Source organism: Prionailurus bengalensis, chromosome E4 (assembly GCF_016509475.1).
Source record: "Prionailurus bengalensis isolate Pbe53 chromosome E4, Fcat_Pben_1.1_paternal_pri, whole genome shotgun sequence".
Classification (NCBI taxonomy): domain Eukaryota; kingdom Metazoa; phylum Chordata; class Mammalia; order Carnivora; family Felidae; genus Prionailurus; species Prionailurus bengalensis.
The window spans coordinates 12,049,343-12,115,262 of record NC_057360.1 but is presented as its reverse complement, the minus strand read 5'-3'; the positions used below and the strand labels follow the sequence as shown (position 1 = coordinate 12,115,262).

Below are 65,920 nucleotides of genomic sequence, written 5' to 3'. Positions count from 1 at the left end.
TTTATTTCACTCAGCATTAATTCTCTTGAGATCATCCAGGTTATTTCACATATCAATCAAATTATATAGCTCATAACTATGTTTCTTTTTATTTCTGAGTAGCATTCCATTGAATGGATGCACCACATTTGTTTAAGCATTCACCTGTTCAAGAACATTTGGGCCGTTTCCAGGTTTTTATAAATGAAGTTTCTACAAATTTTCATATACGAGTTGTTCTAAAAACAGACTCTTTTTTTCTTTTTCATTTCTCTGGATAAGTGCTCAAAGTTCAGTTGCTGGGCTGCATGGTGAGTATATGGTTAGTTTAAGAAACTGCCCAACTATTTTCCAGAATGTCTGTACCATTTTACAGTCCCACCAGCTTTAGGCTATGCTTCTCTCCTAAGCTCCAGACCTTTGCTTCCAATTGCCTATTTAGTAAATTGACCTGGATGTCTCAAATCCTCGAACTTAGCTTGTTAAAACTTGAGCTCATTATCTTCCCTTACACACCAATAGTCCTGTATTTTTTTGCGTGGACTAAGATAACCCTTTAGTACACAAACCAAACACTGAGAGCCGCCTAGATGCCTCTCCCATGGACTCTCTCTTTCTCTCTTTCAAAATAAATAAACATTAAAGAAAATTATTTTTAAAAAACCCTATATCCATCACTTGGGTTGGTGCATTTTATCTTCTATCTCTCAGACAGAGGGGAAGACTTTGTAATGTTTATTCATCTTTGAGAGACAGAGAGAGACAGAGCATGAGTGGGGAGGGGCAGAGGGAGAGGGAGACACAGAATCCTATGCAGGCTCCAGGCTCTGAGCTGCCAACACAGAGCCCGACGCAGGCTTGAACCCACAAACTGTGAGATCATGACCTGAGCTGAAGTCCAATGCTTAGCTGACTGAGCCACCCAGGCGCCCCAGGAACAGGCATTTTAGAGTTGGTAGTTATATTAATGCTTGAAGCATAGAGATGTGAAAAAGACTAGCTGGTCCCCTATAAGTAGGTCCAAGTTGCCAAATGGACTCAAATCCCTCTATGTGGTAGCAGACTGGAAAAGAGAGACCTATTCTTGGCAAAGCTCTAGCCTCAGATTTCGGCAGAAACTGCAAATGAATTCTACCAAACGTATAAAACAACTTATTTTAGCAGTGTGGACAGTCAATCGTATATAGCATCATCTGCTGCCTTAGATCCCCTTCCAGTTACACTAATTTGTAAAATAGTCCCTAAAATAGTCACCTAGGAGTTTAGTTAATAATAATTGTACCTTCGTGACACAGTTAGACTCCTGAAGGAAGTTTTCAAGTTGTCTGTGGGACGGACCAGAGCATACTTGCTCCTGCTCAGCACAGGGCATTCAATAGAATCTGAGAGTCATTACTCGCTGGCGTTACCAGCTGCACTTATCTGAAGTCAACCACGTGAGTCTAGGCACCCAACTAGATCTTCCTTGTCCGAGCCACAATTACCTTTGGATCAATCCCCAGAGACACGACTTAACGCAAATCACACTGATGTTCTGAAATAACGTCCTGCTGAGAAGTAAAATAAAGAAATACACGACGGAGTCAGGTGGCAATCTACTCTGCGGCTCCCTCTTCCAGTCTTCCCTTCCAGTTGGATAGCCAATGTGACTTCTAGTGGAAAAGCCATTGCCTCTTTTGCTCTGAGTACTCAAGTCTTTTAAGAAGTCGCTTATGTGGAAAGAAATCAGCACTATCACGTCCCTAGGGGCTGTGCAGTGTGACTGCTTGGCATAATTGTGGGTGAGGAAGCCAACTCAGCTTTGTAACAATAGGGAATATGTTCAGGAAATCCCCCATTTAAGCTCATTTCCAAGCGGCTTTGTGCAACTAGTGTGATGGGATGTCGGAGTCCTTGCAAGTCAGAGCCATTATTACTGTTATATCCTTAATTATGACCAGGTTCCAACAGGCTACTGTGACTGCAGCCAGAGACATGTGAGAAAAGAATCCAGGGTCCTACCCCTTGTCCTCCCTTGGAACACAACTCATTTCTAATCCCGTTTTTCTTCCCAGCTACTCAGGGTCCAGCTTTGGTTTTCCTTTGGATACACTGGCCATAGAGTGAGCCTAAGAAAGTGAGGCTGGAGGTCTGGGCATAATGGTTTGCCGTAGAGCTAGCTAATCTTCTGAGAAGCTTGTCCAGCGTAGGCCCAGATACCTGCAAGATTTTCAGGCAAGAGCTCACTGTCTGAATTCTTTCTATATGAGCGTTCCATTGCTGCAGTAATAAATTATCACAAATGTAGCAGCTTATAACACAAACGTATTATCCTACAGTTGTGTAGGTGGGAAGTCTCACACGGGCCTTAACTGGTTGAAATCAAGATGTCACAGCGTTTCATTCCCTGTCTGAAGGCTCGAGGGGGGAGATCTGTGTCCTTGCTCATTTGAGCTGTAGGCAGAATTTGGTTCCTGGCGGTTTTAGGGTGGCGTTCCGGGCTTTCTTGCTTATCAGCTGAGTGCTTTTCCCAGTTTCTCAAAACGGGACCCACATTTCTTGGCTCGTGATCCCCTCCCTAGTGGGTATACTCATTCTCTCAATTCGAATGTCCTGTCGTTTTTCCTCTGTCTCATCTCTTTACAATGTAGCTGGGAAAGGTTTTCTGCTTTTAAGGTCTCATGTGATTAGATGGGGTTCACATGGGAAATCTGGGGTAACCTCACCATCTCAGGGTCTGTACCCTTTTTTTGGTTATTTGTTTATATATGTATATGTATATATATATATATATATAATTTTTTAAAATATAACTTATTGTCAAATTGGTTTCCATACAATACCCAGTGCTCATCCCAACAGGTGCCCTCCTCAATGCCCACCACCCACTTTCCCCTCTCCCCCACCCCCCACCAACCCTCAGTTTGTTCTCAGTATTTAAGAGTCTCTTATGGTTTGCCTTCCTCCCTCTCTGTAACTTTTTTTCCCCCTTCCCCTCCCCCCCCCGTCTTCTGTTAAGTTTCTCAGGATCCACATATGAGTGAAAACATATGGTATCTGTCTTTCTCTGCCTGATTTATTTCACTTAGCATAATACCCTCCAGTCCCATCCACGTTGCTGCAAACGGCCAGATTTGATTCTTTCTCATTGTCAAGTAGTATTCCATTGTATTTATAAACCACATCTTCTGTATCCATTCATCAGTTGTTGGACATTTAGGCTCTTCCCATAATTTGGCTATTGTTGAAAGCGCTGCTATAAACATTGGGGTACCAGTGCCCCTATGCATCAGCACTCCTGTATCCCTTGGGTAAGTTCCTAGCAGTGCTATTGCTGGGCCATTGGATAGATCTATTTTTAATTTTTTGAGGAACCTCCACACCGTTTTCCAGAGCGGCTGCACCAGTTTGCATTCCCACCAACAGTGCAAGAGGGTTCTGTTTCTCCACATCCTTGCCAGCATCTATAGTTTCCTGATTTATTCATTTTAGCCACTCTGATCAGCACAAGGGGGCATCTCAGTGTGGTTTTGATTTGTATTTCCCTGATGAGGAGTGATGTTCAGCATCTTTTCATGTGCCTGTTGGCCACCTGGATGTCTTCTTTAGAGAAGTGTCTATTCATGTCTTCTGCCCATTTCTTCACCGGATTATTTGTTTTCCAGGTGTGGCGTCATATCAGCAAAGTCCCTCTTGCCATGCAATGTAACATACAAGATTCAAAGATTAGAGTTTGGGCGTTTGGGGAGAGGGGTGTCGATTACTCTGCCTCCTACATTATCTAAAGGTAAGGATTCATTATTGATTTATTGAACACGTATTCATTTAGTGCCTACTATACACAAGACAATCTACAAGGCACTGGATGCTCTATCCTGTTTCACTTGTGAACTGTGAGAGGCGATGGAAAATTTTTGCATTGAGCAAATTTACCTACTGAATTTTCTCTTGAGCCACACACTCATTGTCCATAAGGAGAAGAGGACTGGGAAGGAGCTGATGACAGAGGAGACTCTCAGACAACCATAGTAGTTGTGTGTGCTCATCTGTCTCTAACTCCCAGGCTGATCCAGTTCACTTTTCACAGTTTAGGAGCTGGGTGTGAAGTGTGGAATTAATGATTTGGAGGTACTGCTGTGAAAGTTATCTTTAATTCAGAAAGAATCAATTGATGTAACAATACATAAAAACTTCAATGTGTGGGGCGTCTGGGTGGCTCAGTTGGTTAAGCGTCTGACTTTGGCTCAGGTTATGATCTCGCAGCTGGTGAGTTCGAGCCCCGCGTCGGGCTCCGTGCTGACAGCTCGGAGCCTGGAGGCTGCTTCGGATTCTGTGTCTCCCTCTCTCTCTGCTCCTTCCCCGCTCGTGCTCTGTCTCTCTCTCAAAAATAAGTAAACACTAAAGAAAAAAAAAGCTTCGATGCGTGCTATGGTGTCATGCTAGCATGCATACATACAGGTTTTGCTCTATGAGAGCTAACAATGCAGGTCAGGAGATGTGCACTTCAAACAGTCTGATACCAGTGCAGAGCAATCATTCATTTAATTAGAGCAAAAGTCATGCTTCAGCTCGCTGGGAGACTGAAAAGACACAACCAGTGTGAGCTAGTGAAACAGAAAAGTTTCTTTACTTCTTGTGCATGTCAGAGGTGGGGGGAGGGAGAGGAGGATCGGAGTTAAAAATACCAATTGTGGCCAGAGAATCTCATGGGTTCATGGATTCTACACTTGATCTTAGCCAAAAGGCTGAGACTCGATCATCAATTAATGGATTCTAAACAAAAGACGGCGCTGTCATTATATATCCTTTCCCTGTTATCTGTCACTTCTTTGAAAAATAACGTCTAGGAAAAATTACATCAAAATGTAACTGACATCAAACACTGACAATGCCAAATGCTGGTGAAGACGTGGAACAACAGGAACTCTCATCATTGCTGGCGGGAGTGTCAGTGGTACAGCCACTTTGGAAGGCAGTTTGGAAGGCTGTTTCTTAAAGTCGAAATATACCCTTACCATATGATGCAGCAATCACACTCTTACATGAATCAAAAACTCACATCCACATAAAATTCTGCACATGGATGTTTACAGCAGCTTTATTCATAACTGCCGAACTTGGAAATAACCAAGGTGTCGTCACTAGGTAAATGGATAACTGAACTGGAGTACCTCCATACAATGGAATATTATTCAGTGTTAACAAGAACTGAGATATCAAGCCATGAAAGCATATGAAGGAGACTTAAATTATTAACTGAAAGAGGCCATCTGAGAAGGCTACATACCGAACGATTCCAGCCATATGGCATTCTGGAAAAGTCAAAACTAAGGGGACCATGGTGGCCAGGAGTTGAGAGGAGGGAGTGACAAGTAGGTGGGAACAGAGAATTTTTAGGACGATCGAGCTAATCTGTACGCTACTATAATGCTGGATATGTAGCATTATAAATTTGTCTGAATCCACAGAACGCACAACACAAAGAGTGAACCCTAATGTCAAGTATGCACTTTGGGCAAGGATATATCACTGTAGATTCATTGATTGTAACAGGTGCGCAAATGTATGGAGAATGTAGATAATGGCCATACACGAGGAGCGGGAAGGAATTATAGGGAGCTCGGTACTTTCTGCTCAGTTTTGTTAAGCACCTAAGACTTCTCTAAAAATAAGGTCTATTTAAAAACATCCTATTGCAACTATTGGGGGCTTGTATTTAACAGTATAGGGGACACTTGGGAACAATCAGTCAATTTAGAAGTACAGACATATGTGACTCAGGAAGTAAGAAAATAAAAAGCACATGGCTGAGGAAAACAGGAAACGAGGAAGTGTACAGGAAGTAGCTGAAAGTCCTTTCCAAAGAAAAATGCTGTTCAGAAACCAGTTATATTTAGAGGCTTCCAGCTTCCAGCTTCCAGTTATGGAGCATTAGTTCCTCTGAGACCAACTCTCCCACAGACAAGAGCCATAAATTCTGGACTCTGGAGAGCAACTTGCAGCCGGTAGACATTGGAAGGGTGTCCACGTTCGGAAGAAGGGAATAGCACAAAGATGAAAAAATTTCCCATTTTTTCAGGTTTTTACCTCAGCACAAGCTAAAACTTAGAAAGTCCAAAATCTTATCGATCTGAAGAATCAGAAGGCAGAATTCAGGGCAGTCATGGGAGCTGGAAGGACGGAATCCAGAAAATGAGACATCTGGAGAAAGGGGGCCCCAAATTCTGTATATATTGTATCCAAATCTTCAGCCTACATGTATACATGGCAGATGTCAAGCATATGACTAAGGGTTAAAGAACTGAACAAAGATATCTGCTGCTGCCTATTGTAGAGGGGCTAACGTCTCAAGTTTGAATTCAATTAAGTTACCTGCCTGGTAGAAAAAAAAAAAAATCATACTCTTTGGAAAATCCAGAGTCTCCACAATAAATAGTTCAAAATACCCAGGTGGCAACCAAAAATTATCCCACATATGCATAAACAAGAAAATGTGACTCATACTTGACAAAAGGCCATGCAACAGAGACCCAGGTGTTCAAACCTGAGACAGTGACTTCAGAGTATCTATTATAATCATGCTCAATAATGTAGAGGGAAATATGGGCATAATTAACGACCAAATAGGAAACCTCAGCAGAGAAATGGAAACTACAAAAAAAAAATGGAGAAATTCTAGAACGAAAAAATAGAGCACCTAAAATTAAAAAAAATTCACTGGCTGGACTCCACAGAAAGTAGAGAAGACAGAATAGAGTTAATGAACTTGCGGTTAGTTACATAAGAATTATTCAATCTGAAGAACAGGAAGGTTGGGCACAACAGAAAAAAGAAAGAGCAAAGCATCAGAGACCTGTAGAACTGATAACGTGGATGGTAAGAGGAGGCACAGATGCTATTCTTTTCACTGGCTATAACCCCCATTTTCTACATTGTAAGTGCAGGCTTCCAGCCTATAGTCAATCTGCTTTCAGGAAGATGTCACATATTTGGCTCATAGTTTTCTTTCTATGGGGTCTGCTGTTCCTATCCTCAGTGGTTCATTCCCAGCTTTTACCGAGCCTTTTTTCCCCCCCTCATACTAACCACTGTACTAATTGCTCTGTTCCTTGTTTTCTTCTGCTCTCTTTCCCTGTGACTGACAACTTTCTGTAGTGTTACACTTGGCTTTCTACTTTTTTGTTTATCTATCCTAGGTTTGGGGTTTGTGGTTACCATGAGGTTCCCATATGACACCCGAGGTATAGAGCGGTTTATTTTGGGTTGATGGCTACTCAAGTTTGAACGCGTTCTAAAAGAACTTCTTTTTTACTCCCCCAACTTTGCATTTTATGTACATTGTTACATTTTTTTTCCTTTTGGCTATTATGAGCAGTACTGCAATGAACAACGTTTTATATGTTTATCTACACGGGTATTTCTGGGTCAATAGGTAAAATTCTGATAGCTATTGACATTTCTCCCACAACACACTGTCACGATTTTTACACTTAACCAACATTTCACAACCTCTTACCTCTTCATTTGGACCCTGTGCCTGTCCTCACTCAGGCTGGTAGGAGCTCCATTTTGACTCCCGTATCCATCCACGTCTCAGTACGGTTAACAGTCGTCAATCACTGGGGGCTTATCGACTGTCTAGGACATCCTGGAAAGACAAAATATTTGCTGAAAAATGTGTAGTCCTCTACCTCCTTAATAATACCTCCCTAATTTATATACAGAAAACACAAATAGAACCAGTTTTCCAAAATATGGTGTGAACATGTGTATGTCAGACACCAAGCAAGATTTATTTTTAACCATGTAAATTTCAGCATTTCCTGAGGGCTGGTGGTGGAGGATGGAGATAAAAAAAAAAAAAATAGGATGGAAGTCATTTTTCAGGATAAACCCTTTTAAGTCCATACTCTCTGAGCCCGGAACGTGCCAGCGGAGTGAAACCAAACACTCCTGCTATCATCCGTCAGAATAATGCTAATAGCAATTTTCCTGTGTTTGGGTTATAGACCTTACAAAACCCTTGAGAGGCAGGCGGGGTATAGTTTAATATTCTCATTTTCCCAATGAAGAAACTGAGGTTCAGAGAACATAAGAGTCTTGCCCAGAGTCACACTGTAAATGGCAGAACAGGAATTTAAATGCACATCTACATTCCAGTGGAACGGACAAGAAAGACTGAAGGCGGATTAAACAGCACACTAAACAGATAGGAGCAAGCCTGGCTATCTTCCCTCTGCCTCCATTCACAGAAGGGTGAGCAAAGTGCAATGAGTAAGGGAAGCCCTGAACGAAGGTAATTAGCAAATAGCTGTTTCTAAGGGAGGCACCAGCTCCTGAACTCTCACCTTGTTGTCTGCTCTGGAACCGCCATCTTGCCTAAGGTCTTCTCTCTGGGGGGACAGTGCTCTTCCCTCCACGCTGGACCTCCCAGGGGGAGGTCTTTGCCGCACCATGCGTGGGTATGAGGAACAAAAAAAGTTGATAACCATTTATTAACTATCTTCCATATGCCAGTCACTGAGCTAGATTCCTTAATACCACCTCATCCAAACTGCAATGAGCGTCCTCATTTTGCACATGAGGAGACTGCCAAGGCTCCGGGAAGAACAGAATAACCAACCATGTCTCTTTTCCCCTCAAAGTGGCAAAACTCTTTTGCGTTTTAAAATTCAAATGGTGCCTCCAGTGTGAAAGGAAAAAAAAAAATCACAGCGGCAAAATCAACCGTAATTTTTCAATCCAACAACCACCTTTCGTGTATCATCTCCTCCTTATGCGCCCGTACTTTGCTAGAAGTTGCGGTTGGTGAACAAATTTGAGAACAACTTCTACAGCTCGCTTTTAAAATTTAGCATCAGGGGGCGCCTGGGTGACGCAGTCGGTTAAGCGACCGACTTCAGCTCAGGTCACGATCTCGCGGTCCGTGAGTTCGAGCCCCGCGTCGGGCTCTGAGCTGATGGCTCAGAGCCTGGAGCCGGTTTCTGATTCTGTGTCTCCCTCTCTCTCTGCCCCTCCCCCGTTCATGCTCTGTCTCTCTCTGTCCCAAAAATAAATAAACGTTGAAAAAAAAAATTAAAATTTAGCATCAGGATGACCTTCCAACTTGCCACGATCCTCACAACAAGCATTTTACTGGTCGCAGTAAATTTAAATTTACTGATTTCCGTAATGGACATTTAGGTTGTTTCCAGTACTTGCTCGCCCAAATCAAATTGTTAGGTCGTGTGCTAATAGTCTTTTGTTACTATTAAATTATTTCCTTAGAATAAATTCTCAAGAGTCATATCATTGAGCAAAAGGGTATAAACATTTTTATAGCCCTCCTGCATTACTAGGCAAAAGGCCTGTATGACTCTAAGTGGCACACACAAATAAGGGCAGAAGCAGACATTTTCCAAAGAAACCATGCTGCTTTCCATTTCCGGCAATGCAATGAACATCCAAGTTAAAACTACCAAGATACTGAATTAAATATAAAAACGATCTTCTTAGGGGAGTGTGGGCGGCTCCGTCAGTTAAGCGGCCAGCTCTTGGTGTCGGCTCAGGACATGAGCTCACGGTTCGCGGGTTCCAGCCCCACATCGGGCTCCACACTGCTTGGGATTTTTCTCTCTTCCCCTCTCTCTGTTCCTCCCACTTAGTCTCTCCCTCTCTCTCAAAACAAACAAGAAAACAAACAAACAAACAAATAAACAAATAAATGTCATTTTCCCAAGGAAACCTTGTTCCCTTTAAGTGGAAAAAGGTACTTAGAAATCAAGCGCTGGGCAAGTGATGTGCTTATTTCCACTAGGATATCACTGAGTCTAGGCCCTATCAGTGGATAGAGCTAGGAGATGTTTTGTTAATTAATTAACTAATTAATTAATTTATTTATTTTTAATGACTTTGTACAGATACCTCACCACAGGGCCTTTCTCTCATTTGTCAAATACACATTTATATTTCTCATCTCCGGCAGTGATAATCTTAGTTTCTGATACTATCAATATATTTATTCGCTTACTCAATCTTTTTTTTTTTTAATTTTTTTTTTTTTAACGTTTATTTATTTTTGAGACAGAGAGAAACAGAGCATGAACGGGGGAGGGGCAGAGAGAGAGGGAGACACAGAATCGGAAACAGGCTCCAGGCTCTGAGCCATCAACCCAGAGCCCGATGCGGGGCTCGAACTCCCGGACCGCGAGATCGTGACCTGGCTGAAGTCGGACGCTTAACCGACTGTGCCACCCAGGCGCCCCTCGCTTACTCAATCTTGTAAGACACAAAACATAGCTCATCAATGTTACTACCAATGAAATCCTACGAGCTAAAGTCCAAGATATTTTTGCAATTCTTTTGGTTCTTAGCATCTATCCACTGAGCATGGACAGTCAGAGTACTGTGTCACTGGTATTTGGATTGGCTCTTTTTGCCTTCTCTGAGTTCATGTTAGTTTATTTTTATTTTTGAATATATAAACGTAAATATGGTCTCAAAGTCAAAACCATCTGTAGACACATACTCAGAGAAGCCTCACTCTCTTCCACCCTGTCCCCACTAACACCAAGAGATAACCAATCTCATAAGTTTCTGATTTATTCTTCTTAAAAAAAATTTTTTTTTAATGTTTACATATTTTTGAGAGAGATGAAGACAGAATGTGAGTGGGTTAGGGGCAGGGAGAGAGGGAGACACAGAATCCGAAGCAGGCTCCAGGCTCTGAGCCATCAGCACAGAGCCCGACGTGGGGGCTCCAACTCACAGAGCTATGTGATCATGACCTGAGCCGAAGTCAGACGCTCAACCGACTGAGCCACCCAGGCGCCCCTCTGATTTATCCTTCTTGTGCTTACTATTGCAAATAAGCAGATGACCACATATTTTTCTTCCTTCCCTTCTTCCATACTGAAGGGGGCACACTATATACCCCTTGGTACCTTGATTTTTTTTTTAAGGAACAACAGAATTGAACAGCACTCCATTGTCAAGATGTATCATAGTCTATTCATTGTTTCCTATTTTGTCCACTTGGAATGTTCCCAATATTTTGCTATTAAAATTTTACCATCATGTATAAGCTTGTGCATATATACTTTGATATTGTTGGAGGGTATCTTCACCCCAAATTCCTAGAAGTGGGATTGCTTGGTCAAAGAATAAATGCATGAGTGTTTTTTCTAGATATTGCCAAATTCCCCTCTGTAATGGTGGTTACCATCCTTACCAGCAATGTACAAAAGCAATGTTTTCCCTAAGCCTCACCAAGAGTGTGCTGTCTAGCTTTTGAAGAGATCCCCTCTTCCAACAGCTTTCCTCATCTGGTCCCTATTTGCTTTCCTCCCACCTTCCATAATTTTTGTAATTTTTTTCTTTGCTTTGTTGGGACTTCCTTTGATTCTGTTAAGTCTCCAGAAATAGCACAAACTAGGAGTATATCATATTTGCCTTGGAATTTTTATATTCACAACATTTTGAGAGAATCTGCTTATTAGTAACCAGTCTGTTCTAAGGCAGGAAGCCTCTGCCGCAGTAGTCTTGGAACACCTAACCGAATACGAAATAGTTCTAAAAACGATTAGCTCTGAAAAATTCACATGCTATTACGCTGAACTTGGCAAAAGCAAAGCCGAATTTCTTCTGGGATCAATCACTCAGCAAAACCAATCTCAAAACAAGTTTTTGCTACCCTGAACTTTTACATGACTATGTGCAAAAGGAAAAATTAGTGTCCAGACCAGCGCCAGAGTTATAAGATAGATGGAAAAAATGATAGGAAAACATCTTATATGTCTGTTCGTGTAGGTAGGAGGCTGAGAAAGTCTTAATCTTGTACAAAATGTTTTCCTTATTTTTATCAACAGGACTATTTGTGTTAGAGGAGAACCAATGTTCATAGAAACGCTTGTCTGTAAGTGGGCCCTTGGCTTACAAAGATCATTTATTTGCAGATTTGAGTATCGAATGGACACGACGTTTGGTAATTGGTAATTTCGCTAAGACTGGGATTTGAATAGTTGACACAGCACGCAAGAAGGGCAAGGATATGTTGGTAGAATCTCCCCTAGCTAGCGGGTGAGTCATTTTCCCTAGGGCTCTGTGAGTTTTAATCATATACACATAGTTTATGGAGAAAGGGTAAATGCTCTGCATTTTCATTTAGACTGTTCCCAATATTCTGTTATTAAAAGTCATGGCCAGAATGATTCACTGTGTGGATATTTTTTCCATACTATTACAGGTACATCCGAGAATGGTGTTGTAGGGTAAAGGTATCCATAATCAAGTCGATTGGGAAAACACTGAGTTAGACAGACAGGAAACACATTTCTATTCTGGAGGACTTCTCAGAACCTTTAACATGCTAAGGTGTATCAAGACTCTTCAAGAAAGGAGCTATACTATGCAGGGTTTCCAAGCTTATTTGCCTGTGATATTTTTTTCACACCTCTGGAAAGTAGCGTTCCTTGGAACAGATTTTGGGAACCGTTGCCGCGGTGGTGGTTATACACGTTGGGGGCTCTCGTAGGCCTTGGTACCGTTCACAGGAAGGTCAAGTGCTGTTCCTACTTCACCTTCCAGAGGTTCAATCCATCCTCTCCAGACTTTCTAGAGGGCTGTATTGCTTTACCATGGGAAGTCTTTCCTATTTCTTCTCCTTCATTCCATCCAGGCCCTGTTTCTCAAGGAAAAGACTTCACAACATTAGCCTGGAAATCTCCCACCTGCCCAGGCCGATAGGGCCTATTTTAGGATTCAGGCATTTGCTAACAATTGTTTAGTCCTGATCCAAAGGCCGGGCAAATTCTCAATTGCCTACCCAGCTCAGCCCACCTCTGAATAGTGAAGTCTAAAGTTAGCGTTCGAACGGCATTTTACGTGATACTATTTATTGAGTGACTCTATATGCCAAGTGCTCTATTCATGTTATCTCATCTATTTTTAGTTCTTTTAAAAACCACAGCTTGACAAAGTAGAAAGAATTCCCATTTCACAGATCCTTATTATTTTACAGATGATGAACCTGATGTTCGGAGAGATTTAACGCCTTGCGGAACGTCACACAGCCAATTTGTGGCAGCACCCACAATGTTCTTTGGCTTTGCTGATTTGCATAACTGCAGCGACCAGACTTTTCTTCTATTTCGTGCTGCTTCCCAGTACTTCGGCAAAGTGAAGCCATTAGTCAGTTGTCTGTCAGATAAAGAAAACTCAGAAGAATGTACTTTTGCTTCAATTTTCCGAATATTTCAAAGCAGGAAAGTGACTCATTTCTGACCACTCCAGATAATCGCCTCATTTCTCCTGAGGGTTCTATCAGTGGGAATTACGGCCCGCTCATATTGGAGAAAGTGTTTCATTTCCCCGAGCCAGACAAGGCTCTCTTAATTAAGGGAAACATTCCACTTGTCAGAATCATAAAGACGCTCCCATGCTGATTGCCGTTAGCCAGACTGGCTGGAGGCAACTCTCCGTAAGATAAAGTGATAAAATTGAGCTTCTTAAAAGGGTATTGTTCATCTCTTCCTGTCTTCCTATCTGTTAGAAGCAGAGAGAAGGCCTTGCTGGCTTCGTGAAACTGCCCTCTGTATTCCTGTAACATTCCCCAGGGGAGTGGGTTTTTGAACTCTTGTGCTCTCTCCAAAATCAACATCGTTGAACAACGAAAGGAACCTCTGACCTTCAAAGGTCGAGGAAGCCAACATCCAGAGAGCAAAAAAATTCTACTTTGAAAGCCAGCCGCGAATCTTCCTCCGCAGCCCTCATGCTGCACGATGCCTGCATGCTCCTCGTTGCCGGATTTATCTTGTCATCACCCCAGATGCTCTGCGCCCCATAGACATCCACTTGGCCTCAACTTGCCAAACAGTGAACGGGATGCGGCTGGCTACCTGGACTCCTACATCACACGTAGGTGGCCCTTGTCTGTGGACACAGAGGCTGCGCTGGGGTGGCTGACTCGGTGGGGGAGGGGTCCAGACCAGGACTCTTCCTCCTCGACGTCCTCATCATAAAAGAGATTGGTTTCCTCCGTTTGTGCTAGCACTGTCCAGCTTTGATATGAAGGTTACAACTTCCCAGAATTAGTTGGGAAGGTTCCAGATATTCTAGTAGAATTTGAAGATATTTTAAAAATATTTTTAAAGTTTGTTTCTTTATTTTTGAGAGAGAGAGAGAGCACAAACAGCAGAGGGCAGAGAGAGAGAGGGAGACGGAGCATGAGCGGGGCGAGGGGCAGAGAGAGAGGGAGACACAGAATCCGAAGCAGGCTCCAGGCTCCGAGCTGTCAGCACAGAGCCCCAGTGCGGGGCTCGAACCCAAGAACCGTGAGATCATGACCTGAGCCGAAGTGGGGAGCTTAACCAACTGAAACACCCAGGCGCCCCATAGTAGAATTTTAAGATATTTTTAAAAGGGTTTGCAAATGCTACGGGTCAGAACAATTCCTTATTGAGAAAAATCTTCTACTGCTTTCAAATATAAAAACACATAATATTTGAGCCTCATTATTTTCAGCGTGACGCATCCCCCGTAATAACTGTTCCCTGCTCTTCTGTGATCTGACTACAGGCAGGCGCTCAGCACGAACAGGGATGTGGAAAAGCCTCCTCAAACTTCTCACTTAGCTTCTCCAAGTTGGCACTCAGGTTGGTACTAGGAGATATTGAGGCGGGTAGCTTTTTCCCATATGGTTTTCTGTCTTTACACCGCACAAAATTAAAGTAGAAAGAACACTTCCTCCCTGGGACACCCACTGTTGTGAAATGCACGATTAGGACACAAGAGCAAACGTTTTACAGTTCGCGTGAATTCGTTCATTTATTAATTCAACGCATATCTGTGACCATTTACTAAAAGCCGGGCTGAGTTGGGGGCTTGGGATGCAACAGAAAGTACAATGCTGTATGAGAAGTCATCATTACGAGGTCCAGAATGACCCCCATTTTTCAGTAAAAATTTGACACCAGCAACTAATGGACAGGAAATAAAACGGGATGATGGCAAACATCAACCTATTGGCAAAGGACCCCACGTAATAAATCAGTCCTTCCATACCTCTCTTTTTTAGGACCATGAAGTTCCAATTTATCATTGGCCAACAGTGTTTCACATATACAACACACATGCCAAAACGTAAGCAGCCAGTTTATATCAAAAACAAAAGAAGAAGAAGAAGAAGAAGAAGAAGAAGAAGAGGAAGACGAGGAAGACGAGGAAGACGAGGAAGAGGAAGAAGAAGAGGAAGAAGAAGAAGAAGAAGAAGAAGAAGAAGAAGAAGAAGAAGAAGAGGAAAACTTTCTCTTTGGCCTTGTTAACCACTTTATACCAACCAACTACTGATAGTACCACTAGGCATAAACACACAAAAAAGTTCCCGGAATACTCGGAACAGGATTTGTTGCTGTCGCCTTTTTTTTTTTTTTTTACAAGTTTTATTTTTCTACTTCAAGATTACAGCAAACGTGGTCACACCATAGGTAGAGTCGGAAGTAGGACAGAAAACACGCTGAAGGCCGGTTAGATCATCCCAGATCCTTAAAAATGGCTGACCCCTCACAACAGGTACAAAACTATAAAAAAAAAAACAACTATAAGACTACAAATTGCCAACCATTCCCCTTTTTAAAGCACCTTCAAGAGAAAAGGCAGGGCCCTGGGAATATTGGTTCTTCTGTCCTCCCCTGGTGCCCACGTTCGGATCCTGACATGGGCATCCACGCGGAAGGGGTCATGGCAGCTTTCCCGTCATTTATTTATTTACTTATTTTTCATTTATTTTTAGTTTAACTTTCCCTTTTTGCAGACTAGTCCTCCTCCTCGGTCTTCTGCTTCATGGTATCAAGCATCATCATCCTCAGCACCCTTAGTGCCCGCTTGCCCATAACTACCTCTCATTTCTCATCTTCCTCTCCTTCCCCTTCCTCTCTATGCCCTTCCTCTCCATCGCCTTCCTCCTCCATCACCTACCTCCTCCCCTTTCTTCCTCTCTATCCCCTTCCTCTCTATCGCCTTCCTCCTCTTCTTCCTCTCCATCTACGTTCTGCCCCTACTTTCTTCATTAGCGCTCCCACCAGCAGGCGCATCTCCTCATTCCACCGCCTCCTCCGCAACTTGCTACTTCCCCTTTAGATCCTTGGTGGTGATCTCGGACCTAGCATCCACTGCCACATCTGACATAGCAGGGCTCCCCAGTGATCCCGTGCAGCAGGGTTTTTAAAACAGCAATCATCGGGGTGATTACAGCAGAGGCAGAGTGGTAGCCAAGAACATACACGTAGAAGTTGGATAGGCCTGGTTTGGGTCTTAGTTCTACTGCTCACAGGCTATGAGATCTTAGGCAAGTTATCTATCATCTATCTATCTATCTATCTATCTATCTATCTATCTATCCATCTATCCATCCATCTATCCATCCATCTATCCATCCATCTATCCATCCATCTATCCATCCATCTATCCATCCATCTATCCATCTATCCATCCATCTATCCATCCATCTATCCATCTATCCATCCATCTATCCATCCATCTGTCCATCTATCTATCCATCTATCTAATTACTATGTAGTTAACATACAGGGTTATCTTAGTTTCAAATGTATAAGATAGTGATTCAACATTTCCATACATCACCCAGTGCTTATCATAACAAGTGTACTTCTTCATCCCCATCACCTATTTCCCCCATCCCCTCACCCACCTCCCCTCTGCTAACCATCAGTTTATTCTCTATAGTTAAGGGTCTGTTTCTTGGTTTCTTGCTCTTTTTTCCCTTTGCTCCTTTCAGTTCTTAAATTCCACATTTGAGTGGATCATATGGTATTTGTCTTTCTCTGACTGACTTATTTTGCTTAGCATTATACGCTCTAGCTTCATCCGTGTCCTTGCAAATGGTAAGATGTCATTCTTCTTTATGACTGAATAATATTCCATTGTATATATGTGCCACTTCTTTATCCATTCAACTACTGATGGACGCTTGGGCTGCTTCTATAATTCGGCTATTGTAAATAATGCTGCTATAAATATTGGGGTGCATGTATCCCTTTGAATTAGTGTTTTTACATTTTTTGGGTAAATACCCAGTAGTGTGATTATTGGATGTAGGGTAGTTCTATTTTTGACTTTTTGAGGAATCTCCATACTGTTTTTCAGAGTGGCTGCACCAGTTTGCATTCCCACCAACAGTACAAACGCTTTCCTTTTCCTCCACATCCTTGCCAACACTTATTGTTTCTTGTGTTTTTGATTTTACCCATTCCGACAGGTGTGAGGTGATATCTCATTGTGGTTTTGATTTGCATTTCCCTGATGGTGAGTGATGTTGAGCATCTTTCCATGTGTCTGTTGGCCATCTGGATATCTTCTTTGGAGAAATGTCTGTTCATTTCTTCTACCCATTTTTGAAATGGGTTATTTGGTTTTGTGGTGTTGAGTTGTGTAAGTTCTTTGTAAATTTTGGATACCAACCCTTTATCACATATGTCACTTGCAAATATCTTCTCCCATTCAGCAGACTGCCTTTTCATTTCATTGATTATTTCCTTCACTGTGCAGAAGCTTTTTATTTTGATGAAGTCCCAACAGTTTATTTTTGCTTTTATTTCCCTTGCTTGGGCAAGTTATTTAAACCGTCTAAGCCTTGACGTCCTCAGCTGTAAAACAGGGACAGTACTACCTAATTCCTGATGTTATGATGATCACATGACATGGTATATTTAAAGTTCTTAGTGCTGCCTCTGGTGTGAAGTGACCAAGGAACAGGGTTACTGGGTGCATGATCATAATTTTTATTCAAGTAGCAGGGCGGACAAAATGAAGTGTCTGTGGACGGGACATCAGTTCGCAGAGTGAAGAAGTGAGTGTGATATAAGAACTCCTGGGGTTGCGTGATTCAGGAAAGATGACTGCCAAGGGCACGTGGTGGGGGACACAACAGGATCTGCTGTACTTTGTATCTTTAATTCCTACTTAAAGGTCGGGACCATCCATGGATTCAGGGGATTAGTCCAACTTCTAAGCAGAGGAGATGTAATAAGCACCAAACCAGACAGCATCACCACAGAATTAACTTCAGCCCACCGGTGCTAATTTAGGCTAGCCATTCACCTACTTCCCGGGTTGCATCTCTGTGATTTAGTCCCTACTGTGGTAGGTAGAATGCTGAAGGTGTCCTCATCCCCCGATTACTGTCCCCTCGCTATCCAATCAAACACTAACCGAGGTACTGCTGGGAAAGGTTTTCGCAGATGGAATTGGGGTTATGAACAAACAGAACCTAAACTAGGGAAATTATCCCGGATTATCTGCTCTGCAGAAGTGGAAACAGCAGAGAGAGGCAGCAGAGTGGTGGCCAGAAGAGCAATGAGGCAGAAGAAGAAGTCGGAGGGATTTGAAGCGATGGGCTCAGCCACCGCTGGGTTTGGAAGGTGAAGGGGTCATGAGCCCGGGGATGCAGGTGGTCCCTAGAAGCTGAGGAGGACTCCTGACTGACAGCCGGCAAGGAAACAGAGACTTCCGTCCTACAACCCCCCCAAAACTGGATTCTGTCAACCGTCTGAATGACCATGGAAATAGATTCTTCCCAAGATTTCCCAAGATGAGCCCAACTGGCTTACATTTTGATTTTGACAATGTGAAACCCAGAGCAGAGAAACCATCAACCATACTTGTGACCTACAGAAACGATGCAAAATAAATTTGTAGTCACTTGTTACAGCAGTGATAGGAAACGAACACACCCATCTTGTCCCAACGCAGCATACAGAAGATCACGTCATTTCCACCTGCAAGCACCTGCCACTCTTTGTGGGAGACTTTGTGTGGCCTCAGGAATCCACTTGGAAGTGCAGGGGAATTAACCCCGTCCTCCCGGGATCAGCCCTCAGCCAATGACAAAGTGGAATTGGTGGGTCCACCCCAGCTCCATCACCCCTCCTTAGCGCTATTCTTAGGTATGTCCCAGAGTTCCCTGGTGGGGTGAGGCCTTGTTCACACAGTGATAACCTGCTCATTAGCCCACCCTGTGCTAGGCTCCTTCCTTTCCCTGTCTTACTTCCTCACTCATCTACTATGCTTCCTGGGATCACCTCCCAAATAAATGACTTTCACCCACATCCTTGTCTTAGGGTCTACCTTGAAAGGAACCCAACCTAAGACACTGAACTCACAGGGCCAGCTAAGGGTATAGGAAGCGAAAAAGGTTGCTTTAACGTATTTTTCACATGAGAACTAAAGTAGATTTCCCCGCTGGGGTTGCAGTCTGAGCAGGCAAGGAATGAGCACAAAAGACTTGGTCTTTAGAGTAACACAGACATGGATTTGAATCCCTGCTGACCATTTAGTAACTGAGAAAAAACACAGGCATGTTGTCTAACCCCTCTGGGTCTGTGTTTCATCCTCTGTAAAATGAACTTGATAATGCCTGCCTTTTATCTTGTGAACTCTGTGTGGAGTAAAGCACCTGGTACACAGTAGGCACTTTATATGTGGCATCGTTATTAATTATTAGCTAAGAATAATGAGCATTCGGATGTCAATTTAAGTTTGGATTCAGATTTTAAATTTAAGTTAAATAAATATAGAAAGACTTAAATCTGAGGTTTACATTTAATTAAACTGAAATTATAACATTATGTGATACTATAGCCAGCAGGGGCAGTCGCCAAACACCTTTGGTTCTCAGATGGGAAACCCGAGGCTTAAAGAGACAAAGAGCTTGCTTCAAGTCACAGAGCTAACTAGCATCGAACAGCAATCTCTTGCCAGTCAAAAAGTGACCCGACCCCAACTTTTCTGATATGAAACACCGAGTGCCAAGCTAAGAATAGTCCTTTAGGAAACCTCTGTGTCACAAAACAAGCAGCATGGTGGCCAAGGAAAACAAGCAAGGGGACTTTTCTAAACTCCAGGGGCATTTTCCTCGGTCTCTTAACCAGCGTCGGCAAACAGTCTGGCTACACTCAGGAAAAGCTCTGTCAATTCACCAGGCTGCCTACACTTGTTCCTTTCCGCTTTGGAAATTCACCAGGGTTGGCTCATTTTGAAGATATTCCCATTAGTTCGTTCTTAGATCCCAAAACAGTAAGCGGAAACCTCAAGATAAGGCGTTGCCAAATAGGAAGCAAGGAAACACATTAAAATTGTAAGTCTCAGAATCGTGTAGGAAGTTCCAAGGGGGGAATCAGTAGAATTACAGGGTCCTTTGGAACAAGAGGAGGAGAATAAGTGAAGATCTACATACTCACGTTATTTCTTTAGCAGCATTCTCTTTCCTTGGTGAAAGCCCACCGATTTTCCACGTATAAGAATTCCAAGCATTCACTCATCCCAGATATTCCTCGTTTTTGCCGAGCACTGTTACAAACGGGGCCTCTAGCCTTCCAGCAGAGAAGGTGTCTGAACTACAGTGACACTCCGGTCAAGATTCTGGTACTTAACAACTGAGCACCAGCCATAAGACTTTCTTGATAGTCTCTCCTGAATTAGGTGGCCCTGGGCCATTATATCTCTAAGAGGGGTGGGGTTTGGGCGTCTGCATCAAAATCACCTGAGATGTTCATTGAAAGTGCAGGTTCCTGGGTCCCATCCAGACCCAATGAGTGGGTGTCTCTGAATGTTGGACCTGAAGGCGTGCATTTTCGACAAACTACGCGGTGAGCCTCCTTTCTATGAAAGAAGTCTCCGAGCCCCTCTCTCCTCCCAGGTGCGGGAGCTCAGGCGGAGAGAGAGCCCAGGGCTCCTGCCTGACCCAGCTGTTCCAAGAGAGCTACAAACTGCAATTGAGTGAACGTGCCCTCCCGGGGAACAAATTTGGAGGGAGCCTGACCAACTTTCCATCAAACAGGCTTATGTTTGGATCAAACAAGACATGCCATTTTGTGCCATGATCTTCTTAATTTCGTTTAGCCATTTTGGGTGTGCAAGAAACATCACATTTGAATTCTGTAAACAGAACTGTATCTATATTGGGATCTCTCCTCCCTGACTTAGACTCTATGGAAGCACACCAGGTGTTGGCAGAGTAGAACGTGGGAAGAGAAGTCGGCAAGGTTTTTAAAAAAAATCAGTGTTCAGCAATAGGGCTCAGCAGGGAGGGAACCAACCCAAAGTGCCAGGGAGGCCGCTGCCCTTGCCTGGCGGTTCCCTTCAGCAGCGAGGACCCAAAGCTAAAGCCACACCTTGAAAGTTGGTTTTGTCCCATGTGGTTCTGGCCAGTGCTGCCTTCTATTAAGCCCAATAGTCTCCTGCCCGTAGTTTTTATCTGTCCCCAGCTATTGATAGTGTACAGGATGGCTCTGAATAAAATTGGAACAGTGGTCTCAGGAACCCCCAAATCATTTTTCTGGCTCTCTCTCTCGCTCCCTCAGGGATGCCTCTTTTCCATAAAAGTGAGAACGAGTCTGGGCACAGAAGGAAAAGTGGGTAAAGTCCTTGATGCCCATTAAAGGCTGGAGAGCAGAGGACAAGCAACTTCCAGGAAAAGGGATGAAGAAGCCAAGAAGTGTGGCGCCTCACAGACGACAGAGCTGTGGTGGTGCAGCCTGGGGTGTACCCGTGTTTGCACTGCCTTCTTTCCCCTTCTCTCAGCCTCCCCAGTGTGGAGGCTGTAAAGGAGCCAGAGTTGGAACCGAGAAGTCTCTGGACAGCAACCAGCATCTTCAGAGCCTGGGAGACTCGATGGGGCCTAGAGGCACCTCTAATCAGCCTGTTGCTCAGAGAAATTAGGTTTATTTGTGTGTGTGTGTGGGGGGGAGATAATACCCAACAACCCTGGCTACTCAACTCTCCCCCAATTCCTTCAACTCGTCTTCCATCTCCAGCAAGTGGGCGCCCTCATGAGATCCTGACAGTCGCCGTCACCCCCCTCCTGCCCCTCACTGTGCTGAGGTCTCTCCATGAGAGGGAGGCTGGGTCTGCTCACGGCCTCTGCAGCAACCCTCTGAGCCTGAGGAGAGCCTCTTAGCCCCCAGTACTCAGGTGCCCGGTTTGCTGGCCCAACCTCAGGAGCATATTCTGGGTGGATGCAAGATAACCATAAGGGTGAGCAGGTTTGGAATATCAGACCTCTGGGGATCAATTACCTTTACTGCCAAATTTATTCCACTTTTTATGTCTCTTATCCCCCCTTCTGCTATTGGGGCTCTCTCTCCGGAAGTTCTCTCGATGTAAATTAAGCCACAGAGAGAATTTGCTTTGAAATTGGGATCTTCTGGAAAGTGGGTGTAGAGGTCAACAAGTTTTCCTATGCAAATTCAAGTGATCCCCACTTACTGTCTCTAGCATTTAAATTAGACAAGATGCGGAGCTGGGGGCATTCCGTCACCCCCAGAGAAATGTCAGTATGGAAAGCAGAATAGGGGCGCCTGGGTGGCGCAGTCAGTTAAGAGTCCGACTTCAGCCAGGTCACGATCTCGCGGTCCGTGAGTTTGAGCCCCGCATCGGGCTCTGGGCTGATGGCTCAGAGCCTGGAGCCTGTTTCCGATTCTGTGTCTCCCTCTCTCTCTGCCCCTCCCCCGTTCATGCTCTGTCTCTCTCTGTCCCAAAAATAAATAAACGTTGGAAAGCAGAATAAATGATATCATTTATGTCTCCTTCATTTGCATTTGGACACAGGATTCTTTAAACGGTGCTATACTTCCTGTAAAAGTAATAGAGGGCCATTGCAAAAATTGTTGCAAATAGTCATGAAGAATATCAAACTTCCTCCCAGTCTTGCCATCCAGAGATAGTCACTGTTAACATTTTGGTACAGTTTTGTTATTTTTGGCACATTCATAGCTTAAAAGTTTTAAGCAAAATTTGAGTCAATTAAATACGAGTACATATAGCTTTCATCTTCTTTTTTTTTTTTTTTCACTGAACAAATCATGAATAAATGTTTTCCAGACATGGACATCGAAATCTGTTTCCCATTCATCTTATTTTTAAGAAACAAAGCATGTCAAACATTTATTTCTAGTAATTTAGCTATACTAGCTAATTTACTAGGAGATATTATTTCTAGTAATTTAGCTATAACTATGCACAGAATTAGGTTAACAGATACCTTGTGACAGGTACCTCCGTGAGACAGGTACCTTAAAATGAGTTGAATTGGTAAGTGAGAGAGAGAGAGAGAAAAAACATTGGTGGCCCACTACTGACAGCCACACGTGAGAAAATTAAGAATAGTGGTCCACAGATCATAAAACTAAGTCTGAGTTTGCCTGCGTTCATGAAATCCTGGTTACTACCACAATTACACGAGAGATGCTGCTGGTTAGCAAAGTTTTTAAACTTTTTTTTTTTTAATTAAAAAAAAATTTTTTTTTTCAACGTTTATTTATTTTTGGGACAGAGAGAGACAGAGCATGAACGGGGGAGGGGCAGAGAGAGAGGGAGACACAGAATCGGAAACAGGCTCCAGGCTCCGAGCCATCAGCCCAGAGCCCGACGCGGGGCTCGAACTCACGGACTGCGAGATCGTGACCTGGCTGAAGTCAGACGCTTAACCGACTGCGCCACCCAGGCGCCCCAGTTTTTAAACTTTTTAAAGACATCAGTTTATGTTACTAGAATTAATTCCCCCCCATTTGTGCCATATTAATAGGATTCACGTAAAATAAAAAAGCAGGAGGGGCGTCTGGGTGGCTCAGTCGGTTATGCCTCCGAGTTGGCTCAGGTCACGATCTCACGGTTCACGGGTTCGAGCCCCGCGTCGGGCTTTGTGCTGACGGCTCAGAGCCCGGAGCCTGCTTCGGATTCTGTGTCTCCCTCTCTCTCTGGCCCTCCCCCGCTCATGCTTCCTCTCCCTCTCTCAAAAATAAATACACGTTAAAAAAAAAAGTTTTAAAAATGGTATGAACAGAGGCGAATTAGCTTGGAGGCCCAGGGTTTCTGACATCACTGTAATTTTTTGGCGTTATGGACATTCCCGGGAAACTTTTTGGATGCTACTGGGGAATTCCTGTCTCCTGGGTTTGGATACATCCTCCTATTACTCACAGGAAGCCAGCGCCCCTATAAAGGGGCTGCCGCAGGAGCAGCGCTCTGCTGTTCTTGGCTGACTTCACCCAGAACTGCCAAGTGGCACAAGACAGAAGCAGCCAGCGACACGAGGAGTCAGACGCGGACGCCACCGCCTCACAAAACAGTAAGTGCAGCGTAAGGCCATGAAACAAGATTATCCATATGAACAGATAGGCAGACAGCCTTTGGATAAACGGCCTGGGCAGGTTCTTGTTGTATTCAGACTTCGTTAAAATCTGGCTTTTCTCTTGCACCTAAACGATGAAAATCTTAACTTGCGTAGGCATTCATTCCCATCGACTTCTTTGAAACAAAGATGGGAGCGCTGTTATCTTTTACCTAAAATCTGCTGCTGCTGAAAACATCATTGTAGAATGAGTTCAGTGACTGGCTACCTACAATTTCTTTCTGTAATGAATGTTGTACTTTTTCCCCCGGCAAGGCATTTCAAGACTCATCTTTTGATGACAAGAACCCTGGAAGTCATGACTGCTTCACGACTTCTCCCTGCTCTCACTCTTGGTAAGTCAATGTCATTCGTTAGACCAAGGTTTCTCATCCTTGACATTATGGGCAGTCTGGACAGGACAATTTCTCCCCGTGGCGGTGGGGGGGGGGGGGGGGGGGCTGTGCATTGTAGGGTGTTTTGCAGCATCTCGGTCTCTCCGCCCAGGGTGTTCTGCCCCGGGCTAAGGGCAATTTACTTTACCCCTTAGTGCCTCCCAATGTGTCAAGTGCTGATCATAAATGGCCTGCTTCCCAGAGGCATTGTGAGGCTCCAGCAGCATGGAGAGGGCCTCGGACAGTGCTTGGTGGCGCATATTCAGTACTCAAGAAAGCTCAGTTATTCTGATTATTATTCTACTGTAGTGGATATACTGGTAGATGGTGGTGGACAAGTGCAGGGAGAGCATCAAGCGGGGGGCTCAGTCCCCAAATATATGCGCAGTGAATGGCAGATTCTCCATCTCTCCCCTTTCTTACTTTGGAAAAGAGGAAAAAAACTTGAGTCATCCCCAAGGCTACCGCATGATGAAAATAAGAGTGCAGAGCCCAGTTAAAAGAGTCAAACCACAGCAGGACTAAACGTCCCATGCCTTTCACGCTTTCCTCTTTAGTGCTTCTCCTGCTTAAAGGGAGCGGAGCCTGGTCTTACAACGCCTCCACAGAAATCATGACTTTCGACGAAGCTAGTGCGTATTGCCAGCAACGGTACACGCATCTGGTCGCGATTCAAAACCAGGAAGAGATTCAGTACCTGAACTCCATCTTGAGCTACTCGCCAACTTACTACTGGATCGGAATCAGAAAGGTCAACAATACGTGGACCTGGATAGGGACCCAGAAGCCTCTGACCGAAGAAGCCCAGAACTGGGCTCCTGGTGAACCGAACAATAAGCAAAGCAATGAGGACTGTGTGGAGATCTACATCAAGAGAGACAAGGACGCGGGCAAGTGGAATGACGAGAGATGTAGCAAAAAGAAGCTTGCCTTGTGTTACACAGGTACGGGGCTCGGGGCAGCCCTGGGAGGCAGTTTCAGGGTGGGGGGCGTCTTGACAAGGTGCGGACAGTGTGCAAGAATTGGTCTCCGCTATGGTAATTTTACGTTCTAAACTACAGGGCTTTAAAACATCGTTTGGGAGATTACTTCTTTGACATTAGCAATCAAGGTCCAACCTCGTTGAGCTTAAAGCTTGGCTTTGGCATTGGGTGAAGCACTTCAGTTAAGATCTCTGGCAGTCCACGTCCCTGGCGACGTCGCCAATGATCTCTGTGGCACACTCATGATGCGAAGGAACGCATTCTAAGCACAGTAATGATCTTCCTCCCCACGGATTGTGTTTCCTGCAGCTGCCTGTACCCCCACATCCTGCAGTGGCCACGGCGAGTGTGTGGAGACCGTCAACAACTACACGTGCGAGTGCTACCCCGGCTTCAAGGGACTCAGGTGCGAGCAAGGTAAGCGTCGTGTCGCCTTTGCCTTCACTTGAGTTGGTAGCGCCATCCCGCGTCCCAGCTGGCTCTGGCGTCGGGTCTGCCTGTCTTCCCTTCCCTGGGCCACATGGTGACCGGTGGCAGTCACGAGCCGAGGTCGTGAAGTCAGAGTCAGACCCCACCCCCAACCAGCTTCAAAGCCCAGATTTACCACTCTGACTTAGGGCACCTGGACCAGGTAGTTAAACCCCCCCCCCACCCCGAGTCCCAGCTGTGTCATTGCAAAAAGGAGGCTAATGATGGTATCAGCTTCAATGGTGAGGCTGATCGGAATGAATGCATAGTGCCTGGCACATAGGAAGCGTAAACAGTAGTTACACCTTCCAGGGTTTTCTCACTTCATGCAAGATGACAGAGAGCAGCACTGATGCGGTTTCTCCTTTCAGCGGTGACCTGTCAAGCGCGGGAAGCCCCCGAGCACGGAAGCCTGGTTTGCACCCACCCTCTGGGGACCTTCAGCTACAATTCTTTTTGCTCTGTCAGCTGCGAAAAGGGCTACCTCCCAAGCAGCACAGAGGCCACGCGGTGCACGTCCACGGGAGAATGGAGCGCCCCCGTTCCTGCCTGCAATGGTAAATCTCTCTCCGAATGCCCAGAACATTCTCAAACTCACCCTTCATTGCCTTGTTTTGTTTCGTTTTGTTTTGGATCCAACGTCACAACGTTTCCAAGACTCCAGGGAAAGTTCTTTCGGTTGTTTTTAGTAGGACTTCCCTTAGCCAATATGTATGGCCAATAGGGTGCCTGCTTGGTTTGAGAGAGGTTTATATCCCATGTTTGCAGTGGATGCTTCTCCGGCTCTGGTGACTTGTAAGCGAGTGCCCATAACAGCAGAACCCACTTGAGAAATCGTAATGACTTATCTTCTCCTGCTTAGTCTCTCTCATGCAGTGGGGGTGGATTTAAGACCATGGTAGTCAAGCAGCCCCCATATCTATTTTTCTCTTCAGTCTTTTTAATCTTTTAAGAGAGACAGAGAGAGAGGGAGGGAGAGAATCTCAAGAAGTCTCCGTGCCCAGCACAGAGTCCAATGGAGGGCTCAATCTCAGGCCCCCGGATCATGACCTGAGCTGAAACCAAGAGCCGGAGGCTTGACTAAGCCACCCAGGCGCCCCTCTCTCTCAGTCTTATCTTTCTAGGCCAGAGACGGAAGCTTTTGGCTTCCAGGTCCCGCTGGGCTGACATAAATGAATGTCCTGTGTATGTCAGGACATAACAGGACATAAATCATGATCTAGAATCTGGGTTTTTTTCTTCGTTTTCGCCTTACATAACATAGATCAGAGACATCGTAAAGTAGACCAGAAACCACTCAGCATAGTCAGAGTATAAATCAATCAGAGAAGATGAAAGTGTTAATAAAAAAGCATAAAAGGTTTACTGTGTGCGTGCATGTCCCCAAGACTTATCTTAGGACTTTGGGATCTACCGTTTGAAGGCTGCTTCCTCGCCCTGTTATAAACTCCAATTCAATAGGCAGCGAACATATCTGTAAATTTCATGGTGCTCTTTCAAATCCCCAGTGGTCGAGTGCGATGCTCTGACAAATCCTGCCAACGGAGTCATGGACTGTTCCCAAAGCTCTGGAAACTTCCCATGGAACACGACTTGTGCCTTTGAGTGTGAAGCAGGATTTGAACTAATGGGATCCCAGCGCCTCCAGTGTACCTCATCCGGGAAATGGGACGACGAGAAGCCAACGTGTAAAGGTAGAGTCGCTCCACATCAAGATTGACCATAAACATTCTTTTTCTCAACCTGTACTTGAAATTGCCCATAACTGGCAGGGATGAGAATGTGTCGAGGATGGCGTCATACGTAGAGGCACACTTAGTACCCGGATAAGCACGAAAACGTAATTCACTTTAAAGCAAGAGCAACAATGTGGAAAGCAAGCAGTTTTCGCTGTCGGGTACTGGTATTCTTGTAGCCAGATACAGCACAGAATGACTTCCAGTGGCACGAAGCCACAAGACCCGAATCAAGCTGCAAAGCAGACACATTTCATGCGCTACCTTCTTACCTTCTTTGCATTTTGGCATCATCTGTAAGCATCCAGGACCCATCAGTTGCTTTCTGACTACATAACCTTTTCGTCCTGACGGTAACTCCTTCGAGTGTCAGAGCAGTGCTCAGGAACCACTGGTTCCGTGAAAGGCCTCCCTTTACTGAACGCCATTGCCCGTGAAGGGACTGGCGTTCGCAGAAAACACAGGCATCCTCCCAGTTGTCCAGGGAGTCACGAAGAGCCTTGAGACCTCTGAGTGTTGCTTCGTCTATGATGAACCGGGTTCATTCATCAAACGCCAAGGGCCCTCCAGTTCCTCCGCAATGTTTTCTGACCATGATTTTGGTGTCTCAGCTTTTCAGTGCAAAGCCTTGTCCCGCCCAGAGAGAGGCTACGTGAGTTGTCTTCCTGCTGCTTCTGGAAGTTTCCAAAAGGGGTCCAGCTGTGAGTTCTTCTGCGAACAGGGATTTGTCTTGAAGGGATCCAAAAAGCTCCAGTGTGGCCCTACAGGCGAATGGGACAGTGAGGAGCCCACGTGTGAAGGTACAGTTTTTGTCTTTATTTTAACACAAAAACCATGGGAGGGCTGGAGACGCGACTACGTGCGAAACCTGCCGCTGCCCGATACAAATTTCTAATAATGTGCTCGCTCGTGTGTTCCAGCTGTGAAGTGTGATGCCGTCCGGCAGCCCCAGCGTGGCTCTGTGACATGTACCCATTCCCCCGCTGGAGAGTTCACCTACAAGTCCTCCTGTGCCTTCAGCTGTGAGGAAGGCTTCAAATTGCGTGGGTCAGCTCAAGTCGAGTGCACATCTCAGGGCCAGTGGACGCAGGAAGTCCCCTCCTGCCAAGGTAGGACTGAATTTGGACCTTAAGGGGCCTAGGTCAAAAACTTCCCATGTATCTGAACCTCGAGTGCCCCGCGGGCCTTGATCCTAACTTGCTACGAGCTGAAAACTAAGTAGTGCGTCTAAGTTACGCCCGCTGATGGCTTTTCAATCAGGGTTAGACGTTTTCCAGTAGATCTTTATTAACCGCCGCGCGTGTGCCTGTCGTTTGCAGCCGTACGATGTTCGGGACTGGCAGCGTTGGGAAAAATGAACGTGAGCTGTGACGGGGAGCCAGCGTTTGGCGCTGTGTGTGCGTTCGCGTGTCCCGAGGGGTGGACCCTCAACGGCTCCGCAGCTCTGACGTGCGATGCCACGGGACACTGGTCCGGGACGCCGCCTACCTGCGAAGGTGAAGCGTTGATTGCTGGTGGTTGCCTGGGGGGACTAGACGGAAGGAGGGGAAAGCAAGGAACCACTCGTTACGTTCAGGCCAGGGGGGGTTGCCAAGGTGAAAAAGCTGGTACGAGCTGCGACGAGGGCGGAAAGGGGAGCCAGAGGTGAAAGACCGGGGGGGAAAGGAGAGCAAGGGAGGGAGAAGAGAGCGCGGTAGGGACCCAGGCGCAGTGGGTTCTGTTCTTCAAGCCTGGCAGGTGAGGGCGCTCCTGGCCGTGGCCGCAGACAGGCCCGCGCAGGTGGCTTGGGCCTATCTCCGAGGCCTGTAGTGCCCTGTCTCTCCCTCATGCTTTGAAGTAGACGGCTTATCCAGGTGCCAAGAAAGACTTTACGTTCGGTTCCTTCTCGTGACAGTTCTTCCCTCCTCTGTCTCCCCAGCTCCCACTGAGTCCAGCATTCCCTTGGCTGTTGGACTCACCGCTGCTGGGACCTCCCTCATGACGGTAGCATCGTTTGTCCTCTGGCTTCTGAAACGCCTGCGGAGGAGAGGTAAGGGAGCTTGGGGACGTCCTCCGAAAATGTTTTTGAAAAATGTATTTTTTTTTCCTCATCGGTGAGTCGTGTTCTCTCTTGCACGTTTCTAACATTTTCTTTAATGTTTATTTATTTATTTATTTTGAGAGAAAGAGAGCACAAGCGGGGGGGGGGGGTGCAGAGAGAGAGGGGAGAGGGAGAGAGAATCCCGAGCATGGAGCCTGATGTAGGGCTCGGACTCGCAAACTGTGAGGTCATGACCCGAGCTGAAATCAAGAGTCAGACGTTCAACCGATCGAGCCACGCCGGTGTCCCCTCTCTTGAACATCTCGGCGGTAACTAGACTCTAGTTACGAAACACTAAGAAACTGCAGTATAATTGAGCAGTGGTCCTGGGGAAAGAGTTTACAGTACGGCTTGAAGTGGGGAGGGGTTTTAGGAAATAAAAATGTTAGTTGTGTTCACAGCAGACAACTCCAGGGGGTGCCATTCACATGGAATTCTGCGGTTCCCCTCGGAGTGGGTGCAGTGAGCCTGCCATGATGGGTGCTCCCGGGAAGTGGCTAAAACGGCTCCGAAACATTTATTTGGAATACAGGCTTCAATGTGGGAAATCTCCTAGGGAATATGCCAATGCGTGTAGCCACACTCACAGTTTGGCTCTACAGAATATTTGACATTTTTTAAAATTAAGTTCTGACATTTATAAAATAGGAACTTTCACATAAAATCTAGATTTGGGACTTCTCATGAAAAACGGGCAGATGAACTTGGCAAGCGAGCGGGTAGCTATTGGCCAGCATTAGAAAGCTGCTGGGCCCCTAGGATGAGTGTGCATTTCACGCCCGCTGCCCCCAAGCTGTGTTTGCACTCTGATTATTACAGGCATTGGGTTTGCAATCCCTGGAGGATAGAGTCATATTGTTTCTGAATTTAATACGGCCCTGAGAGTCTTTTAGTCCAACTTAATGGTTTTCTTTTTCTTGCAGCAAAGAAATTTGTTCCTGCCAGGTAAGTTGCATTCTTGTCCAAAGCATGCCTTTGAACATTCTACACACTTTTCCCTGTTCATGTCGGAAAACGGTGCTTTACTTAGTGTTTTTACGTACTCCACAGCAGCTGCCAAAGCCTCCAATCAGATGGATCCTACCAGATGCCTTCTGAGTCCCTTTAAGTCCAAAGGAATCAGGTAAGACTTGAAAACCACATATGATTTGGAGAGAGCATATCCTCCAAATCTGCCAGTTTCTGGGGGGAAAATCACCACCTTCACGGTGTTGGATGGAAAACTGTTTCATTTCTTTGTAGAAGGACAGGAACAAGGATCTGGGCTTTATTGAGTCATTTCACTTGTGAAAGTTATTAATAAAAATGATGACAGCTAACCTTTATGTGGCACTTAGTATCTTCCAGAAACTGTTCTGAGTTGGGAATTCTAGGAGATAGAGACTTGTTGCTGTATTTCCTGTTCTACAGATGAAGAACACGAGAGACAGACAAGTTAAATAACTTGCCTAAAATCTCAAAGCTAGTGAGTGACATAGCCAGAATTCAAACCTAGGCAGTCTGGTTCTAGAATCCGTGCTCTGCTTTGTGAGAATTGTGAAGGGTCAAGTCCCCCTCACCTCCCCCCCCCCCGAATAGATTTTGTTAATTAATAGTCTTTATTTTTTAAGGCAGTTTTAGGTTTACAAAAAAAAATGAGCAGAAACTGGACTCCCAACATACTCCCTCACCCTCCAATTTCCTTTGTTATCAACATCCTGTATTAGTGTGGCATTTTGTTACAATTGATGGGCCAATATTGATACGTTATTATTAGCTAAAGTTCACCCTTTATATTAGTGTTCTCTCTTGGCTTTGTATATTTTACAGGTTTTGACAAGTGTGTAATGACTTATATCCGCCATTAGAGTATCATATAGAATAGTTTCGCTGCCCTAACTGAATAGGGCTTTGAGGTTCATAGGTGGACTCCCCCGTGATAGTGAACACGGTGGTCCATGGTAGACGGTGAATTTTGTTGTTGCTATGGATACAGAATATTAAGCGTCCTGATGGCATGCTCTCTCTGTTCGCAGGAACACAGTTTCCTCCAGGGAACTAGAGCAATACCCTGAAGATGGCAAGGACAGAGAGCACTCCTCTGGTCTCTGGCCCTCCTCACCTCCCACACCTGCTGCCTTTAAGCTGGGAGCGAGGCACCCATGAGGACTTCACCCATCCAAACTCCAGTGAGCAAGGCCAGTCTGCCATCAGCGAGTCAGCCTTCTCTTCGCTGTTCTCTGTGTCTGGAAAGTACTGGCTGATGGAGGGAAAGCATATTCTCTTCCAGGCAAATGTGAAGGGACCCAGGCTCCACGATCTCAAGAATTCCTGTTCTATCTCTCCGCCCCGCTCACTGTGAGATCTCAGTGGAGAACCACGGGATTTTGTGGCCTTGCTTCTTTCTTTTGCCCCTCACGGTGTCTCTGCTGATTACATGGTTGCTGTCATGGGGCTGAAATATTGTCAAGCATTTAGGGGAAACCGCTTGGCCAAAGATATTCTATCACCAACGTGAAAAAAAATGACAATTTTGTAATGCCCCCAGGCGAGCGCATGGGGAAATCCTACTTAATGCTCTGTGCGAGGATGACTAAAGCACAGTCTTAATCACTTGTCTCCCTGTGGGATTCACTGCTTTTTAAAGTGCCGTAAGAGATTGTGCTCTCTTTATTTGCATTGACGACAGGACAATCTTCCCTAATTCTTAATTCAGTGTATGTGTTGTAGAGACTCTAAAATATGTACACATTAGGACTGCAACAGGGTAGAAGTGACTTATCCTAGATCTTTGTTCAGTCACAGTTTCTAATGTTCCATCTGTAGTAAATTTATTTCAAAAAAGGGCAAGTACTGTTCATAATGTTAACCAAGGTGAAGTTCTAAATTTTTTGTTCCCGTTGCTTTTCAAAACAGTAGTATCAGCACAGTAGAATCTGAATGGCACGCACTTATACACTGTCAGCTCTTTTTCCAGAGGTAGTGGTTTTCCATGATGAAAAGCTTCCACGGGGCCAAATGTTCTGATTTGCTAAAAGCAGAAATGCAGACAGACGAAGGTACAACTCTTTGAATGTCTCTGTTGACAAAAACATGTAGTCATACGGATGTGCTTTAGCATTTCTCCAAAGACATTTGTCAGGGGTGACGTGTCCACAAAAAATTCTCATATATTACATTAGATTTTAAATCCATGATAGGAACTCACCTTGTAAAAGATTTGTCTGGTGGGTTTTTTGAAAAGTGGAGACTTTTAATATTTATTCCCTAATTGTGTTATTCTGTTTGTTAGAGTGTTCGTGAAGAGAGGAAAGTCAGTATGAATGAGCATATGTATTTATTTATCAGGGAGTTTAAAATTCCTCAGGGATCCCCACTGATCGTTGGCAGTGAGAAATTCTTGGCCAGTCCATTGCCCAAGCTTCTCACTCCGTCTTGCAAGTTACGTGAGAATCAAAACTCTCCCACACGTACATTAACTTAGCATGTGTTGAAAATCAAAGTTTCTGACAAATGCGGGCTGCGTGTTGGTAAAGGCAAAGCCCTAAGTAACCAGGGAGGTATGCTAAGTGTCAGAACGGTAGAGAATTTTAAGGGGCAAAAGAACTCTGGAAAATAAGGGAGAGAGAACTAAACAACTACTGCCAGCAGACTACCTATAGAATGAATTATTATTTTCTCTGAAATTGTTCGAATGTTGTAAATATTTATACTGTGATGTAAATAGCTGTGTGAAATGCAAATATGGTCCGTGTTTTAAACGGTTTTTAAAACGGGTTTTAAAAAGCATTTTAAATTATGATTCAAAATATTTTACAGTTTTTTAAAGTATGTATTTATTTAAGCTTATGTCATACCTATTTTGTATGTGACGTGGCCAGCGCAAAGTTTGATAATAAACGTGTTTATGTTTAGTGCTGTGTGTAGGTTCTTTCTTAAAAATTCAATTTTATTTGGATAAAATTCGCATGCCGTAACATTCACCCTTTTTCGGTGGATGGTCCGGTAGTTTTGGTACATTCATAAGAGGGTACAGACATCCCTGCAAAAGAGTTGTGGCTATAATCCAGGAGATTTTGTTCTTCTCCCTAATCTCCCAATGGTGCCAAGTCCTATCAACACTTCTCTTAATAACCCGTAACCAGCCGTGTTCTGTTCCCACGGACAGCCTCGGAACAGACCCTTGTCACCATCCCTGGATTACACGATAAGATCCCCATGAACTCGTTGGTCTCCAGTCTCTGAATCGGCTGCTGGGAGGGACTGTGGACCCAAGTCATTGACACAGCCCTCAAGTCATACAAAATATCGTCTTTTCCTGTCTCCCAGCCTCACTTTACACCATGCCTCTTTAGACATTGCATTCCATCCAGGATGGAGAGCTGTGTCTGCCCACTTTGGTGCCTTTGAACACACTGGGTTGTTTCACCTGGAGTTACCTACCACCATCAAGGACAACCTCCCCCGCCCCCCCCCCCCCCCCCCCCCCGCCAAGCCACACACACTCCATTCTTTGCCTCCTGTCCTACTCAGGTTTCAGGTTCTCTGCTCACATGTCCCTTCGTGGCTCCTTAGAGTAGCTCACCTCTTCGATGCTCTCACGGCCCATATTTTTCTGCCTTCCTTTAATTACAATTAAATAATCTGTGTAATTGTTGAATACATGTCTTTTCTACTAGATTCTAGGTTCCTTAAGGGTAGGAACACATTACCTTGTTCATTGCTGTGTTCCTAGAATGTAGCAGATTTCCGATACGCGGTAGATACTCAGCAAATATGTTTTGAACGAATGAATCAATCGGTGGATGAACAAATACAGATTTGGGCTCATGATAAGGGGCAGGACCCCTTTTCTCAAAGGGAATGAGTTGTCTCAGAAGGCAAGGTTTAAAACCCTGTTAGGGAGACAGGATATGTTTGGCAACAGGATGGAACAGAATGGAAATGAAGAAGAAATAGAGGAACTAGTTAATGGCCTGAAGGTTCAGTGAGGTAGGATGAAGAAGTGTCGCAGTGAGATACTTGAGCACCAGATTTACAAGAATAGGTGGCCACGATTAAAGAGTGGGATGCTGGAGTACGTGATTGTAGAGGTGACACCGTTTTGGGTGATGTCAAAGTTGAGGCTGTGTCCAGGGAAGAGGGTAGTTGAAGCTGAGTGGGGGAGGATGTTATTGGAGATCTAGGCCCCCAGTCGTGGGGTTGCTGGTTGTTGTGTGAGACTGTGCATTCCTTCTACCCACGATAAACTCTTGTTGGAAACTGCAGTGAACACAGCCTGGGTCGGTTGCAGGCATCTGTGATGGGAGTGTAGGCACAAGGGAAGGGCACTTCCTTTTATGGACCTAGGGCTTCTGCTTTCAATGGCACTCAGTGAGTTTTCCTTCAGCCATCTCATGGTGGGCAAATAGTCCCCCAGCATTGGCTTCAATCTCTCCAGGGTTTTGTGATGGCTTATAATGCTCGCCCACTCACTCTAGTTCTGCCCTTTGGGGAGCACAGAATAACTGAAAGACTACTATTCTCCACCCCCTCCCCCGGCCACCCTTCAAGTGACTGCTAACATGTCCTGTGACCTTGCCTACCCCAAATCTCTTCAGATTGAAGGTGCACCATTTTTAAAATGGTTATTGAGGTGAAGTTTATATAACATAAAAGCAACCATTTTAAAGCGTACAATCTAGAGTGATATCTAGTGCGTTCCTAAAGTTGTGCAGTCACCACCTCTATCTTGTTAAAGATACTCTCATCAAAAGGAAATCTTGTACCCATTAAGCAGTCGGTCCCCATTACCCCCTCCCCTCCCCGCCCCTGGCAACCACCAGTTTGCTTTCTGCCTCTATTGATTTACCTATTCTAGATATTTCATATGAATGAGATCACACAATATCTGGCCTTTTGTATCTGGCATCTTTCACCAAGCATAATGCATTCAAGGTACATCCTCATCATAACCTGTATCAGTACTTTGTTCCATTTTGTGACTGAGTTACATCCCATAGTATAGATGAATGCGCACTCAATTTAAGCCAAACTTCTCACTGTATTCTCAAGAAAAATGCTTTCAACAAACACAAAATCCATTCATAGGACTCAGAAGCATCCGTCTGAAAAATGCTTTGATAAACGCCAAAACCACAGCACGGATGCACTCAGTGAGAGGAACTTGGTGAGGGGCATGGTGATGTGGTCTGAGTTCTCTAGAAATCTAACTTGATATAAGGTCAGAATGTAAATGTATAGGAGAATGAATAAATTGCATTTTTTATCTGACCATTTCACTAAATAACTCTCCCTACTCTTCAGAAACCAACGTTGGATGGACCTGAGGTTTCTTCCCCCCAATGAGGTTTCTTCCCTTCAAATCTGGAGCCTAAAGGTAGTTGTGTCTGGGTGCCAGATGACCTAAACTGACTTTCTGAAGAAAACCCTGGATTGGTATATGGTTTTCAAAGAAGAACAAAAATGTCCAACAAACCGTAGAACCACAAAGACATCCAACGAAAGAGTAAGACTGGAAAAAAAAGAAAGGAGATATGAAGTCTTTTCTTTTTTTTTTTTTTAAATTTTTTTTTCAACGTTTATTTATTTTTGGGACAGAGAGAGACACAGCATGAACGGGGGAGGGGCAGAGAGAGAAGGAGACACAGAATCGGAAACAGGCTCCAGGCTCTGAGCCATCAGCCCAGAGCCCGACGCGGGGCTCGAACTCACGGACGGCGAAATCGTGACCTGGCTGAAGTCGGACGCTTAACCGACTGTGCCACCCAGGCGCCCCAGAAGTCTTTTCTTAGTAAAAGAAAAAGACACTTGTAGCTTATGACCCCAAAGGGGTTCGTTTATCCATTTATTCATCCATTGGCTCAATGGACATTTATTGAATGCTGGACCTTCTGCTTCCGAAAATGTAGAGGATTGATATTCTGAAAACGCTACTGCTCTGCTCTTTTGCATTTCCAGGTGGATTATAATAACCTGTTTAAATGAATAGCTGAGCTTCCAAAAAAGAATGGAACCCCGGAGGACAAAAATGATTAGGAAGCAGGCACCTGACCAATGTAAGAGCTTGTGAGCCAGTGTGAGAACTTTAGATTTTGCTCTGAGTAGGCTGGAAAACCGCCGGAGGGGTTTGAGCAGAACAATGGTCTGACTTGAATTCTCTCGTGCTGGGTATCTTCTTTCCCTCGGCTACCCTCCCTCGCCATCCATGCATTCTCAGGCCTCCCTGCCCTATGTCCCAGGAGGCTGGTGCCTGCAGACTGCATCACTGGTGGGCTGGTGCCTGATTGGTTTGACTAACAAGAGGCCCTACAGGAGATCAAAGAGAAAGAGGAGAGAGTGGTCAGCGTATGTCTTACTCAGCCTTTCCCTGCTTGGGTATTCTCTCTAGAAGCAGTTGCAACTCTCTTCTACTACAGCTCCTGATGGGCAGCCTTTCCTGTAGGGTTGCAATTCTCATTGGGTTCTGATAACACTGTCTCCTCCCTTGAATCTTCAGTCCCAGGGATACAGCCGCTTCCTGCTACTTCCAGTCCCTGGATGCCTCATTTTCTCTTGTTTATTTTCTTAGTCTTGCCCAGCCTACGTAAGTGGTCTCTCTACTAAAGGCTCTTCAGCAGGTGAAGTCTTCACTCACCAGGGGCGAATTCTGTTTCTGGCTGGGACCCTGAATGATATGCATTTTAACTGAATCACTTAAATTGTTCTGTTGAAAACAGACCATAAGAGGAAAAGGGTAGAAACATGGAGTCTCGATGTGGGGGGCTTTTTGCAATAATATAGATGAGAGATGATGGTGGTCTCAATGAGTCATAGAATGGAAGCGATTGAATATTTTGACGGTAAAGCCAATAAAATTTGCTAACATATTGGATGTGATTGGTCAGAAGAAGAGGGAGAGCTCAGTTAACTCCAAAGCCTTTGGCTAAAGTAACCGGAAGAATGGATTTATAACTTGGAGAGATGGCAAGAGGCTTGGGAAGAGGAATTCAGAAGTTCGGTTTGGCACATGTAAAATTTGACAGGCTTTTTCAACAGCTAAAAGGAGATATCCAGTGGGCATTGGGCTGGGAACAGTCCTGGCTGGAAATACAAATTTGGGACTCATCACCATTTAGATGGCTCTTCAAAGTTAAGAGGCTGGCTTGGATCACCACATCAGTGAAGGGAGAAAAGAAGAAAACAGCAGTGAGCTGGAGCACTGCTAAGGCGTGGAAAATGGAGAGATGAGGGCATATCAACAAACGAAACAGAGAAGGAACAGTCCATGAAGTAGGAGGAAAACCAGGGGCTGAGTGGTGAAATAAGATGAGAACAGAGGGTCGGTTGTGCTGGCTTTAGTGAAGGGGAGGACCTTGGTGGGAGCAGTCTCAGGGAAGCGCTGTGATTGAAGATCTGATTGGGCAAGGGTCAAGGGAGAATTGAAGAAGACTTAGAAACACAAGTCTTAGACGTTCCTTCGGGCATAACAGTAGGCATATTGGCACTTCACAGGGCTCCTTGGCTCCAGGTTTGTCCCCACTTCAGCTTGTCTTCCAAGCTCCTAGAAGATGATGTGCAGCCTAATAATCAAGAGCATGAGCATCAGAGCCAACCGGCCTGGGGTCCAAACCCCAGCTGTGTCTCTTACTAGCTTTGGGACTAAGCCCAACTTTCTTAAGCTCTCTGAGACTCTTTTAAAATGGGGGTGATGACAGTGCCTGCTGGTGAATAGTAGTACTTAACCTTCCTAAAGGTTAAATAAGGTGATACATATGGAGGGTTGAGCTCTATGGCTATTGCCGTTGTTACTGATGTCTTTTAAAAAATACAAATCTGGGGGTGCCTGGGTGGCTCAGTCGGTTAAGCGGCTGACTTCGGCTCAGGTCATGATCTTGCGGTCTGTGAGTTTGAGCCCCGCGTCAGGCTCTGTGCTGACAGCTCAGAGCCTGGAGCCTGTTTCAGATTCTGTGTCTCCCTCTCTCTGACCCTCCCCGTTCATGCTCTGTCTCTCTCTGTCTCAAAAATAAATAAACGTTAAAAAAAATTAAAAAAAAAAATCTGATTACGTCATAACTCTTACTTTCCATTGCCCTCCATAATATAGGTCCTAATTTCATATGAAGTCTAGTTCCTTCACATGTGACACAAAAAAACCCACAAAAGTACTCTAGGGCCCCAAACTCCCTAGGGTAAAAAGGTGGAGCTGCTTTGCTCTGTTTAGAGCTTAACTTTAGGAGGTGCCATTAATGAGGACTTCCACTAGGGGGCGAGCAAGGAAAGAGGGAGAAGGAACTAGACGTCAACCTGTCAGGTGAGCAGAAGTTTAACAGACATCGTAAAAGGGAAGAAAAAATAGGAAAAAAACAGAGAGGGAGGCAAACCATAAGAGACTCTTAAGTACAGAGAACAAACTGAGGGTTGCTGGAAGGGAGGGGGATGGGGGATGGGCTAAATGGGTGATGGGCATTAAGGATGAGCACTGGCTGTCATATGTTAGCGCTGAATCACTGGGTTCTTCTACTCCTGAAGCCAAGACTACACTGTATGCTAACTAACTTGAATTTGAATTTGAACAAATTTGGTCCGAAATGCTGTTTTCATTGCGTGATGTTTTTAATTATCTGGGGCCCTTTACCATGGATGGCCAAGAGTTAAGTGCAGTATTTATTCAAAAAGAGAAGAGAGAGAGATAGGGGGGTGGGGAGGAGAGAAAGAGGAGGAGGAGGGAAGGAGGGAGGGAGGAAAGGAAGATAAAAGGGAAGGATGGAGGGAGGGAAAAAGGGAAAGAAGGAAAGAAGGAAGGAAGGAAGGAAGGAAGGGAGAGGGGATGGAAGAAAAAATGGTAGGAGGGAAGGAGAAGAGAATCTATCAACAATGGTCAGCAGCTCTACTTTTCTCAGGGTATGAGAGAGGCCAGACTAGGAAAGGGGTGGGGAAAGACGAGTGAGAAGAGATGGGGGAAGGTAAGGGGAAGGGGAGGAGGAGGATGTGAGACCGAGTCAGGGAAATGAAAGAAAGCAAGCCTTTTTGGTGGCACTCCACGCAGCCTCCTGAAGCACAGCTCGCCCAGCCCAGCCGTGGGCAAGGACCCAGACGCCCTGGTGCTGAGTTGAGAGGCTGGAGTCCGGAAGAACTAAAGAAGGGATGAGCAAAGCCAAGGTGAGCTTTTCAGCCTCAGAGATTTCCAGATGCTCAGAGAGAAACCCTTGGGACTGCAGGGGCAGAGTTCATTTTTGGTTTTCACAAAGCTAAGAATTAAAAATCCTGAGTTAAAGAGTGCTCCCAGAATTTTTCTTCTCAGATGTACTGATCTCTCCTCATTGACTCGTTTCTGGTGAGAGTCTTGAGGAAGTACTCTCTTGTTGAAATGAGCACTTTTGCAGCTAAACACTGGGGCTACTTGAGAAGTGATATAGTTCAGAAAATACAGTTTTAAGGTGTACAGAACATTTGTGGTTTGGGTTGTGCAAAACGTGTTTCTTTTTTACTTGAAAGAAAATGAATTGCTTTTCTTCATCGGTGTCTGGCTATCCAATTCTTTTAAGCATTCGAAGCAGTGAACCATTATAATCCAGTGTAAGATTTTAACATTTAAATCTCAGACATCAATAGTTCATGAAGCATCCAAAAACACTTTAAAAATATACACATTCAATATCAAATAGTTTCATCTAATAGCTCAGCAGAAGGGACGTAGAAAAATTACTTAAATGTAGAAAAAAAAATCAGAGTTGTAACAATCAGCAACCTGAGGCTAAAACGTGAAAAGAAAGAAAGAAAGAAAGAAAGAAAGAAAGAAAGAAAGAAAGAAAAGAAAGAACTTTGAGTCAGTTTTGAAGCAAATTTAACGCTACCTTTTCATGCTCATCTAAGAAACCTCTTACTTCAGGCAAGGTTAGTAAGAATATGTATTTTATTTTGAACTTGAAGAGAGTCGTAGCCATCTCCTCAAGGTGCTATCAACTTGGGAGTTAAGAATATAAATCTAACTATAATTTTCTTTGCAGGTATTTCCATGGAAATGTCAGAGAGCTCAGAGGGACTCATGGAATGTCTTCAGGTTGTGGGTCTGGACAGTGCTCTGTTGTGGTACGTTACAGTATTGATATATTGCTAAGCCCTTTTTCACTTACGTTTATTTTTCTTAAATATCCACTGGGAGCACACAGTCACAGGGAAGATGATTAGGTACATAGCTGTTAATTCTATCCTTCTGTGAACATCTTTTCCTTCCTGTCACCTTTAGTGACAGCCCAGAAACCTCCTAAACCTGCCACACCCTTGTTGCAGGGTCCAAATCCTAATAATACCACTAAAGTCTTAATTATGAAGAAATAAAGTCAATTACGAAATATCTGATGGCGCATTTGCAATCTGTACCAAATATTTATTTTTGTAATTTTTTTCTTACATTTATTTATTTTTGAGAGACAGGGAGAGACAGAGTGTGAACAGGGGAGGGGCAGAGAGAGAGGGAGACACAGAATCTGAAGCAGGCTCCAGGCTCTGAGCTGTCAGCACAGAGCCCGACGCGGGGCTTGAACCCACGAACCGTGAGATCATGACCTGAGCCGAAGTTGGACGCTTAACCGACTGAGCCACCCAGGCGCCCCAATCTGTGCCAAATATTTAACACGGTACTTCTATTTTTATCAGTAGTTTAGTGTACATCAGTGTCATTTCTACAACTAAAGGGTGAGCTCCTTAAGGTCAGGCGCCCCCCCCCTCTTTTTTTTATTCTTCTCCCATTGGTGTGACAAGTTTTATGTCTGATTCTTGAAGACTCTCCAGCAATTGTTTTGAGCTTTCCCATTCCTAAGTAAGCTAATGTCTTCTTACCCCCTAGCTTGGATTTTCAGCTCTGGCCAAACAAATGTGCTTTCCTCTGTCCCTCACACATTCTTTACACCACGTCTGCCTCATGTCACCTGCAAAGCTAGTGCTCATTTCATTCAACAAACATTTTTTGAGTCCCTGCAACGTAGCAGGCACTGTTCTAGCACTGAGGAGACCCCCCGAACAAAACGATTTCTTCTCCTGCGAACATATATTCTGGTAGAATGCTCCTTCAAAACTCCACTCCAAATGTTTATTTTATTACACTATTTACTCATTAATCATATCTGGGATTTTTTTTTCAGTTCTCTGTTCATTTCTGATATGTTTAATTTGATCAAGATTAATTATGTTTTCTTTGCATCTGTTCAGGAGGAATCCTTAGGAGACTCTAAAAATTGGATCCATGTTCTCTTTGATATTTCTCTATGGTTTTTGTCCTACACAGTGGAAACGCAGTAGATGTTTATGGCTGTGAAAATATTTACTGTAACGGTAGAACAGTGTTTCACATAGATCATACCGTGCTTAGAATGGCATATGCTACCACGAAGTCATTGTGTGTTTCTGGGGTTTTTTTGGTTTTTGGTTTTTGGTTTCTTCTTTTTTTTTAAGTAGGCTCCACACCCAGTGTGGAGCCCAGTTCAGGGCTTGAACTCATGACCCTGAGATTAAGACCTGAGCTGAGATCAAGAATCGGATGCTTAACTGACTGAGCCACCCAGGCACCTCTTGGTTTTGTTTCTTTAACGTCCTCAGATTTGAAGCACCCATATGGTCACTAGACACGCTGGGTATCTTTGCGCACAGAACACGATCTAAATCAATTTCATAATCCTGCATCATTTGGTTTTGTAAATTATTCTTTTTAAAAAAAACCCACAAAACATAGTTACATATATAAGGCTTGGGCTATGTATTAAGGCTTTCCCAGAAGCAGCTCTTCCTGTGGTAAAAGATTATCTTTTTGAGATGAAGAGATAACTAAAAGTATGTTGTTATTCCTATCCTTATTTTCTTCTCTAGTAAAAACATAAATATTGGCTTCTAAGAAATTATCCCAGGATAAAAAAGTGGATAGTAAATCTTCTGCATATAATTAACAGAAATAGAAAAGGAAATAAGAATTTCTAAAATACATTGGTTGAATTTCACTTGGAAGAATTTTGAGAAAAAAATTATGAAAATAAATCTAGGAAGCCACCAGATTTACCTAAAATAGAGCGATGCACAAAAACTATTGAATGTTACCATGAAAAGTAAATAGAAACCAAAGGTCTAGGTTCTACCTCAAATCTGCAAATGACCGATTCTATGACCCTGAGAAGGTAACCTATATACCCTTGAGGTCTCAGTTTCTTCACGTCTAAGTGGCGGGCCCAGCATGGATTCGTTCTAGATTCTTTCCAGCCATGACTGTGAGCCCGCATAGTTCGCATTGATGTCTTTCAGATTTCCTTGCACGTCACGGGACCGACTGCTGGACTTACCACTATTCTGAAACACCCATGAACTGGGCAAGGGCTAGAAAGTTCTGCCAAGAAAATTACACAGATTTAGTTGCCATCCAGAACAAGGGGGAGATTGAATACCTGGAGCAGACGCTTCCCTTCAGCCGCTATTACTACTGGATAGGAATCCGGAAGGTAGGGGGAACATGGACTTGGGTGGGAACCAACAAGTCTCTTACCAAAGAAGCGGAAAACTGGGGACGTGGAGAGCCGAACAACAAGAAGTCCAAAGAAGACTGTGTGGAGATTTACATCAAGAGGGCCAAAGACGCGGGAAAATGGAATGATGATTCCTGCCACAAGCAGAAGAGAGCCCTCTGTTACACAGGTAGGCGGTGGCCAGAGTGGGAAGAGTGGTGGCATGGATCCCAGGGGTTGTGGGCGGGTTAGGGAAGAAAGCAGTTTCTGGTACCTTTGGAAGTAAATCCAGTTCTCAAAAAAACAAAAATAAAAATAGAATAAACGCATGTCACTTCTGTGCACGTTTGGTGTGGGAGGCTGGGCCCAACACCCAAAAAATGACATCTTTAAGTCAATCTGCATCAATATGACAGATGCATGTGAGAAGTGAGGCAGGGAAGCGGATACAGAGATGTGGGTCTGACCAAGAGCTCAGGCTCACACGCCCCCTCATTTCCTCCCTGCTTATGGTGGGGGGCTTTATGCTCGTGTTTTGTGCTTGGCCTAATCTCCCATAATTCTATATAATGAAATACTGCCATGTTTTGTTATCTGTGGAGGATGAAAATTTGTTTTCAGTTCCCAAACGGTATTTTTCCAAGTCATATTTCATCAGTGAAACATAGTTAATTTGATCTCTTGTACATTGGGCTCTCTACTGACCTAACAAGTTCTAACTTCTTAATCTTTCTATAATACTTTCTAAAAAGAGAGGGATTGTCAAATATACTGCAGAAATGGTTGGGGATAGGCCATCACTTAATGTACTTATGACATTTAAAACAAAATAATTCCAAGAGTTCAAAGTACATCAGTGAGTTTCCCCAGAATGTTAGAGAATGTTGGTGTCAGTAAATTCATTCTAAGTCTGTGGCTATATGGCCAGTATATGACATAAATAGAAAAATCCTGACCTATCTTTTGGTGCAAAAATGCTATGAAGGTACAAATAAGCCTTTCCTGCTTATTAAAGTAGTCTCAGCCAAAAGAGCTATCTGTATCCAAAGAAATGACTCTGAGTACTAAGAAGTAATCATGTTCAAATCATTTATTTCATCCCCCACCTTTAAAGCTTCTTGTCAGCCCTCATCATGCAGCGACCATGGAGAATGTGTGGAAACCATCAATAATTATACCTGCAACTGTGATGTTGGGTACTACGGGCCCCAGTGTCAATTTGGTAAGCCCCTTTTCTGTCTTTGTTTCTTTCTGTGTAAACTTTCAGGGGTTATTGTAGCCTATAGAAGTCGATAGGGACAAAACAATACTAGCCATTCTGAGAAATGAGAAGTTTTTATCAGAAGGATAAGCTTGCACAATGTTGTTGCCTTTCCTGAAAGATTTCATAAGTCAGCATGAAGTTTCAATTCACTTCTTAGCAAGTCTTTTTTCAGTGCCACAGACAATACAGAGTTGGGAAAAAAGCTTTAAGCATGGTAGATTCCTGTTCTTAGGGAACCCAAATCCAGCAAATTGGTTGGACGCATTAGAACCCGGAAGTCTGAAAGATACATTGCCATTTATTGTTGGGAGGGTGAGTTACCCATTAGGTAATCTAGCTTTTGTATGTAAGCGTCAAAGTCATGCAGGGCATGGCTGAAAAGAAAAGTCCACGGGCTGCCTGGCTGGCTCAGTCGGTTGAGTATCCGACTTAAGCTCGGGTCATGATCTCACGGTTCATGGGTTTGAGCCCCACATCGGGCTCTGTGCTGACAGCTCGGAGCCTGCTTCGGATTCTGTCTCCCTCTCTCTCTGCCCCTCCCCTGCTCATGCTCTGTCTCTCTCTCAAAAATAAAATAAACATTAAAAAAAAAAGAAAGAAAGAAAAAAGAGAAGTTCACATAATGATACACAATATAGGTCAGAGACATATAGTAATAAATCCAACACGTTTATTTGGGCTGTATATTTTGGGGGATACAATGACAAATCTATTATAGATTCTGTCCATGAAGGATTTGCAATTAGCTAGTGGAAATTATATACGCTTATAATTTATTTTGATGGAAAGCAAGGTATAAGCTGGAAAATTAACTGCCTAATGAAAGAATATGGCCTTTATTGGATAATGGGAACCCACTTAGCATCTTGACACCTGCATTTGGGACAATTTTCCTAGAAGCAATGCAGAATACGGATTGGAGAACCAAAAAAAAGAAGATGGAGGGGCACCTGGGTGGCTCAGTCGGTGAAGCGTCTGACTTCGACTCAGGTCATGATCTCATGGTTTGTGAGCTCGAGCCCCGGGTTGGGCTCTGTACTGACAGCTCAGAGTCTGGAGCCTGCTTCGGATTCCGTGTCTCCTTCTCTCTCTGCCCCTCCCCCATCGTGCTCTGTCTCTCTCTGTCTCTCAAAAATAAACCAATGTAAGAAAAAATTTAAAAGAAAGAATATGGAGAGAATCAGTAGGAGTCTATTGAAATCATTCAGCGTCACGGTGGTAGAAACAGAAAGGAAAGAGTACGTAGACTCAAAGTCAAGGAGTCTTTGACCCAGTCAGCTCACTACTGAAAGAAGCATCAAATCATTTCGTTGTTATTGGGTGAGTTTCAAAACTATGGTTGAAGTATCTGGTGCACAGGATAGAAATTAGAAGAAGAGAAAAGCAATGTTTGTAAAGAATAAAGAATTAAAGCCAAAATAAATTTAAGTGTCAACCAACTGGTGACAGTCTAACTCATTTCACTTAATTCCTACTCAGTACTTTCCTTCACACCACTCCTGAAGTTTCTTTTTTATTATTTCTTTATTGATACTTAATATTTTAGTATTTTTATTTTATTTTATTTTATTTTATTTTATTTTATTTTAGAAGAAGAGTGCACATAAGTCCCCCACTCATGTGCACTCTTTTTCTAAAATAAAATAAAATAAAATAAAATAAAATAAAATAAAGGCAAAGAGTAAGGGAGGTAGGGAAAAATAAAGGGCAAAGAGTAGGAGAGGGAGAGAGAAACAGAGACAGAGACAGAGACAGAGACAGAGACAGAGAGAGAATCCCAAGTAGGCTCCACACTCAGCGCAGAGCCCGATGTTTGGCTTGATCCTATGACCCTGGGATCATGACTTGAGCTGAAATCAAGAGTCAGACGTTCAATCAACTGAGCCACCCAGGCACCCCTGATCTTTAACTTTTTAATTCTTATAACATTGGCATGCCCATTTCACTCCTTTTTGAACATTTTACTCTTTTTTCTGTCTTAGCTTTCATCCTCTCACTCTTTTCTGGTCTTCTTTCTACCTATAATCATTTCTCCTTGGGTTTCTTCATAGGTTTCTTACCAACTTCTGTGGACTCACAGATTCATGTGAGCTTTGGACTGACAAATCCATTTCCAGCCCCGAACTCCAAATATGCTAAGCGTATCTTTTGGGATGCCCAAAGGACTGTAAAATCAATCGTCCCAGCCAGCTTTCTTTTTTTGTATTTCTTATCTCAGTATGAGGCACCACCATTTATATGGGTGCTCTGGTATGCAATTCTTACACCTCCCCTTACTTTTATGCAAAGTAACACACTATTCATTTTAACAACTTACTGTTTCTCTCATTTGCTTCCCATTTGTCAATTCTGCTACTACTGCCCTCATTCCTTCTAGACTATTGGATTCATTTCTTAGGCGAGTTCCACAGCTTTAAATTAGCTCCCCTTAAATATACTATTCATGCTACAGGCAGGCTGATCAATGAAAAACAATCAAACAAATACCACACGTATATCCACCCTTCAATTTCTACCTATCATTTGTCCTATAGGATGAAATCGAAACTCCTCAAGGCATAGAGAAATGCTTGATATACAGTAGGAACTCATTAAATCAAAGAGAAAAGATAAAAGCATTTTTTTCTTAGCTTCTACCTTTCTTTCTAATCTCATCTCACATATTCCCTTCCTCCTCCTTCCTCCGTGTAACAACAAAGTGCTTGTAGTTCTCCACCCTTTTCGTATGTGCTTTGTATTTCATTGACTTGCTCGTGGCTTTCTCTCTCATCTTGCACATGGCTAACAGACCAGTTCATCTTTAAGACATAGTTCAGGGATTGATATTTTTTTTTTTTCCAGAAAGCTTTCTTTGGACCCTAAGATAGGCTAAGTACCCCTGTTCCATGTTCCAGTAGGTCTGCATATTTCTTTCTTGTTTATCCCGCATTTGTTGAAGTCATCTATTTGCTTATCTGTATCCCCTGGTAGACGAGCAGCAGCTTGAGGTCAGTAAGTATTGTTTACAATTTAATATGTCAGATTGAGACTATGCCTGAAGTATATAAAGCACTTGCTTGTAGTCATGAATAGAATTGGAGAACATAATTTAATTTGGACTTGTACTGTATATGGAAAATATAAAAATTCTTCCAGTTCCTAAAGTCCTTTCTTCATTGAAATCTCAAAAGCAAGGTCACCACAATGGCTCAAATTGGATAAAGAATAGGACACAAGAGTTGAAATATTTGCTCAAATGGCATGGTGGGGCCTAAAAATGTGAAGACTCATTTCCAAGGCTCAATTCAATCTCCTATGCCACCAGTCAGAGCAGGGAAATAGATACAGTTTCTGGAGAGGGCTGTCAAAATCAGAAGAACTGAAGGTCTGGAGCCGAGCTGGAGAGGGTAAAAACAGGATCAAGGCCAAGATGCTTCCTAAAGCTTCCCCACACTTTTCCCACACCTCCTGCTCCCAGCACTCTACTCTACCTAGGAGTTCTGATGTCACAATTATTTCCAAATCGAGCTGGTCATTCCCACTTAAACCTATCTAGGTTTAATAAGTCTCTCCTCAGGAGCACTTGAGTGGCTCAGTCAGTTAAGCATCTGACTCTTGGTTTCAGCTCAGGTTATGATCTCACTGTTCATGAGATCGAGCCCCACGATTCTCTCTCTTCTCTCTCTCTCTGCTCCTCCCCTGTTCTCATTCTCAAAATAAATAAACACAAACAATTATCTTTTCAGATAATGCCAACAATAAGAAGAAGACCAGCTGATGTTTAATTAGGACTTCCTATGAGCCAAGTTCACTTCTAAGTCCTTGACTTACATTAGATCATTTATTCTCCACACCAACTCTAGGAAGTTATTACAATTACCATGACTCCTCTTTCATAGATGAAGAGACTGAAGCTGGAAGGATTAGTTCACTTTGTGCAAAGGCATTTGGTGACCAAGTGCCAAAGCTAGGATTCAAACCCAGACACCAGGTGCTCTCCACACTAGCCAGTACTGTTTTTTTTCTTACTGCAGTGGTTCAGTGTGAGCCTCTGGAGGCCCCTGATCTGGGTACCATGGACTGTAGTCACCCTGTGGGAACCTTCAGCTTCAGCTCTCAGTGTACCTTCAACTGCTCTAAGGGCACAGACCTCATTGGGGTTGAGGAAACCACTTGTGGACCTTTTGGAAACTGGTCATCTCTAGAACCAACCTGTCAAAGTAAGTAAGTCTTCAGACTAGAGGCTCTGTCATGGCCGACTTGGGTTAACTGAGAAAATGCAGCAGAGACTTGTAAGGAGTCTCTGTCCTTTTGGGAACATAATTTAATCTAACTTAGATCATACTATGATGATTTTGAAAGGGATTATTGTTACTCAAATCAAAAAGAAAAACCACAAATAAAAAACAACAACCAAATACCTCTGAAACCATCTCGTGATACATACATAATTTTCAGTAATATGCGGCGTGATTATAGTGTACTTTTTACTTTAGTTTTCTCATCGTCATGGCACACATAGTCCAGATGAAACTCAGTTAAATGTTGATTGTTCTCTCCCCTCAGTAACACCTATTTTATGTGGTGTCTTACCTAACACCAACCAATTTCCTTCTCAGGGTGTAGAATTTTTTTTATTGTTTTATTTGGTTTATTCTTGAAATCATTTTTTACTTTTCATCTTCTATAAACTCTCAGGGGAATAACAACTGCTGTGAAAAACAAAAACACAGTCTCTTGATCTTTTTTTTTCATTTGAAATATGGTGGGTTTTTTTCTTCTTAGCTGTTAAAAAGACTATCCCTGTACAGGAGAAAACTGGTGACATCTGAGCTTGTGAAATTCTGGTTACGTTCTCTACATTTATGCATCTGACGCACTAATTTTAAGTGGTTTAATTCTAAAAAAAACCTATCAAAGTCATACTGAAATCATTGAATTAAATTGTCAAACCTGCTGAATTTTACAAGAGCTGAGTGAGTTGCTTCAGAGAATTGGGGTGTTTTTCAACACTGCTTGCTTTAGATCAAGTGAAAGGGTGGGGATTCTCTACAGTCACTGAGGATACTCCATAAGCACTCTTGAGGCCAAGGCCATGTAGTACTTCCAGGAAGTGTTGGAGACCTACTGGACTGGAGCAGCAACCTGGAGCAGCCAACTCTCCCCTCCTCTCCCCACCTCCCCACCCGCAAGGGTTTTCAGTGCTCCTGGCTTCACCTCTGATGTACAATCTCCATCATTCTCAAGAGTATAAAATCTGGAAACATTATCAGAACTAATTTTTAGAATTTAGAAATGTCTAGATTCAATTGGGTGGTTCCACAGTTGAGTGGAGCAGCTTTGGCTAAAAACCTTTGGTGAAAAGAGGGCCTCTACTCAGAAATATTGCTTTTTTCTTTTTCATGGAAGTGATTTCCTGTAAGCCTCTAATGGCACCCGATCTGGGAACCATGGACTGTAGTCACCCCCTGGCCAACTTCAGCTTTACGTCCACATGTACCTTCAACTGCTTGGAAGGAACTGAGTTAATCGGGGAGAGAAAAATTATTTGTGGACCATCGGGAATCTGGTCAAGCCCTAGTCCAATATGCCAAAGTGAGTAAGTTTGCCCCGATGTGTTGACAACTTAAAGAAGGAGCTGCTGGATGGGAAGATGGTGGGGAAAGATAGATTAAACTTTAAAGTTTTCATTTTGCTACCTTTATATGGCTTAAAAACAAATTTGTTCACATTAATTTACTATAAAATCCTTGGCTCTTCTTGCCTCTTCCTTCGATGACCGTCATTTCTGTTTTCAGCCAGTTTTTAACTCATCGTATCTCAACTCTTAACATCTAAATGCGCTGTCTCTGACTTACTTCTTTTATTTTCTGACTTCTTATGCATTCTTCCATTCCACTAAAATCTCACTTCTGTTAGTCCATTAAAACGTTTCTACAAAAGTCACCAGTGACCACCTAATTCCCCAAATAGTGTATACTTACCAATTATCACTAAGCCGATGCCTCCCTCATCTGTGTATGAGAAGGACTGTCTTCCTCATTTCCATACACTCTCCACTTGACACAGTGCCTGTGCTAAATAAGTTGCTAAATAAATGCACATTAAATTAGCTTATGAAAGAATAGCTACTCATGTCTGCCCCTGAGATCATCTCTACCAGTGGAAAAGTTTTTAAGTGGTAGGATCAGTAGAAACTACCAGAGAAGCTGATCTCTGTATGGCCCAGGGCCAGGGAGTGTGGGAGGGAACTGGGGAGAAGGCATGGGCTCTGTAGGGGAGGATTGTGTATCAGGCTTATGGGACATTTCCTTTTAAGGCTGGGCCAGTGTCCATTTCCTCATCCTCATGGAGCCTGTAGACACCCTCTCTTTGGATCGTCTGGGAACTTGAGCCTTTTTCCTATGATATATTTGGGTGTGGGGGTGGAAGCACCTTGAAAGGGTTTGTCAAAGTAACACAAAGAATGGGGGACACAAACCCTACGCTAACGTGCAAAAATAAGTTTCTTTAATTGGTGGTATCGGAAGATAGACTTTTTCGTATTGGTATTTTTTCAATAAAAGTTCCCAAATGTTGACTCTTACAAGAGGGTACAGGTGGATCCATTTACTTATTTGTGAAGGAAGTGGGACTATGTAGTAGGACAACATCATTCGAAAGACAGTTCAGCATAGGTCCTCAGCATGTAAACAGCAAGTACATATGTTGGCCCAACTGCTTCAAAGGGAAAGCATTAATAGGTTCCCTTGACTGTTATGTCACCTGGTTAAGATGACCGGCTGTTATTTTTCCTGAAGTCATATTCTATGTTTTAGGTCTTCTCTGTGCAGCAGAGTCCCAACTGTTGAACAAGACCATGGAGATAAATACGATGGTGACCCCTTACTCAGATTTTTAGGTACTTCTTCCAGGAGTTCTGTGAATTGCAAATCCAGGGATTAAGAATTTTATAGGCACTGGGCTAGAGAAACTTGTCCTGTCTTTGCCTCTGCTGCAGAGTCATCATGGCCCTTCCCATGCCAGTTTCCCCATCCATCAACTGGCATCAAATGGACTGTTACCGGGAGACATAAGGAGGAACAAAAGCTAAGGCCATAAGATGGCACGAAGGATATAATGCTGTGGCCTCATGCTATGTGCCTTACTGATCTCTCTTTCAGAAGTGGACCAGAGTTTCTCAATGATCAAAGAGGGTAACTATAACCCTCTCTTCATTCCGGTGGCAGTCATGGTTACTGCTTTTTCTGGGTTGGCATTTATCATTTGGCTGGCAAGAAGATTAAAGAAAGGTATGTGAGTTTGCCTTCATACGAAAATAATACGACTCAAAGTGGATAAAAATAGGGGTGCCTCAGTCAGTTAAGCATCCAACTTTGGCTCAGGTCATGATCTCGCTCGAGGTTTGTGAGTTCCAGCCCTCTGTGGGGCTCTGTGCTGACAGCTCAGAGCCTGGAGCCTGCTTCGGATTCTGCGTCTCCCTCTCTCTCTCTCTCTGCCCCTCCCCTGCTCATGCTCTGTCTCTCTCTGTTTTTCTCAAAAATAAATAAACACTGAAAAAATAATTAGAAACAAAAGCAAAGTGGATAAAAGTATAGAAACCCACAGGAAATTAAGATTGCTAGATTGAACTGAAGCAGGATACCAAGTGTTGTGTTCTATAGACATCATTGCTGGGGATGTGGGAAACGGCCCCTACACCCTTTCATTAAAACAAGGTGGCTGATTTGTGCTTTTCATCTGACAAACCTTTTAAAAACGCCTACTGTCTTCAAGGCACCTCACTAGTGCACTAATAGACAAATGAGACATTTTAATGGTTCTTTGCTCTTATTTAGTTCTGCAAAATGGATGCATAATCTCTGTCCCCTTAGGAGCCAGCATGTCTTTGATCTCAGTGCTACAGTTCCACTAGAAAATGAATCTAAGGTCCAATGAGGTTTTTAAGGCACTATTCTCCAAAACCTGAGCCATGTGCCTGTCTGGCTTCTGACATGTGGGAATTGCATTGTCCCTGGTTTTCTCCCCAGTGTGTATTCACTGAGGTCGCAGCTCTAAATAAATGCACTGTGTATTCGTGCTTCCCTTCGCTCTGGCCTGGAGAAGAAAAGGGTATAAGAAGAGCTGTTTGAGAAGCTAATACCTGGAACAATACATGGGACGCCACCAGGGAAAAACAACCGTGTTACTCCCCTCACCTCCCTCCTGAGGATGTCCAAACCTCAGAGTGGGACTGGCTTCCTGGTTACAGATCCACAGTCTGTGGTAGGTCCTGGATGTGCACTGCCACATTTGTCCAAATTCGCCTGGCAGAAACATTGAAGTCTATGAAATTCATGGACATTAAGCAGCTTTTAAGACATCCCTGCTTTAAGTTCAGAGGCCATCAGTGATCTCAAAACAACTGCTAACCAAATGCTCGGTGTTGCATTTCTCCAGAGTCAGTTGACTGACATTTTAATTTTACTTCCATCAATTAATTAGTATGGAGTCTCTTCAATGAACATGGTATATAAAGGCTGCCCCTCACCCATCCCCACTGCCAATTGCAGGAGTAGAATCTACCAATCCCTAATGGTCTTCTACTATCTTTGGAATCTTTCATTCCAAATTTAAGAATTGGGATACTAGGTTAGTTTTATAACCAACCCAGAAAGACCATGGAAGCGGTCACTGTTGATGTGCAAGAACTTCATTATTAGCAGTTTAAAATGTCTTTGCCCCTGTTGTTGGAAATTCTGCTAAGATTGGATCCCATCATTTTATAATATGAGACTAAGTACTTAAGTATTCCACTAAGGGAAGAATGAGATTTTTCTCCCACCATTGATTATCCTTTCCACTGAGACTTCAAAATCTGACCCCAGTCATCCCTTTTTCCCTCCTGCCTTGGGTGATGGTGACAGAACTGAGGGGTAGAGAATGCAGTGCGCATTTATACGCTGGCCTCTGGGATAGGAGGCTGGTATCTAAATAACCTTTGAGGATTTGGGGCTGTGAGTCACCTTAATAAGGAGGATATCCCCAAATTCCAAAGTCTCTTAATAAATTTTCGTAGAGAGGGCGCCTGGCTGGCTCCATCAGTTAAGTTTCTGACTCTTGATTTCGGTTCACATCATGATCTCATGGTTTGTGGGATCGAGCTCTGCATCGGACTCTGTAATGGCAGCATGGAGCCTGCTTGGGATTCTCTCTCTCTTGCCTCTCTCTGCCTCCCCCCACCCTCTGAAAATAAATGAAAACAAAACTTAAAGAAATGTTAGTAGAATCAAAAGAATAGAATGCAGTCACTTGTATTTAACTGCAGGGTGTGGGGTGGGGGTTAGCTGGCTAAGGTGGTTCTATAAGCAGTGGTGAGAAAAGCAATGGGGTTGTTTTTAAATTTTTTACCTTGGAGTCATTTCTGTACAAGATCTCAAACTGATAACTTGAAAACTACATGCCCCTGCTGTGGGAATAAGTGTGGGGCAAACAGGAAACAGATAACGGGCAGTTAGGCTAGGTACATTCATGCCAGCAAAGAGAACAGAAGCCCCAGAAAGAGCACTGACTTTGTAGGAAAGTCAGGGTATCTTTAATGTAGCATTTCAATGGTCTTCATCTGTGGAACATCTTCTGATATTTCCGACCTCCAAGTGGCTCTGTCTTCCAAAGATTTTAGTTGTAAGTTAGTTCTTTGAAACATGAAGAATGTTTTTCCTATAGAAACAGTGTTAAGAGTGATGGGTAGGTTCCTGGGCTAACCCCTGAGAGCTTTTCTAACCATGTAGCTGACGCATTTACAAGAAAAAAAAGTTAAGAACAGTAAGTCCACATGTATGTAGTAGTCATCAACTCTGAGAATGTCCTACGTGTTGTGTTTCAGGTTCAGTAAGCTGAAAAAGGAGGACAGGTGAATATTTAGGACACAGTAGCTGAGGAAATGAGCAGAATCCTGACTCTTATCCTGTCCTCAGAACCTGTACTTTGGCCCCTGCCCTAGTTGTCTTGGTATCCAGACTTTAGCTCCTTTCTTCTGGAAGAGAAATAAATGCAGGCTCTAGAAATGTGTGCCCTCTGCATAGACTTATCTAGAAACACTCTGTTCCCCTAGATAATCATTCTCAGATGACTCATCACCATTGGCTCTGTTTGAAAGAAAGAAAGAAAGAAAGAAAGGAAGAAAGGAAGAAAGAAAGAAAGTAATGACATAATGAATAATAAAACTGAAGCAGTGATTTTAGGCCAAATCTCCCAAATCCTGTTATCAGCAGGGGCCAGAATCAGAGATCAGACTCCCATTCACACAGGCCTCCTAACACCACTGGTCTTTGAGGCTCTATTTTTTTTTTTTTTCTCTCTTGGTTGGAAGAATTCCCCACCTGAACCAACAACCCACAGGGTTAGAACAGGGCACGAAACTGAACACATGCCCTTAGTTCCTTTTTCTTTGAAAAGAACTCTCAGTAAGAACACTCTTGCTCATGTATTAGTATGTGTTTTGTTGTTCCTAAAAGGAAAATATTAAGATAAACAAACAGCCTCTGAGGTTAATTCAGATTTCATTCTCCCTGCTCAAATGCATCCAGCCCATATCATCAGCAGGCTGGATTTGGGAAGAAATGTTTAAAATGGTAAATTCTAACATTTGAAAGGTTTAAAAACAGTATTTGGGCACTGTCCACGTGCTAGGCCCTGGCCTAAATACTTTGAATACATTTTAGTTTATCAACTCAATGAGAGGGAGCTAATTACCATGCCCCTTTCACAGATGAAGGGATGTGGCTTCAGAGGGTGAGTAGCTAATCAGAGGCACACTGCAGACAAGGTGGTGTGAGACGTAGGGACACATATTCTTAGGATGCTACCAGCTAAGTCTGTTAGGGAGGAACCCGCAGGTGGGAGGAGATGGCAGGTGGGGAAGGGATAAACACGGGTATGGGGGTGTCAGAACTGACAGGCAGGCAAGTCAAGCTAGGCTGCTGTCTTTGTGATCAGCACCGAAGATGGGACAGAACCCTGAGAAGCACCTGTCCCAGTGGGTCTATTACGTCTGAGAATCTACCACTGTTTGAATTAGAACACTAAGCCAACATCTCAAATCCCCTTCTACACAGGTGGGGTCCACCCAACGAATGTATAATACATTTCAAAAGACAGTTTTGAGAGTGGGACTTGGCCTTCTCTCTTACTTACCAAGAAAAAAAAAAAAAAAGAATTGTCTACATATGCTGATGGTATTTTTCTGTTTCTTCTGTTTTTAGGTAAAAAGTCTCGGGAAAGGTAAGTAAGTTTCATCAGTGAGAAGTTTCCGCCTCTGTTGATCTTTTCTCTACCTTCCTTGAGATACTTCCTGTTAGAGCTAGATACCTTAACTCCTTAGTAACTATTTACATGGGGTCTCATTCAAATGAAATTTCCGTATAGAATGATAATCCACTAGCCTCCCTTAAAAGCTGTGTTTTTGAAGTCTGTGTGTGTGAGTCGTTTTGTTTTAGTGCTGGTGGATTGGAATGAACGAATGAACACGTAGAGCCCTCTTGAGAAAGGGCAGTTATGTGAAGGGAGCTCTTTCTGATTGTCCCTGAAAAATTTTTAGAGGACTGGAAGCATTATGACATATCTCTTCTTGTCCCAGTTGAATGTAAGGGCAATACCAAATACAGTATTCAGGAAACATTCAATTGGTCAAGGATTTATTGAGACATTAACGAGTCCAGGCCCTGAGAAGGTATCATTCTAGACCCCCAGGCCTTCAGTGCCTAGGACAAGAAGGTAAATGACTACTGCTCTGATTAGCACTGACCTTCAGAAATGTGGAAGAGGTGGGGAACATTGATTCTACCTGCGGCTTCCCCAAAAAGGCAATTCTTTTAGCTTGGTCTTAAACCTCAGATTTTTTTCAGCTGGAGGAAGAGACCGAGAAGAGATGCAAACATGTGAAAATGCAATGGTCCGTCTGGCAGAAGTGCAGAGGGCAAAACATTTCTTCAGTTTCTCAGATGTTTAGAGACTTGGAGAAGGAGAGTATAAGTAAGAAGAATGATGGGGATGGGGCTTTGGGGGCACACTGAGCACCCAGTTAGAAAACCGAGCTCCTTTAAAATGCTGGAAGAAGCGAGATGGTCCCGGAGAAGGTTGGTTGCTTGTTCAGACAACCACGCTACCAACCACAAATTGTTGTGAAGAAGTTCTTATGAGTTCAGTGAGCTGTAGCTCTGAGTGCAAAAGAGAAACTGGGGAGACATAAGACAACATGAGCCAGATCATAGACTAATTTATAAGCCATTTGAAGGAGTATGGATTTAATCCTGAGGTCTTTGGGGTAAAGCAGGAGAATGTCAGGCTAACATTTGCATCTTCTGAGGATCACTCTGCAGACAGGGAAGTAGGGGGAGCCTGGAGGCAAAGAATTGTTTTGGAGGCATTTGAAGTTATTAAGTTAAAGCTGATGGTGCTTATCTAGAGAAATGGCAGTGAGGTTGAGTTAGTTCATGAGGTAGAGGTGAAATCAACTGAATATGGTTATTAATTGGCTAACCAAGAGAGAGAGAGAGAAGAATCAAAGAAGTCATCGTGGTTCCGATCGGGGACTGGCAGATGGTTACTATCAATACAATACTCTTTACTGAAAAGGGAACACAAAAGAATGAGAGGTTTTGGAAGTGAAGGTCATGGGTTCAGTTGTGTCGGTGTTGAGCTTTAGGTGTCTGTGGCTCACCAACAGTTGACTGCTTCTATCTGTATCACAGGAGCCATCCAGGGGCCAGAGAGTGGATTTGGGGGTTCTCACGTCCCTTGAGGTTAGCTGCTATTTCGGGAGCAGGTACAGTCATCTGGGGAGAGCGAGGAGCAAGGAGCGGGAGAACAGAAGAGGACGTGGGAGAGAGGGCAGGAACAGGGGTAGCATCTATATCAAACAGGTCAGTGAAGGACAAGGAGATGGGGAGGGGTTGCCAGAGAGGCAGAAGGAAAATGAGGAGAGTCTGGGTCACGAATGCCAAGGAAAGAAGGAAACAGAAGTGGTTTCGAGTGACTTTGGGAGAACCAGTGAGTTCCCACTGGATGTAACAAGGGTATCTGCAGAGTCTGTTGTCAGGGTCGAGGTCACGGAGGAACTCTCGTGGCCAAGTGTCGAGGAATCAGTGGAGATGAGGAAGTTGAGGCAGAAAATGTAAGCCATCTCTTTTTAAAAACTTGGCTAGGGGTGCCTGGGTGGCGCAGTCGGTTAAGCGTCCGACTTCAGCCAGGTCGCGGTCCGTGAGTTCGAGCCCCGAGTCAGGCTCTGGGCTGATGGCTCAGAGCCTGGAGCCTGTTTCTGATTCTGTGTCTCCCTCTCTCTCTGCCCCTCCCCCGTTCATGCTCTGTCTCTCTCTGTCCCAAAAATAAACAAACGTTGAAAAAAAAATTAAAAAAAAAAAAAAAAGCTTGGCTAGGAGATGAGATCCTTAGGAAGGTAACTGGATGAAGAAATCGGGTCAGTGGTTGTCCTTTTATTCTATTTTATTTTCGTGCCCTATCTTCCATTTGACAGTGTAGATGGGGTCCTAGACCCTTCTCTGGTCTGGGCTCCTTATCTCTGTGGGCAGGAAATCCACAAGATGTAAAGATTTCTTTCATGCTCACACCCAGTGAGTGAAAGTCTTTTTTGGCACAATCCACCCCGAGCCGTTTTCTGGTCACAGGAACCACTAATTTTTTAATTGCCACTAGATGGAAGCAGATCAATTCAATTTTTTTAGAAAACCTTGGGGGACAGGAAGAGAGGCTGACAGGAAGAGTATTAGCATTAAGTGAATTACCACATTCGGCTAATTGCCGTATGAAGTTTAACGGCTCGCTGATTTTGACAATGAATCAATCAGTAGTTTTTTATTAAATACTCTTGTGTTGGAACAATGCTAAGCTTGACTGAGACACCAAGAGGAGTGAGTCCATGACCCTGACCTCAGGGAGATTATCATCTAGTTGGGTGGCGAAGACAGAAAAATAAAAAAATTATATATTTTCAGAAAAATATAAGGCAGAGTATAGTAATGACTGGCGAACTCTGTGTTAAAGGACTTTGTCAATATAGAAGAAGCTTGGTGATCACAGAAGATCTTATAAAGAAGGTTGACCCTGGTTGAAGAATGGATAGGGTTTGTGGGTATGGAGAGAAGCAGGGAGGACAGACTACAAGGAGATGATGGAAGCATGGTATGGCAGCAGGGATATGACAGGATGTTCAGGTGCCAGCAGCTAGAACTATCAAGAGCCAAGGGTGTACAGGAGGTATAAATAGAAATTGGAAGGGAAGGCTGGCCCCATCGATATAGGTCTTCAAATGCGTCACCCGATGCTAGGACTAAGCAAAGAAGTATTATTTGCCCAGATGCCTTGCAACACCTCTCATTTATTGATCAAGGTGACTTTAATTCATTGAATTATAAAATTTTAGGTCTTGAAAGGATCTTCACGGACATGATGTTCACTCTCTTTATGACTGAGCTAATGAATAACTTTCCTATGGGCCCTGAGAGAGTGACATAGTTAAAATAATTATAAACATTTATGAAACATTAATTCCATGTTGCACACCTCTCTGTGAGTTTTGCATGTTTGAAATCCTTAAATATCGCCTGCCAGCTTGTAGGTGGGGGGAGGTGCTATTCATATCTTCATTTTACAGGTAAAGGAAGAGAGGCAAAGAGAAGTAAAATATCTAGCCTGAGGTCACTGAATAAATGGCAAAGCTGAGATTTGTACCCATGTGGATCCAAAGATCCTGCTTTTAATCCTTACACTTCTAGAACTCAGGACTCTCGACTCCAATGATAAGAGTTCTAAGTCCCAGACACCTGCTTTCCGTAGTGATGTGATAATGATTTCACCCTGAAACCATGTGTAATGGCACCGAGGAAGGGTGGGATGGAAGAGGCAGAGTGTGTTTCTAGAACAAGCCAAAGGTAAAAATGAAAACCATCACATTAAACACTGAAGCTCTTTTTTGGTTTTTTTTGTTCGTTTGTTTGTTTTATTTTTTGTTTTTAAGCTCTGCAGCCAGCTCTCATAGTCTTTTGTGTTCATTCTTATTAGGTCTTGGCTGGTGAATGACCAACTCCTGGGGCATTTGTGGTTTCAATTCTTGCCGGGTTATTTTCACTCTTCTGCAAACTGGTTCTGTTTACCACCTCATTTGGTTTCTAGTGTCTAAATTCTGCCTGGGTAAAAGCTACACCCAAGATACACAGGAAGATACGATGCCAACCTCAGTGGAGGGTATATGTGAAATTTTGTTTTCAGAAACATTTTTATCTCTGTATTGGCAAAAGCACGTTTGCAGCTGCTGAACTGTGGTTTACCCTGGCAGTTCATCATGACAGCAGAGTCTCGGAATTTGCTTCTCCCTTTGAAAGGTGCTATTAAGACATGCCCTATTTGGTTCCCTTTCCCCTACCCCTAGCCCCCTCCCCTCCAAGGATGAGACAACTGTGCCACACACACACACACACACACACACACACACACACAAAGTGTCATTTGTGTCATGAAACTAGATTTGTCACTGCCTCCCTAAATCACATCCCTCCAGAATCAAGCATTTAGAATTACCACCACACCTTTCATGAGTTTTGATTTTTCTCAAATTTCTCTTTCCTTTTGAGCATTGTCGTCTTCTACTGCTCACTGACTTCCATCGTCCAAAATCTATCCCAAATGCCCTTCGTACTCATTTGACCTAAAGACAAAGCCTGTGCCCCCAGAAGTGTCTCCAGGTGTGGCCCACGGGCCAGCGGCAGCAGGAGCAGGGATGATGCGGAATCCGGGGCACCGCCCGGATCTACCGAATCGGAATCTGCCTTTTAACACCACCTCTGGGCGGCAAGCAGCTGCAAGTGTGACAGGTGTTGCTTTAGGGTTTTCTTCTTCTTCCTTTGCCTGAGTGAACGTCCTGTGCTCGTCCAACTCACCTGAGAGGCATTTTCTTCACTCCTCTTCCGACTTTTACACCGAATATCGCCCTTTACTACGAACGCTGTTAAATTTTGCAATGTGTAAGGTCCTGGTTTTAATTTACATTCTCTTGTTTTCCATTCAGCGTGGACGATCCGTATTAAAGCACCCTCTGTAAATGAAAATTCTCGGGATCCTAACGCCTCACCGGATCCCCCAAATCCCTCCCTGAAAAGTTATCGCGCGGTGGTGTCTCCTGCCCTGAAGATGAATGTGTCGCCCTCAGTGCACCTGGAAAGATCTCTGAGGAACCGGCAGCAGTTTCTGCTCCCTTTGCGCCCCTCCCCCACCCCCTTGTGGTTTATATAGCGCACTCTGTTACTCTGTTTTTCGTGGAGAAACGAGATCACAGGGGGGGAGAAGATTGCTGGGGAATATAAAGATGCCCTATTGTGCTCTGTCTTGCACCTACAGGCTCGGTTTTGATGCAAATCACATTTTATCTCCAGTCTCCTGTAGGGGTCCATCCTTAGACATAAGCTCATCAAATTGATGTTGTCCTCGCTTTCCAACGGCAGCAAAGTAGTGGGGTTCTGCCCCGAACAGAAAAGGTCCTGCCACGTGCACGGTAGCCTCACCTCCTCTGTACATGGAGGTCATCCTCTTTAACTGCCTCCGGCCTCCCCCACCTTCTTCGGCCATCCCCTCTTCCCAGTTGTCTGGTTTCCACACATAGCATCTCATGGGCACCAAACGAAAAGAGAGAGGAGAGAGACAGCGAGACCGCACTGGTTTTTTTGGGTTTTCTGGCTTTTGGTTTAACTCGTTTTATTAGATCCACCGAAACATCTTGTACTCGGTGCCTTTTAAAAAATGACCACTATATTTTTATTAAAGAAACATCCCCAGAAACATCCCCAGAAAGACTAGTCTTTCATACTAGGCTTGTCACAGCTAGTCCAAACCTGTGGCCTCCTGCTGCAAGATTAGTCTAGGTTTTGTGCTTAAATAGTCTTTTTTTTTTTTTTAACATACAGTTTTGTACTTAGTCTTTCTAAAGAAAATGTTGCCACGGGGCATCTGGGTGACGCAGTAGGTTAAGTGACCGACTCTTGATATCAGCTCGGATCATGATCTTGTGTTCGTGAGATCGAGCCCCGTGTAGGGCTCTGGGCTGCCGTCACAGAGCCTGCTTGGAATTCTCTCTCTTGCTCTCGCTTTGCTTCTCCTGTACTCTCTCTCTCTCTCTTGCTCCCAAAATAAATAAACAAATAATAATAATAATAAATGAATAATGTTACATAATCTGTTATTTAGAAATTTTCCATGGTATGTTTTCTCCCAGTGAAATTCTTCCCTCCTTCAAGGCAGAAATTGTGTCACATCCCTGGACGGTCGAGCTTATTCCTTGACATTCAGTAAATGTGTGTTCACATAAGTCAGGAAGAGCTTATGGTGTACTGTCGATATAAGCTGCAGAAAACCCTCTCTCCATGGCATGATGCTCATCTAAGGTCAAGGGCTAACTTCTCAGCAGAGACTAGGGGCCTGGTAAAACCTAGTTGGAAACACCTTTCTGCCCCATGGCCAATAGTGCTTTCATACAAATTTGTACACGCTATGAGAATGATTTTTTTGGTGCTGATTATATTTTCCTTTCTCAAGTCCATCTCAGACTCTGCTTTATAACATGGGCTGTTGCAGAAATTCCCCATGTTGTACACTATAAATCCAGGCTATCCCATTCACATTCATGTAGTTTAAGATACATCCCCTCGAGTTGTACAGTGCCCATCCTGCACAGACTCACATGGCAGCCCTGATTGCAAGGTCTTTTTCTTCTAAGACATCAGGATCAAAGAGCCCACATGGTGGTTACTTCCTGGGGATAAGATGTGCGTACGTTGAAAAACACAGTGCTTTATTTAAACCCTAAGGCTACGATGTGATCTTAGGAATTATCTCGTGCTATATCCTTAAACAAAGATTCATAGCATTCATAAGAAAATAAATAAGGGTTCATAAGATACATTTCCCCAAAAACCTTGAGTTTGACCTTCCTGAGACTTGGTTTCCTGTTTCCTTACGTATAACATAAGAATGAAAGATGCCTTGTTTACCTTGCACGGTTATTGCAACGGTTGAGTCAGGTATGATATTGTTTTCTGAACTGAACCTTAAATGGAGATTGTTTTCCACCCAAATCTTGCCTGTCATGCTTTGTAGGTGCCTGTCATGTGGTGTAGGATTCTGGATTTTATGCAAGGCCCCGAGCAGAAGCAGATATGAGAACTTGTCCTGAGATTAGAAAGCAGAGGGTCCTTCATTTGTGTCCAGGTAGGAACCCAGCACTCCGAATTTCACAACAGCTCAGCTCTGCTACCTGCACGCTTGCTGGGATGACACAGAAGGAAGGGCACGGGTTGGGGAGTCAGTCCTACTCAGTGGGAACCCTGTCTCTGCCTCTATGGTGTGACCCTCCAAGTCATGGTTAATGAATTTCTGGTTTGCTTATGAAATGGGGCTGCCATTATCTTCCTCACACAGTTGTGCCCCAGATTCAATGAAATAACCCCTTTCTCTCATAACCCAGAACACCAGCTTTTATGAAATTGACAAGGGTCCAAGGGACACAGAATTATCCATTCCTCTGGATTTGTTCACCAGAGCTCATTGAGCCTGGGCTACAATAATTTAGCTTCCTGCAGAAACATTTCATTAAATGGATATTTAATTTTTTGACCTTAGCTCTGATAAGAAAAATCTGTCACCCGAGTGTCACACACTTCCCTCGTATGCCCTAGTTTTCACCCCTTGACCTCCCCAAGACTGTGCTCTGTTCTTTGGCACAGGCTGAAACAGACCTAGCTCCATGATGATTTAATGAGAAACAAGGAGTCAGGTAAGAATCTTCATATCCAAATCATACTTTGGAAAATTAATGAAGTTATCCTTTAGATGTCTATCCTCTTCCCTCTCAAAGATCCTATTCTCGGGGCGCCTGGGTGGCGCAGTCGGTTAAGCGTCTGACTTCAGCCAGGTCACAATCTCGCGGTCCGTGAGTTCGAGCCCCGCGTCGGGCTCTGGGCTGATGGCTCAGAGCCTGGAGCCTGTTTCCGATTCTGTGTCTCCCTCTCTCTCTGCCCCTCCCCCATTCATGCTCTGTCTCTCTCTGTCCCCCCAAAAATAAATAAACGTTGAAAAAAAAAAAAGATCCTATTCTCTTCCAGCTGACTGTATCTTCATTTTGTCTTTTCCCCAAAGTTCTTTGAAAATTTCTCTGCCTTGACTCTAGCAATTTGATTTTTCCCTCTGTTTACACACCCCATTCAGGAAAGCAAAGTCATTAGAACCTAAACAACCCATAACCCACGACAAGGAACAAGGAAATTATTAGCAGAAAGAATGAGATTTTCACATCTCTTTGGCCTTGGCAGTCTTGTCTTAATCTAGTGAGGTCTCAGCATTTCATGAGGTACAGCCTTCCCTGTGTGACCTTGAAAGGTTAACTGGAATTAAGCTTTACTTGATATCTTGGTTGAAACTTGGTCCAAGCAACAGATCTGGTGGTAGTGTTTCCAGCACTAATAGTTGTGATAGCAGGAGTTGTCATGATGATGATAATAACGGGGTAAGGGAGTTTTTAAGTTAGTTCTCTTAAACTTAGTTGACATCCAGTTATCTTACCTGATATCCAAATCCGTATCCTATCAGGAGAAAACGGTCTCTTCTTGATGAGGCTCTATGGCGGAAGAACATTACAAGAAATGTGGCCACACGGGGCAGAGCCCTGCCCTGAAGGGCCCAGCATCTAGAAGTGGAAAGAAAAAGATGTGTAACTGGAAGTCAAGGCAGCATGTGCTATGGCCTGCCGAAGAGTGCAAGCCAGAGATGCCGCGGTTCAGAGGAGGGATGGACCACATGGCAAAGGGAAGCAGAATTTATAGATAGAATTAGACCCCGAATGAAGTCTAATTAGGAAACAGAAGGTGAGTTAAGTATCCAAGACAAAAGTGTTGAAGTCAGAGATGTCAGATAGGTCTTATGGGCTTAGCAGAGAACCAGCAATGAGAAAGGCAAAGAACAGCTTTAAATCCCAGATGAAAGCTTGCAAAGTTTTTTCTGTAGTTTCTGGGAACCCTTGAGCAAGAGAAGGACAGAATCACAGTGATATTCTGGGAAGATTAACGTGTCCAAGGGTTTAAGAATGGACAGAAACGGAAGCAGGGAGACAAGTCAGAAACTGTAATTATTCAGGCATGATGATTAGGGCGGGGCCAGGAAGATTCCAGTGTGAAACATTGTCAAGGCTTTGGTCTCTGACTAGCTGGGGTCGAGGGACAGGGAGGGGAACTGCAAGGGAGTTCAACAAAGCATTCAGAAAGGAAAAACATAAAACAAAGGTTCTGGTTAAATATGGTTTATGCAAATGTCCTTTTTTTTTTTTCAAAGACCCTGTAGGAAAGTCCCTCCTTTGTTATATTTCCTCTTCGTGAACATTTCTCCTTTATTGTTAATATAGGATTGAGTCAAGGATATAGTCAAAATGGCTTTGGATTCACAAAGACAAATGGTGGAGACTGAGGATAGGAAAAGTCCCCGAACTCAGAGTTCTTCAAAATGTGGGTTGTGGGAGGCGCCTGGGTGGCTCAGTCAGTTAAGCTTCTGACTTCTGCTCAGGTCATGATCTTGCAGTCTGTGAGTTTGAGTCCTGCATCAGGCTCTGTGCTAACAGCTCAGAGCCCGGAGCCTGCTTCAGATTCTATGTGTGTGTGTGTGTGTGCGTGCGTGTGTGTGTGTGTGTGCGCCCCTCCCCCGTTAGCTCTCTCTCAAAAATAAACATTAAAAAATTATTTAAAAATATAGTGTGAATCAGTTCTCACTCTTTAAATGAAAGCAAACCTAGTTTCAAAAACACAATTTTGATAGAGACCCTGATGCAGACCAGCCGACCCAGACTCGATGTGCAGGGAAGTTTCTGAAAAGGCCTGTCAGTTGGTCTCGCTTGGACTATGTGGTCAGTTTCATGTGGATTTAGACTTAACAGGCGGAAGATACGTTGGATGGTGCACATGCCTTGCACAATTGTGCTAAATACTCCTGGAGCATTGTATGAACTTTCTAGAGAAATCAGTATCTCTTTGAAAGCATAGAACCACAGGACTAGTTTCTAAACTTTTCTATTATGAGGAACTCTCATTAAAATTACAACATTGCAAGATAGTAGTAAACCCATTAGTTGAGAAAATACAGATGTATTTACAGATGATTAAAAAACAAAAATAAAATTAAAAAAACCTCTTGCCTGGAGGGTAGTTAAGGCCCAGAGACTAGAAACCATTGCTTGTTCCTACACTACAATTTCTTTAAAGAGTTCAATGCTATAGATAATCAGCCTTTTCATCTTTTTCAGACTGTGTATTCACCTGCAATCCCCATGCAAAAACACCTATGCTTTGATTTCATGGATGGATATAGAACATTTCACTTAACAACTAGGCAATTCTACTATATATGGAATATATACAGAAGTAGAT

General features: G+C 43.8%; 2 protein-coding genes across 2 annotated transcripts; both read left to right on the top strand.

Moving 5' to 3' along the window:
* Positions 1-23,995: 23,995 nt before the first annotated feature.
* On the top strand, positions 23,996-33,673 carry SELE (selectin E). Its single transcript, XM_043567939.1, has 13 exons — positions 23,996-24,076; positions 24,391-24,474; positions 25,071-25,457; positions 25,806-25,913; positions 26,336-26,521; positions 27,473-27,658; positions 28,312-28,500; positions 28,621-28,809; positions 29,020-29,196; positions 29,619-29,729; positions 30,704-30,725; positions 30,831-30,903; positions 31,796-33,673. Exons 2-12 carry the CDS (start codon positions 24,417-24,419, stop codon positions 30,886-30,888), a joined length of 1,671 nt encoding a protein of 556 aa, XP_043423874.1. The 5' UTR covers positions 23,996-24,076; positions 24,391-24,416; the 3' UTR covers positions 30,889-30,903; positions 31,796-33,673.
* A 6,086-nt stretch (positions 33,674-39,759) lies between these two features.
* SELL (selectin L) lies at positions 39,760-61,413 on the top strand. Its single transcript, XM_043567683.1, has 9 exons — positions 39,760-39,899; positions 40,748-40,829; positions 43,029-43,415; positions 44,340-44,447; positions 48,503-48,688; positions 49,878-50,063; positions 51,632-51,760; positions 55,712-55,730; positions 60,529-61,413. The coding sequence occupies exons 1-9, from the start codon at positions 39,885-39,887 to the stop codon at positions 60,545-60,547; spliced, it is 1,131 nt and encodes a 376-aa protein (XP_043423618.1). The 5' UTR covers positions 39,760-39,884; the 3' UTR covers positions 60,548-61,413.
* Positions 61,414-65,920: the final 4,507 nt, after the last annotated feature.

Coding starts and splice junctions, on each gene's coding strand:
- SELE (XM_043567939.1), top strand. CDS start 24,417: ATGACAAGAACCCTGGAAGTCATGACTGCTTCACGACTTCTCCCTGCT. Junction 25,458..25,805: donor GCTTGCCTTGTGTTACACAG/GTACGGGGCTCG, acceptor TGTTTCCTGCAG/CTGCCTGTACCCCCACATCC. Junction 30,726..30,830: donor AAGAAATTTGTTCCTGCCAG/GTAAGTTGCATT, acceptor CGTACTCCACAG/CAGCTGCCAAAGCCTCCAAT.
- SELL (XM_043567683.1), top strand. Junction 44,448..48,502: donor CGGGCCCCAGTGTCAATTTG/GTAAGCCCCTTT, acceptor TTCTTACTGCAG/TGGTTCAGTGTGAGCCTCTG. Junction 50,064..51,631: donor CCCTAGTCCAATATGCCAAA/GTGAGTAAGTTT, acceptor TCTCTCTTTCAG/AAGTGGACCAGAGTTTCTCA.